This window comes from Balaenoptera physalus (assembly GCF_965194825.1).
Source record: "Balaenoptera physalus genome assembly, chromosome: 15".
Lineage (NCBI taxonomy): Eukaryota > Metazoa > Chordata > Mammalia > Artiodactyla > Balaenopteridae > Balaenoptera > Balaenoptera physalus.
This window is the reverse complement of record NC_138894.1, coordinates 48870208-48942296: the sequence shown is the minus strand read 5'-3', so window position 1 is coordinate 48942296 and position 72089 is coordinate 48870208. Positions and strand designations below refer to the sequence as shown.

General features: G+C 37.5%; 1 long non-coding RNA gene across 1 annotated transcript; it reads right to left on the bottom strand.

The window, feature by feature from the left end:
* Positions 1-25452: 25452 nt before the first annotated feature.
* LOC309643555 lies at positions 25453-45812 on the bottom strand. The gene is made up of 2 exons (XR_014253822.1): positions 32475-45812; positions 25453-32431 (listed from the first exon to the last, which is right to left on the bottom strand). It is a non-coding gene; the product is annotated as an uncharacterized lncRNA (long non-coding RNA).
* Between the last annotated feature and the right edge of the window lie 26277 nt (positions 45813-72089).

Genomic DNA, 72089 nt, shown 5'->3' with positions numbered 1-72089 from the left:
AAATCCATACTGAATTTCAATAACATTTTATTGTACATAAATGTGTTCTTACCTTTCTCTCTCTTATTTCTAAGGCCAATAATTCTGGATATTTAAAAATATCAGAAGGAAAGAAAGTCATTAAAAAGTGAAAAGTTTTTCAAGAGTTAAGTTTTTAAGCTTTAGGGGAAAAAATAAATTTTAAACCAACTTTTTTTTTTTTTTTTTTAACATCTTTATTGAAGTATAATTGCCTTACAATGGTGTGTTAGCTTCTGCTTTATAACAAAGTGAATCAGTTATACATATACAATATGTTCCCATTTCTCTTCCCCCTTGCATCTCCCTCCCTCCCACCCTCCCCATCCCACCCCTCCAGGTGGTCACAAAGCACCGAGCTGATCTCCCTGTGCTATGCGGCTGCTTCCCACTAGTTATCTATTTTACATTTGGTAGTGTATATATGTCCATGACACTCTCTTACCCTGTCACATCTCACCCCACCCCCTCCCCATATCCTCAAGTCCATTCTCTAGTAGGTCTGTGTCTTTATTCCCATCTTGCCACTAGGTTCTTCATGGCCTTTTTTTTTTTTTTTTTTCCCTTAGATTCCGTATATATGTGTTAGCATACTGTATTTGTTTTTCTCTTTCTGACTTACTTCACTCTGTATGACAGACTCTAACTCCATCCACCTCATTACAAATACCTCCATTTCATTTCTTTTTATGGCTGAGTAATATTCCATTGTATATCTGTGCCACATCTTCTTTATCCATTCATCTGTCGATGGACATTTAGATTGCTTCCATGTCCTGGCTATTGTAAATAGAGCTGCAATGAACATTTTGGTACATGACTCTTTTTGAACTATGGTTTTCTCAGGGTATATGCCCAGTAGTGGGATTGCTGGGTCGTATGGTAGTTCTATTTGTAGTTTTTTAAGGAACCTCCATACTGTTCTCCATAGTGGCTGTATCAATTTACATTCCCACCAACAGTGCAAGAGTGTTCCCTTTCCTCCACACCCTCTCCAGCATTTATTGTTTCTAGATTTTTTGATGATGGCCATTCTGACCGGTGTGAGATGATATCTCATTGTAGTTTTGATTTGCATTTCTCTAATGATTAATGATGTTGAGCATTCTTTCATGTGTCTGTAGGCCATCTGTATATCTTCTTTGGAGAAATGTCTATTTAGGTCTTCGGCCCATTTTTGGATTGGGTTGTTCATTTTTTTGTTATTGAGCTGCATGAGCTGCTTGTAAATCTTGGAGATTAATCCTTTGTCAGTTGCTTCATTTGCAAATATTTTCTCCCATTCTGATCATTGTCTTTTGGTCTTGTTTATGGTTTCCTTTGCTGTGCAAAAGCTTTTAAGTTTCATTAGGTCCCATTTGTTTATTTGTGTTCTTATTTCCATTTCTCTGGGAGCTGGGTCAAAAAGAATCTTGCTGTGATGTATGTCATAGAGTGTTCTGCCTATGTTTTCCTCTAAGAGTTTGATAGTGTCTGCCCTTACACTTAGGTCTTTAATCCATTTTGAGTTTATTTTTGTGCATGGTGTCAGGGAGTGTTCTAATTTCATACTTTTACATGTACCTGTCCAATTTTCCCAGCACCACTTATTGAAGAGGCTGTCTTTTCTCTACTGTATATGCTTGCCTCCTTTATCAAAAATAAGGTGCCCATATGTGTGTGGGTTTATCTCTGGGCTTTCTATCCTGTTCCATTGATCTATATTTCTGTTTTTGTGCCAGTACCAAACTGTCTTGATTACTGAAGCTTTGTAATATAGTCTGAAGTCAGGGAGCCTGATTCCTCCAGCTCCATTTTTCGTTCTCAAGATTGCTTTGGCTATTCGGGGTCTTTTGTGTTTCCATACAAATTGTGAAATTTTTTGTTCTAGTTCTGTGAAAAATGCCAGTGGTAGTTTGATAGGGATTGCATTGAATCTGTAGATTGCTTTGGGTAGTAGAGTCATTTTCACAATGTTGATTCTTCCAATCCAGGAACATGGTATATCTCTCCATCTATTTGTATCATCTTTAATTTCTTTCATCAGTGTCTTATAATTTTCTGCATACAGGTCTTTTGTCTCCTTAGGTAGGTTTATTCCTAGATATTTTATTCTTTTTGTTGCAATGGTAAATGGGAGTGTTTTCTTAATTTCACTTTCAGATTTTTCGTCATTAGTGTATAGAAATGCAAGAGATTTCTGTGCATTAATTTTGTATCCTGCTACTTTACCAAATTCATTGATTAGCTCTAGGAGTTTTCTGGTAGCATCTTTAGGATTCTCTATGTATAGTATCATGTCATCTGCAAATAGTGACAGCTTTACTTCTTCTTTTCCGATTTGGATTCCTTTTATTTCTTTGTCTTCTCTGATTGCTGTGGCTAACACTTCCAAAACTATGTTGAATAATAGTGGTGAGAGTGGGCAATCTTGTCTTGTTCCTGATCTTAGTGGAAATGGTTTCAGTTTTTCACCATTGAGGACAATGTTGGCTGTGGGTTTGTCATATATGGCCTTTATTATGTTGAGGAAAGTTCCCTCTATGCCTACTTTCTGCAGGGCTTTTATCATAAATGGGTGTTGAATTTTGTCGAAAGCTTTCTCTGCATCTATTGAGATGATCATATGGTTTTTCTCCTTCAATTTGTTAATATGATGTATCACATTGATTGATTTGCGTATATTGAAGAATCCTTGCATTCCTGGGATAAACCCCACTTGATCATGGTGTATGATCCTTTTAATGTGCTGTTGGATTCTGTTTGCTAGTATTTTGTTGAGGATTTTTGCATCTATGTTCATCAGTGATATTGGCCTGTAGTTTTCTTTCTTTGTGACATCTTTGTCTGGTTTTGGTATCAGGGTGATGGTGGCCTCGTAGAATGAGTTTGGGAGTGTTCCTCCCTCTGCAATATTTTGGAAGAGTTTGAGAAGGATAGGTGTTAGCTCTTCTCTAAATGTTTGATAGAATTCACCTGTGAAGCCACCTGGTCCTGGGCTTTTGTTTGTTGGAAGGTTTTTAATCACAGTTTCAATTTCAGTGCTTGTGATTGGTCTGTTCATATTTTCTATTTCTTCCTGGTTCAGTCTCGGCAGTTTGTGCATTTCTAAGAATCTGTCCATTTCTTCCAGGTTGTCCATTTTATTGGCATAGAGTTGCTTGTAGTAATCTCTCATGATCTTTTGTATTTCTGCAGTGTCAGTGGTTACTTCTCCTTTTTCATTTCTAATTCTATTGATCTGAGTCTTCTCCCTTTTTCTCTTGATGAGTCTGGCTAATGGTTTATCAATTTTGTTTATCTTCTCAAAGAACCAGCTTTTAGTTTCATTGATTTTTGCTATTGTTTCCTTCATTTCTTTTTCATTTATTTCTGACCTGATCTTTATAATTTCTTTCCTTCTGCTGGCTTTGGGGTTTTTTTGTTCTTCTTTCTCTAATTGCTTTAGGTGCAAGGTTAGGTTGTTTATTCGAGATGTTTCCTGTTTCTTGAGGTAGGCTTGTATTGCTATAAACTTCCCTCTTAGCACTGCTTTTGCTGCGTCCCATAGGTTTTGGGTCGTCGTATCTCCATTGTCATTTGTTTCTAGGTATTTTTTGATTTCCCCTTTGATTTCTTCAGTGATCACTTCGTTATTAAGTAATGTATTGTGTAGCCTCCATGTGTTTGTATTTTTTACAGATCTTTTCCTGTAATTGATATCTAGTCTCATAGCGTTGTGGTCAGAAAAGATACTTGATACGATTTCAATTTTCTTAAATTTACCAAGGCTTGATTTGTGACCCAAGATATGATCTATCCTGGAGAATGTTCCATGAGCACTTGAGAAAAATGTGTATTCTGTTGTTTTTGGGTGGAATGTCCTATAAATATCAATTAAGTCCATCTTGTTTAATGTATCATTTAAAGCTTGTGTTTCCTTATTTATTTTCATTTTGGATGATCTGTCCATTGGTGAGAGTGGGGTGTTAAAGTCCCCTACTATGATTGTGTTGCTGTCGATTTCCCCTTTTATGGCTGTTAGTATTTGCCTTATGTATTGAGGTGCTCCTATGTTGGGTGCATAAATATTTACAATTGTTATACCTTCCTCTTGGATCGATCCCTTGATCATTATATAGTGTCCTTCTTTGTCTCTTGTAATAGTCTTTATTTTAAAGTCTATTTTGTCTGATATGAGAATTGCTACTCCAGCTTTCTTTTGATTTCCATTTGCATGGAATATCTTTTTCCATCCCCTCACTTTCAGTCTATATGTGTCTCTAGGTCTGAAGTGGGTCTCTTGTAGACAGCATATATATGGGTCTTGTTTTTGTATCCATTCAGCCAGCCTGTGTCTTTTGGTGGGAGCATTTAATCCATTTACATTCAAGGTAATTATCGATATGTATGTTCCTATTCCCATTTTCTTAAATGTTTTGGGTTTGTTATTGTAGGTGTTTTCCTTCTCTTGTGTTTCTTGCCTAGAGAAGTTCCTTTAGCATTTGTTGTAAAGCTGGTTTGGTGGTGCTGAACTCTCTCAGCTTTTGCTTGTCTGTAAAGGTTTTAATTTCTCCATCGAATCTGAATGAGATCCTTGCTGGGTAGTGTAATCTTGGTTGTAGGTTTTTCTCCTTCATCACTTTAAGTATATCCTGCTACTCCCTTCTGGCTTGCAGAGTTTCTGCTGAAAGATCAGATGTTAACCTTATGGGGATTCCCTTGTGTGTTATTTGTTTTTTTTCCCTTGCTGCCTTTAATATGTTTTCCTTATATTTAATTTTTGATAGTTTGATTAATATGTGTCTTGGTGTGTTTCTCCTTGGGTTTATCCTGTATGGGACTCTCTGTGCTTCCAGGACTTGATTAACTATTTCCTTTCCCATATTAGGGAAGTTTTCAACTATAATCTCTTCAAATATCTTCTCAGTCCCTTTCTTTCTCTCTTCTTCTTCTGGGACCCCTATAATTCGAATGTTGGTGCGTTTAATGTTGTCCCAGAGGTCTCTGAGACTGTCCTCAGTTCTTTTCATTCTTTTTTCTTTATCCTGCTCTGCAGTAGTTATTTCCACCATTTTATCTTCCAGGTCACTTATCCTTTCTTCTGCCTCAGTTATTCTGCTATTGATCCCATCTAGAGTATTTTTAATTTCATTTATTGTGGTTTTCATCATTGCTTGGTTCCTCTTTAGTTCTTCTACGTCCTTGTTAAATGTTTCTTGCATTTTGTCTATTCTATTTCCAAGATTTTGGATCATCCTTACTATCATTATTCTGAATTCTTTTTCAGGTAGACTACCTATTTCCTCTTCATTTGTTAAGTCTGGTATGTTCTGACCCTGCTCCTTCATCTGCTGTGTGTTTTTCTGTCGTCTCATTTTGCTTATCTTACTGTGTTTGGGGTCTCCTTTTCACAGGCTGCAGGTTCGTAGTTCCTGTTGTTTTTGGTATCTGTCCCCAGTGGCTAAGGTTGGTTCAGTGGGTTGTGTAGGCTTCCTGGTGGAGGGAACTAGTGCCTGAGCTCTGGTGGATGAGGTTGGATCTTGTCTTTCTGGTGGGCACGTCCACGTCTGGTGGTGTATTTTGGGGTGTCTGTGGCCTTATTATGATTTTAGGCAGCCTGTCTGCTAATGGATGGGGCTGTGTTCCTGTCTTGCTAGTTGTTTGGCATAGGGTGTCCAGCACTGTAGCTTGCTGGTCGTTGAGTGAAGCTGGGTCTTGATGTTGAGATGGAGATCTCTGAGAGATTTTTGCCGTTTGGTATTACGTGGAGCTGGGAGGTCTCTTGTGGACCAGTGTCCTGAAGTTGGCTCTCCCACCTCAGAGGCACGGCCCTGATGCCTGGATGGAGCACCAAGAGCCTTTCGTCCACACGGCTCAGAGTAAAAGGGAGAAAAAATAGAAAGAAAGAGGCTATAATATAGTGAAGTAAAATAAAGCTATTGTAAAGCAAAGCTATACAGACAAAATCGCACCCAGAAGCATATACATATACACTCACAAATAAAAGGAAAAGGGGAAAAATTAATATATCCTGCTCCCAAAGTCCACCTCCTGAATTTGGGATGATTCGTTGTCTATTCAGGTATTCAACAGATGCAGGCACATCAAGTTGTTTGTGGAGTTTTAATCCGCTGCTTCTAAGGCTGCTGGGAGAGATTTCCCCTTATCTTCCCTGTTCGCACAGCTCCTGGGGTTCAGCTTTGGATTTGGACCCGCCTCTGCGTGTAGGTCGCCTGAGGGCGTCTATTCCCCACCCAGACAGGACGGGGTTAAAGGAGCAGCTGCTTCAGGGCTCTGGCTCACTCAGGCCGCGGGGAGGGAGGTGTACAGAGGAGGCGGGGTGAGCCTGCGGCGGCCGAGGCCGGCGTGACGTTGCACCAGCCTGAGGCGGGCAGTGCGTTCTCCCGGGGAACTTGTCCCCGGATCACGGGACCCTGGCAGTGGCGGGCTGCACAGGCTCCTGGGAGGGGCGATGTGGAGAGTGACCTGTGCTCACACACAGGCTTTTTGGAGGCGGCAGCAGCAGCCCCAGCGTCTCACGCCCGTCTCTGGGGTCCGTGCTGATCGCCGCGGCTCGCGCCTTTCTCTGGAGTTCGTTTAGGGGGCACTCTGAATCCCCTCTCCTTGCGCTCAGCGAAACAAAGAGGCAAGAAAAAGTCTCTTGCCTCTTCGGCAGCTGCAGACTTTTCCCCGGACTCCCTCCCGGCTAGCTGTGGCGCACTAGCCCCTTCAGGCTGTGTTCACGCCGCCAGCCCCAGTCCTCTCCCTGAGATCCGACCGAAGCCCGAGCCTCAGCTCCCAGCCCCGCCCGCCCCGGCGGGTGAGCAGACAAGCCTCTCGGGCTGGAGAGTGCTGGTCGGCACCGCTCCTCCGTGCGGGAACCTCTCCGCTCTGCCCTCCGCACCCCTGTGTCTGCGCTCTCCTCCGTGGCTCCGAAGCTTCCCCCCTCTGCCACCCGCAGTCTCTGCCCGCGAAGGGGCTTCCTAGTGCGTGGAAATCTTTCCTCCTTCACGGCTCCCTCCCACTGGTGCAGGTGCCGTCCCTATTCTTTTGTCTCTGTTTATTTCTTTTTTCTTTTGCCCTACCCAAGTACGGGGGGAGTTTCTTGCCTTTTTGGAGGTCGGACGTTTTCTGCCAGCGTTCAGTGGGTGTTCTGTAGGAGCAGTTCCACGTGTAGATGTATTTCTACTGTATCTGTGGGAAGGAAGGTGATCTCCGCGTCTTACTCTTCCGCCATCTTCCCGAGGCCCCTAAACCAACTTTTTAAATCTTTCAAATAGCAGTTACAATGTATGATTCCAATGGACAAAAATGTCAGCATATTTTCACTGTGTAAGAAGTCTGGAAAAAGACTTTCTGTCAAAAATAAATTAATTTTTCTCATGATATAATCAAACAAATTTCCATGTGCCTTGCTGTATTTGGTTCATTATCAAAATATTTTTGAAATCTGCACTGTTTTGCTGTTCCAATGATTTTAAAGTTTATTCTGTGTACAATGTTTTAACATCAAAGTAACTTAATGGCAGTAAAATATAAATATGTACTTGATGTAATCAATAATTCCTCTGTCCCAAACCTTCCTAATAAACTTATTCCATGAAAAGAAATTCTTCTTTTAGCAACCAAAATGATCTAATGATTACATTTGAATATTTTGACTGCTTACCTTCGCAGTCGTACTGATTACCAAAAGTCTTTCTATTAGAAATTGTCAATTATGGACATAGCTGAATTATCTTAGTCATTGAGGCAAAAAGAAAAGTGTGGCTTTTTTTCTCAATTAAATAACCAGAGCAAAAACAACACCACTGGCCTGATTTATCCAAACTGGAGATCTTTTGGTAGATTGTACCCATTGACTACCAACTCTCCAATAACCAATACCAGTACCAATACCAATACCAATACCAATACCAATAACTCTGTCATTGTTGGGGTGCTGTGCTGTGCTAGCCAAATTTCCCTGCAGGACTGACTGACATCCCTCAGCCTGTTGAGAAGGCTGGCCGTCTCTCAGCTGTCGGCCTTTTCTGCGAATTGCCCTCTGCTGAAAAGTGAGCTGACTGGCCCAAAGTAGTGACTTATTTTAAACCGACCCATCTAATGATTGCTAACATAGGGGTCCAAAGCCTTCTCTCTCTCTCTCTCCCCACAGTGAGGGACACTCTGAAGGGCTAGCTCAGCTTCAGAGCTCCTCCTATAATCAGCTGAGGCCTTCTTGTGCCCGAATTACATTCCTACTTCTCCCTCTACCCAATCCGGCTTCCTTCCATCCCCCATAAGTGTTGATCCCCAGACAACTCCCTAATAAACTTCCTCCTAATAAATTTTCTCCTCAGCATCTGCTTCATGGGCAATCCAACCTGTGGCAATAATCAATTAATGTTTGAATAAATGTATCTACAGGATAGCTGCTATTCTTGTAAAGAACTAATAATTTAATAAGGGGGATTACTTTCGTTTGCATAGTTTTCAAAACCCATTCATATCTGTTATCTCAACTGGGCTTTCCAGTAATTCTGTGAGGTGGTCAGGACAAGGATTACTATCCACCTTTTATAGCTTTGTAAACTGAGACTTGGAGAGAAATGGCTTCTTGATTCCAGACAAAAGTTACTATTCATGTTTTCTTCTAGTTTGCTTCATTGCCTATAACCCCCCTTCTCTAAAGGATTCTTCTCCACAATTGCTCTAAAACTCCTTCTCAAAAGTTTTTATTATATTCGCCAACTCAAGAATATGTAGTAACTTCCTAGTCATCTTGGCAGTACGAAATTCAACACCATAAACATATTCAGGTTTTTTCAAGCTCTTATCCCCAAACCGCATTGCCCACACGTACATTATATTACCTTCTTTCCTTTTGTCCTTTCGACATACGTTTCTCAAGCACCTGCTATAAATGAGACATACATTTCTTGAGAACTCACTATGTGCCAGGCACTGCAGTAAATGTTTCTCATGCATTATCTCAATGAACTCCTGTGAAAACTCTGTGATGTTGGTTCTATCATTTCCATTACGCAGCTGAGGAAACTGATGCTTAGGGAGCTAAAATAATTTCCCCAAGGCTACAAAACTCAGGCTGTCCTAATTCCAAAATCCATACTCTTCACCTCTGCACTAGGCCTCTCTGATAAATAAAGAAGATAGATGAATGAGACATGGCTCCTCCTCTTAAGGATTCACTATCTAGTATAGGAAGACGCTGTAATACTTGATTATATTTTATAACAGCTTCATTGAGATACAATTCACATATAACTCACCAATTTGAATTGTGCAATTCCATACCTATTAGCAGTTACTACTCATTTCTCCCACTCCCAACTCTAGTCCTGGGAAACCACTAACCAACTTTCTGTCTCCATCTATTTACCTATTCTGGACATTTCATACAAATGGAATCATACAATATGTGGTCTTTTGTAGCCGGCTTCTTTCACTTAACCTAATTTTTCAAGGTTTACCCATGCTGTAGCATCCATGAGTACTTCAATTAGGGCTGAATATTATTCCATGGTATGGATATGCTACATTTTGCTTATTTACCCAATCATCAGTTGATAGGCACTTGGGTTGTTTCCATTTTTGACCATTAAGCATAGTGCTGCTATGAACATACATGTATAAGATTTTATGTAGATATATGTTCTCATTTCTCTCAGGCATATACCCAAGTGGAATTGCTGAGTCATTTGGCAATTCTAGAGATATTTAACCTTTTAAAGAACTACCAGCCTATTTTCTAAAATGTACCATTTTACATTCTCACCAGCAGTGTATAAGTGTTCCAACTTCTCCACATTCTCCCCAACACTTGTTATTATATTCATATCCACTATAGTCCTCTTAGTGGGTGTGAAGTGGTATCTCATTGTGGTATATTTGCATTTCCCCTGTGGCGAATGATATTGAGCATCTTTTCATGTGCTTATTGGTCATTTGTATATCTTTTTTTTCATTTTCTGGTTCCCAGCATGGGACCTCCACACCACAAGCAAGCTGGGGTGAAGGTGATCAGGGGCCAATATCCTGGGCCATGCTGAGCCTAAGGTATAACCTCCACCGTATGAGTGGGGGCTGGATGGAAGAAGGGAGCTTGTGACTTCTCAGCTACACTTGCCAGAATTTAGCGTCTGTGGCTCAGAGCTGGCGGGAGTAAGAAATGCTGGTAGCCTGCCCCTCCCAGTGAAATATCGTATCCCTTGACTGTGAGCTGAGGGGAAAAGGAGCCCCATCTTCTTGGTAACACCTGTCCAAACTAGAGATTCCATCATGCTGAGCTAGGAAGCTGGGACAGAGAGAGCAAGCAAATCATGGCTCAAGTAGATTTTTCTGAGTAACTCTTTCTTCCTTTAATGTATTCCCTTAGGACAATTCCCAGAGACATTAAATGCTTTTATTTTTTTATAATTTTCACCAGCTGTGATTGCTTCACTGGGGAATGGTCTCCAATGGGTCTTCCTGCCTCTTTTCTAGAAATGGAACTCTCACTTGATTACATTTTCAATGTAAGTAGTTAAGAGCAGGGCATCTTTAAGAGTCAATCAAACAGAATGAATTTAAGTCCAGACTTTAAAAGTTGCCAGTGTACAGTAAACTTTGGGCAAGTTACATAACACCTCTGTGTTTCTATTTCCTGAGCTAGAAAATATGGAATAAAAAATATCTATCTTTACAATTGTTGTGAGGATTAATGAGATTTGAGTAACATGGCTTAGTACATAGCTCTCAATAGATGTTAGCAATTATTAGTAATAATAATGTTAAAAATAATTATTGTCATTAGGATGTTCCACCAAAAATTAAACTTGTATTGCTTTTTTTCTCTCGCTTTCCTAGTGACAGAGATTTCCATAGAGGACAAGTTATTCTGATGCACTGAAGTTCCCTTCCCAAAGGGAAGTGTGTAGCTTCTCTGGAGTCCCATCATGTCAGCTGGGCCAAACAGAGCTTGGTACATCCATTGTCCCAGAAAGGGCATATATAAATTATATTGATATATTTTTTCAGGATCAAAAGGTGATAGCTACCCCATCCCTGATGGTATTGATGTCCAAGGATAGTAGATCCAAGATCACAGGAAGCAGACATCTGAACCAGCTGTGTTTCTGGGGTTGTCACAGGGAGGTGTTTTGAGTCTTGTGGTCTTGTAAGAGCCAAGACTTAAAAATTGTGACTTGGGGAACCCATCAAAGACACACTAGCAGAATTCAGCTCTGACCAAGTGACATTTCTCTCTCAAAGCTATAGCACCCTGAGTAAAAAGTTGCATCAAAAGCAGATGTACATTGTCTAAAGCAGTGGTTTTCCATGGGGAACAATGTTGACCCCCAGGGCATATTTGGCAATGCTTGGAGACATTTTGGTTGTTAAAACTTGGGGTGGCAGGTACCGCTGGCGCCTAGTAGGTGGAAGCCAGGGTTATTAAACATCTCACAATACATAGGATGGCCTCCTTCAACAAAGATTTTTCCAGACCAAAATGTCAAATATGCCAAAGGTGAAAAACTCTTTTCTATAGGAATGTGTAGTAAGACTCTTCAGCATCTAGGCTTGGTTGCCAGTCTTACTTACTAAAATTATCAGACTCTCCACTCTCCCTGCTTAGTGTATATGTCCGCCTGAATGGCTATATTATACCCTGGAGCAAATAATTCCAAAATCTCAGTGGCTGAATACAAAAAAAGTTTCTTTCTTATTCATGTTACATTCCTTCACAGGTTGAAATGCTTATCACACAAGGGACCCAGGCTGATGAAGACCATTTCAACACATGCTTGCATAATCACTGCAGCAGAGGGAAGGTAAGGACAAATAACAGAACTTAAAGGCTCCTACAAGGAGTGAAACATGTCATTTCACATTTCATTGGCTAAAGCCAGTGATGGACACTTCTTTCTTCAAGAGAACAGAAAAGTATATGCCAGTATACTACATCAGGGGTCCCCAACCTCCAGGCTGCAGGCCTGCAGCAGTCTGTTAGGAACCGGGCTGCACAGCCGGAGGTGAGCAGCGGACGAGTGAGCCAAACTTCATCCTCCGCTCCCCATCGCTCACGTTACCGCCTGAACCATTCTCCCTCCCAATGCCCCCCACCAGTCAGTGGAAAAATTGTCTTCCACGAAACCGGTCCCTGGTGCCAAAAAGTTGGGGAGCGTTGCACTACATGTTTAGAAGAATAGGATTTTTTTGAACAGCTCTAATGACTGTCACACAGTGAATATCCTTCTGATTATTCTTTTTAGGTTATGTAAACCTGTAGAACCTTGGAAAATTTGAGGGAGCGATCAAAGAGGGAAATGCTTTTTTACCCCTAGTATGGCATTTAAGGTCTACTTTATGTAATTAACTGGAAATAAAATGTGATCATATTTGTGCTCAGTTTGTGGAGTAGTGAATTAAGGTCACATTTTGAGACACACACACACACACACACACACACACTACAGTGGGGGCAGAATAATTGTTGTCAATTCTACCTCACGGGTCAGCAAAGGTTTAATAAGTGAGTTACCTTTAGCTCAGTCCTAAACTATGAGTTAGGTGTTCACTGAGTGAAATAAATTATCCCACAAAGAAGCTGAATAAAAGTTTCAGAAACATTAAAGAGCTTAGAATATTTGGGGAACTGCCATGAGGTGCTTACAGGTAAGGGATGGGGATTGGTAAGATATAAGGCTGAGCAGGTAGGAAAGAAAAATGTCAGAAAGAATCTCAGTATACATTTGGGCTTTATCCTAAAGACAAAGTAGAGCTATTAAAGGATTTTAATCTGGAAACTAATCTGATAGATTTAACTTTTAGAAAAATTTATCAGAGAGCTCTGTGGAACATGAATTAGAAGAGGCAAAGCTAGAGGCAGTGAGATCATGTAGTAGTTAATTACCATAGTCCAGGGAAGATGCTGAGGGAAAAGTTATGAGAATTGATATTAAAGAAGTAGATCCCCCCTCTCAGCTCTCTTTTAGCACCTTCTCTTCATCCAATTGTAATAGTTGGGGTGACTCATTGCTCACTACTGGACCCTCTTCTCCATCTACTCTCTTCCCTTAGTGATCCCATCTAGCCTATGGATATTAAATGTCTTTCCATATACTGATGACTTCTAAATTTATCTTTCTCACCCCAGCCTTCAGACTTACACACCTAACTACCACACGGCATACCCACTTTAGAGGTTTGTCATCACAAATTGTTGTATCAAAAATGGACCTCCAGAAAATGACCATTTATAACTCTTAAATAAATAATTGACTGAGGCTATAAGATCAATAGATGCTTAAACCATTATGTGAAAAGTTATAATTAAGTAGATATTCACATGATGCAAAAAAAATCAACTTGATAATGGTGGAATCAGGCCATCACCCCCTGATACCTCTTTAGCTAAAAGCCATAGTCCATACGTTATGTGTTGACTGAGGTGCTACAATATGAAGTACAGCACCGAAAGTGTTGGATACAAATCTAATCAAGCTTTTGGATGTAACTTCTAGTTTACTGGTAAAACAGAGATAGAGGAGCAAGCTGAATGAGATCAGAAGGAAACAATCAGGCAAATCCAGTATGTCAAGTATACCATAGGACAACTGAACCAACCAATTTGTTCACCCAGGCAAAGGCATGGGGGAAAAAAGGGCAAGAGGGGAAAGGATGGTTTCGTTTTAAAAAGAGACTTAGAAACATAACACTTAAGAGCAATTTGAAACTTTGTTTGAATAGTGATTTGAATGAACCAATTGTAATGGTCCTGGAAAAGAGAGATTTCTGGACTGGTGAAGTCTTGATAATGGTACAAATAACCAAGTCTAGGAACGATAAAGAGAAAATTAGTATATTTAGTATATAACATGCTAAAAATGTAAGTTCTTGTGAGACTTTTATGTAGAAATGACCATAGACCAATAGTTCTCAACCAAGAGCAATTTTGACCCACAGGTGACATTTGGCAATACCTGGAGACATTTTTGCTTGTCTCATGGGAGAGGGTGTAGGATACTACTGGAATCGAGTGGGTAGAGGCTAAGAATGCTCCTAAATACCTTGCCATGCACAAGACAGTCACCCACAACAAAGAATGATTCAGCTCAAAATATCAATAGTGCTGCGATTAAGAAACCCCATAAGAGGCAATCAAATGTCTACACAAAGAAGGTGGAGACCAGGGTTGATTTGTTTACTTTGACTTTTGCACAGCTCCTGGCATATGGTAAGCTCTAATATTTGATAATCCCCTTTATATTGTGTAAGCCTCCAGATTCTTCAACAATTGGAGAAACAGTCAAAGAGAGAAATATTGTTTTGGGTGGGCTGAAGCTTAGATGACAGGTCTTAGAAGGATTTATAAATGTACATCGTTAGCATATAAGTGGTATTAGGAACCTAGCAGTGGTCCTTGAATCTCACTGTGGATCAAAATCACTTGGGAAATTTTGAGATGACACGGATGCTTGGTCTAACCCCAGAGATTCTAATTTAAATGTTGCAGAGTGGGGAGGGGGGCAGGTGATAAGCATCACATTTTAAAAAAAATCTTCATATTATTTTATTTTAATGTGTAGCCACTATTGGAAATCTAAGGTTTGTTTTTTTTTTTCTGAACACGAATGAACTGTATTCATTATGATGAGTTTATTCATAAGACATGCTGCATTCAGTGTGGTAACTCAAGCAGTTAACTGTAGTTTTAACAGTTTTTCTGGGTTTGCTAAAGCGAATAGGAACCCACTGTTAGTCTCTTTTGGTAAAATAAAAGACTGGAAAGTCCTGGGCACAACATAGAGGAAAGAATTTAAAGACTTTGGGAAATAAGAAAGTAGATTAAATGGATCTTGTGTCTCACCCTTATATCCTGACAGGGTCCTGAAGACTCCTCTCCTTTGCCAATAAAAATACAGTGACAAAGGAAGTACCCAAATATTTAAAAGTGCTTTGCTGGCTCTTTTTTTATTTTTTTCTGGGCTGGGAATACTGTGGAAGGAGCTATAATAAAAATGGTATTCCTGATCTCAGGGGGGATGTGAGAAGCCAGCTGAGGCCTGGCCCAGGTGATGACTGTTAACAGTCTGAAAAAAAGTGGGTATTGTTTTATTATTTTTTTAAATAAATTTATTTATTTATTTATCTATTTATTTATTTTTGGCTGCGTTGGGTCTTCGTTGCTGCGCGCAGGTTTTCTCTAGTTGTGGCGAGCAGGGGCTACTCTTCGTTGCAGTGAGCGGGCTTCTCATTGCGGTGGCTTCTCTTGTTGCAGATCACAGGCTCTAGGCACACGGGCTTCAGTAGTTGTGGCACACGGGCTCAGTAGTTGTGGCTTGCGGGCTCTAGAGCGCAGGCTCAGTAGCTGTGGCGCACGGGCTTAGTTGCTCCGCAGCATGTGGGATCTTCCCGGACCAGGGCTCGAACCCGTGTCCCCTGCACTGGCAGTCGGATTCTTAACCACTGTGCCACCAGGGAAGTCCGTGGGTATTGTGTTAATAGCCAGATGCTACACTCAGGGATCAGGGAATGGCCTCAGTAGCAGAAATCTCTGGCTGTGGCTAATTAATCATGGGGTCCCCAGGAATGAAACAGACAGACAGCAATTAAGGTGTGTCTTGATTTATTTGACCAAAGCTATTCTAGGTCTGGTGAACAGAGGTCTCACTGGAGCCAAAGTGCTAGAGAATTTTGGGTTCACAGGCCCAGCATCACCCAATGAAAGAGAGGCTAGTACCTGTGAGGAACGATCCTGCTGTGACACTACACAGGCATACTGTCAACCTTCTGCCTTGTCTTTCCTAGTGGGGCTGGCGGTTGTTAACCTGAATACTTGTACATTAAGGAAAGGGAAACACTTAAACTTGGGAAATATTAGATATTGGCTCAAAGTTATCACTGATTCTTAGGGACTTGTAATTCCACTGTAGTCAGCTGTTTAGAGTTGGGGATCATTATGAAGCCCAGGTGATAAATTGAATTCTGACCTGAGTTTATTTCATGGTTGGCTGAGTGGGACTCCCAGAACTATCCTGGGGTCATTTTCTCAGATCCTGAGTGAATTGTGGGAAGGGATATTTTAGGAAACTGGCAGATCCCACACAATTTCTTACTTACCCCTATAAAGTCAGGACTATTATTTTAGGAAGGGCCATTTGGCACTCTCTTTCCCTGCCAAAATAAGGAATGAACAGGAGCACTACAGCCCTGAAGGTTGCTTCCTGAAAGGTGTAGATTTGGTGATTAATAGGCTGGTGTGGCTTTTGCAGTCTCATAGGTCTTGGAGAATGACAGTGGATAATTGGAAACAAAATCAGTAGAGGCTCCAGTTGTGGCTGCCATGGCAGTTTTTTTCTCCTTACTAGAATAAATGAATGTATCTGTTAGCATTTATGGTGCAGTTACTGATCTTGTCAAAATATTTTTTATGTATTTTGGTTGATAGGCACCATCAGAAGTCTGTCTTCATTGACATAAACACCAATAAGTCTTTATTGTCCTGCCTCAGGGATACACAAGCTTTCTGGCTCTGTGCTACAGTCTAGTTTGCTGGGTCCTTGATCAAGGTCCCATTTTGATCCAATATGCATAAAACATCATGCTGATAGGGCATGAGGATCAGAAAGTAGAAATGCTCCCAGATGCTTTTGTAAGTCATATATGTGAATGTGAAATTATGTAAGAATAAAGAGCTCTGATGTGACAGCAAAGGGCCTGGGTGTTTGAGGATCTGTGGCATTCCAGTCTACTCCTTTCAAAATGAGCATCTAAATTTTAGATGCAGCATTTTTTACGTCTTACTCTGACCATTAACAAGATGATCTAAATTTTATCCATCCGTAATTGGGGTCCATAGTGAAAGAAAGCTTAGTGCCTTGTCCAGGGTTTCAGTGCAAGTAACTGTCAATTGGTCCTCATGACCTGGAAGTTCTCATGGTGCTTGAATTTCCTCTAGCAGACTGAGATACTGAATGGACTTGCTAACTCTAGGAAAAAGATACAGAGAGAAAGATTCTCAAGTTTGGACAAAGGCCATGCCCTCTTCCGTAACTACATTTTGCAGAAAAGTTCTTGACTTAAATTTAGCTCTGGAGGCGGCTGCCTATGGGATTCCATCTGGCTCAAGCTTCCAGTAATGAACTGTGTGCTATTCAGTCAACCCAGCCATAAAGTTTGTGGTGCCCAGTAATTTAATAACTGAACAGGTCCTACATTCCTATGCCTTCTGCAAACTGCCATACTTGTTTCAACTCACATTTATAGTCTAGAGGGAGTTTCCTATAAGCAATTGACTGATGATGTAAAAGTCGGTTTTACATCCTAATTTAAGTAATGTAGGTATTGGAGCATCTTGGTTTAAGAATGGCTCCATATACTATTCCTATACCAGATGGAAGAAGACTGTTGGCTCTTAGGACGATAAAGAATAGAAATCACTTAATAGGCAGAACTTGCATTTCCATGTTAGACTCTTTTCATGGAAGAAGATCTGGCCTGAGGTAGAGATATATATTGATCCTGGGCAGGGGCTAATGGTATGAATTTTCTAGGATTTGGAAAGAACAAGATCAAAGGATTGATCAAAAGCAAGTTGAAGGAATGGGTATATGCATGAGATGGATCTCTTCAAAGAGTCCCAGAGCCTGGAAATGTTTGTGCCTCAAGCAAATACTCAGCAGAAGGGCCACAATGAAGAAGAAGCTCCTTAACAATCTAGTCAACAGGGTAATCTTCTTGCTCAGTAGTTGATGTGTGATTTCATCAATAATGTGTTGTTGGGGCAGGAGATCTGAGGAGGGCAGTGAGAAGGGAGAGATGGAAAATGGAAAAGGACATCGCAAAAGACAGGAGAAGTAGAATTTTTGCCAAGTGGCTCTGAAAGCCCAGATGAAGCCAGAGATGATGGATCTATAGCTGCAACATGAGCGGGTATGAGTTTTTCTTCAACATCCTGGATTTAAGAACAGAAAAGCTAAATTGATCCAAATTTGGGGATTTACCAGTGGCTATAACTAGAAGTACAGCTTGTAGTGGGTGTTGGATAGGGAGTAAAGGAACTGCTGCTCTTCCTGAGAAAATCTCTGCTTTCCAACACTGGTAACTTTTCCATGATTTTTTTTTACTGAGGTAACAGTTTGTCAAGAAACTTTTTAAGATTATGATGAAAAGACGAAAGAGGAAGCAGTGTGAGAACAGGACCGTGAGTCACATTAGAAAGATAATTAGATTTGACCACCCTTGTTCAATTCACTAGCAGCCACTGCACAGGCCTGACTACAAAGCTTGTTCTCCTGATTTCTGAGACTAACCATTCCCTGGGGGGTAATAGAAAAAAACAGGATCTAAGGCACTGAGTGTTCTGGCCACAGACGGTTGCCATGATATACCAGGGAGTCTATCCTGAGTAGACAGAGAAGTGGTAAGTGAAGGACTGAAAGAAAGGGGATTAAAAGATTAAGGGAGTGCGTGGCTCTAAAGTGATCCATTCTTGCAATCCACCTTGGCTCTGACCATTAGGATTTTCTTGGCCCATCTTATAATTGTTCCTTTCCATGTCTGTGCTCTATTCTTCTCACTGGAAATCCTTGTCCCCCACCTGCCCATTCATATATTACAACTTTTTCAAATCCTTGTTCAAAACTTATCTCCGAAAAGTATCTTTTGAATCACCCTAATTACACCTTAATTTTAATCTCTTAATCTACATCTCAACTTTGTGCTAGTTGAAGACCCTGCATTATAGTAATATGCACTTGTTGATGTTTCTCTGAAAGTATTTTCACTTATTTCATGTGCATTTGTTCTGTTTCCCTACCCAAACTAAAAAATTGCTAGCAAGTACTCTGTCTTTTCTTCTGTACTCTGACATGGTGGGTTTACCAGTGAACTCATTGATTTAAAGAGATTTTAAAAGAGTTAAATATGTTTATTTTGATTTCACTCATATAGATAGGTTCTGAATTCTTAAATCCAAGATTTTACTAATCTAAATCTAAATTTTATATTTTTACTGGTGATGAAAAGTAAAAGTTTGAATTTTGATTTTGTATTTCTGTTTTATGAAAACATAAACTAAATCATACTGCAAAGGCATTTTTTGCCAGGAGGCAAAAACAGTGAACTTTAAAACCCAGAAGCATTGGAACCAATAAAATACACCTTTAGAATGCTTTACTTTAACTTGGAATTCAGCAGAGGAGCATGAAATATATACAATTAAGATTATACTACAGAAGGAGTAACAGTAATCAATTTTTAGAGAAAATTTCATCCATAATTGAAAATTATATGGAAAAAGGTTGAAATTATCACTAAAGTGGAGAATGTAAATTAATCTATGGTGCTGATGAGATAGTTCTTGCACCATAATTTATTTTATTCTTTTAATACCAACAATGTTAGTTAATTTACTACTAGTTTTTTTTCATGGGGTCCTCTTACAAACTGAACCCTTGAGTTCAAATAGATAGATTTTGTTTTGACAAACACTGCTTTATAATGTCCCAGAAAATATTTCCCCTAGAAAAAACACTTTGTTTACTCCATTCATAAAAGATTCTGGCAGGATTTAATAAACTCTGTTTTTTAAAACAACCCTCAAAATAACACGCTATTTGCTTTAGGCTTATATATCTTATGGGATGTGTCAAAGATTCTGAGCCTCACATTTTAAAAGACTTGCTCACTGGCAACACATGAATCTGAAAATGATCTGGCATTCAGGAAACCGGTCCATTTTAACCTGTTCCAAGTAAGATCATGTAAGTCTGATTTAGCATAATAGTTAAAAAATTTTTATTTAATATAATTTAAATGGCCACTTATAGACTGTGGATGGATTATTCATTTGTGATGGGTTATATAGAGGGAACTCTACATTAAGGGGAAGATTGGACAAGACAGACAATTCTTCTGATCCCTTTGTTTTTTGAGTCTATAAATGAATGAGACAAAACACCATGGGAGGAATCATGATACCCAGGTTAAGCTATGATCTTCCATGTGTATATGTATATGCACACATAAAATATGTATTTGTATATATACATACATATGTGGCACATGCATTGATTTTTGTGACATGGTTTGGTGCTTATTATGAAATTTTTTATCATAAAAAATTCTAAAAATGAGATTAACAAATCACTTTAACCATAGACCACCGAGAAAAGCTTAGAAATTTTCATTATTTGGCTTCTATTAAAATTGACTTTTATATCAAATTTAAGCTATTTTAAGTTATTTGGGGACTTAAGTTTTAAGTCTAGAAATTCAGGATAAATTGGTTCAGGATGCTACTTTAGGTTGTTAGTATAGACCCTGTTTATTTTTTGTTTTACCTTTAAGAAAATATCCCAAAGAGCATTTCTAATCTCACCTGCTAGCAACAGAAACTCTTTAACTGCTGTGTCTTTTATTTTGCAAGAGCAATCTATATCTACACTGAAGGTCAATTTCTATTGCCACATATAATGATTAATTAGGCATAAAATCTGGTGAGATTATTTCTTGAAACACAATCTGATTATAGTAACATTTAAATATAAAATTTAGGGAACAAGACTATATCAGATCATAAATATATAGTATGTTATCATAAGTTAGGTAGTAAGTTTGATTCTCTATATAAAAATTATACTTATTCCATTATAATCATATCTTATGAAAATACATTATAAGTAAGTTCCTTAAAGCTAGGAACACGTATATTTCTTTCTAAGCCCTAAATCAACTGATTATGCATTAACTATGTGGTGCAATTTTAGGAATTAAGGAAATAACTGTGCAATGAATTAATGAATGAATATCACAGGTTTCCAGATTATCTGAAGCACATGGTGAGAAAAAGGGCAGGGACTTCCCTGGTGGTCCAGTGGTTAAGAATCCATCTTGCAATGCAGGGGATGCCAGTTCCATCCCTGGTCGGGGGACTAAGATCCCACATGCTGCCAGGCAACTAAGCCCGCGTGCCACAACTAGAGAGCCTGTGTGCCGCAATTACAGAGCCCACATGCCGCAACTACTGAGTCCACGCGCTATGGAGCCCACGCACCACAACTAGAGAGAAGCCCGCACAATGAAAGATCCCACGTGCTGCAGCTAAGACCCAGCCCAGCCAAAAAATAAAAAAATATATACATATATATTTTTAAAAAGTGCAGATAGCTTTTCTGCACTCTGCAAAATACGACTAAGTCCTTTGTTATCCAGCAGCGTCCTATTTTTCTCTGCCAAAGAAACTGCCCTTAACATTTCTCAGGTTCCACAAGGAAACTCTACCACTTTTAGAAAGGAAAGAGTAGTTATATTGAGCCTGTATAATTTATTTTTAATGCATCTCCGCCAGGTCCATTACTGTATGAAAACTGAGACTTAAAATTCATAACTTTAACACAGCTCATTTAGAATTATCACTGGAGACATATAATAGCCTAGTTAGGAAGTTAGTACAAATAGTTCTCTAACTAATCCCCTAACGGATCCCTGCTTCCACCCTTGGCCCTCTACTGCCAACACAGAAACCTTTAAGATTCTTTTTAAATGGAAATCCTATCATGTCACTGTAAGGCTCAAATCCCTCCAATATCTTCCCATTTCAATCAAGTAAAAGCCAAAGTCCTCATCATGGTTTACAGAGCCCTATAGGATCTCCCCTGCCACCTCCTTTTCATCTCTGATCCCATCCCATACTATTCTCCTTGCTCACTGCTCCAGCTACATTAAACTTGCTGTTCCTTGAACAACCAGGTATCCTCCTGTCTCAGAGTTTTGTACTGGTATTCCTGCTTCCTGGAATGTTTATTTCCCACATGGGCTTCTCCCCCTCTCCCCATCTTCAAGTCTTTGCCCAAATGTCATCTTTTCAGTAAGACTTCTTGGTCAATTCTATTTAAAATTGTAGCCTACCACCACAACATCCTATATCCCTTAGCCTGATTTATTTTTTCCCTTAGACTTATTATCTTCTAAAAACTGTAAATTTAACTTGTTTATTTTCCTTATTGTCTATCTCCCCCCCTCAAGAGTGTATATAGACTCCAAGAAACAGGATATTTTTTCTGTTTTACTTTCTGTCATATCTACAGCACTTAGATTAGTCCCTTGAACATAATAGAAACTCAAATAACTATATGTTGAATGAACTATTACATATACAAATTTTGCCTAATTTTATCAGTTTTCAGTCATGTTAGGGTCATAGAGTTACTAATGAAATAAGCTAATGAATAAATAAGCTATATAGATTGAAATCTGAAAATGATCTGATACAAATGTCATACTTTATAAATGATATACATTTACAAGTGAAATACAAATGATAAAAATGAATATCACATTTTCCTATAAATTATAATATATTGAGACCTAAGACCTAAGTCTTGTAGACTTAGGACATTTCCTAGCTTTACCTTTCTTGAGTCATGGGTGATGAGTTGGAGCAAAAGGCATTTATCAGTCAGATATAGTTAATCATGAAGTATTCTAAGCGAATACTGGCAACTGGGCCTAATGTACTAACTTGATAAAGTACTAACTAACCATATTACTTGTCCACCACCTCAGAGTCTGCCATTGCATGGACTTACAAACAGGTCATGGCCACATGCACTTCTATTTATACCAGATGCCAGAATCTAGTGACGCCCATAGCTTTAAGTAGAGTTCACATAGAGCAGTAGAGGAGAAGAATGACATTAGGCCACATCAGTCAAATCAGCCTTGGTGATTAGTGGGTTGACATAGGTCAAAGCAATCTCATCCTGTTAGATTCTTCTGCATCCCTAGCACCTGGCATACTCATTCATTCCTTCCATACTTTATTTCTTTGCTCAGAAATATTTATTGAGAACCCACTTGTATAAGGCACTGCTAGAGCTAAAATAGTGGATAAGAACCAACACAGTCCTTGCTAGGATGGAGCATACATCTAGTTGGAGGGGCAGATATAGCATAATACAATTATGGTATCTATTACACAGGAGAAGTAGAAGTTGATAAGAAAGCATACAGCCTAGATCTGACCTAGTTTGAGGTATAAGCTATAAAGTCTCATAAGAAGTGATTAATCTGAGATCTGAAGGATGGATAAGAGTTTATTAGGCGAAAGAGAAGAGGCCAATATGTACAGAGGCGCCAGTCTGAGGTAGGAAGGTGCATGGTACTTTCAAGAAACTGTAGTATGAAGAATAGGAGTGTGGAGAGGACTAAAATGACTCTCGTGTATGAGGCAGGAGACTGTTCTTAGAATGCCTTAACGTCAATGTAAGGAATTTTATATTTTATCATAAAGGTAATAGGAAGAGTTTGTGGGATTTTAAGCAGGAGTCTGACATGATTAGACATAATTAGAACCTGGTTTTTAGGGAAGAAATTACCCTGAGAAATGTAACATTACTTAGCATTTAAAATTTTCGTGGCTGTAGCGCTGTTGATAACAGAAGGGTGAAGGCAGGTATCACTTAAGAGGCTGTTATATGACTGCTTTTGCCAACTTCTAACTAGGCCATTGACTGTCTGTAGTGATAATCTGAAGTGAGATTTCCTAGGGCTATCCTTTAAATCATGCTTTTCATATATTAGTGTAGATAGGGAAAGATCAGTTGAGAGGCTATTGAAGTAACCTGGGTAAGCTATGATGATGCTTGGACCAGAGTGGTGGTGATGGAGATGGGAAGAATGGAAGGATTCTAAAGACAGAAAAGAGAATCAATAAGGCTTGCTGATTAATTGGCTATGAGGTAAGATGGGCTTAACTGGAAGCATAGTTGAGTTTTTACTAGGCTCATGGACAGATAAAGAACTGACTAGTGATGAAGAATTGTAGGTTCAGTGTTGAATATACTGAGATTGAGATACCTGTGAGACATCCAAGTGACAGGCAAAATGGGCACAAGATATATGGGTTTAAAGCATGGAGGAAAGATCTGAGCTAGAGATATAGATGGGAATAGTCTGCACATTGATGGTAATTGAAGCCATTGGAATGGGCAGAGAATGGAAGTCTAGACATTACATCGAGTGAGATAAGAAGAGGTTGCCTTGAGGAGCTCAAACATTTCAAGGTTGGATAGAGGAAAAAGGGCCATCAAGAGATATTGAAACTCAGTTATCAGAGAGGTGGGATGAAAACCAGTTAACATCAGCCTCCATGTTTATGGGATGGATGAATGCAGGAGAGTTCTGAGGAGATAGTACTGGATTCCTCTCTTTATCAGCAGAACACAGTGATGCCTGGCAGTGCTGGGAACATTCATCCTGGGCTGTAGAAAGCAGAAGTACACTATCCCAAACCCCCAAGTGTATATCCTCATTGCCCTTGTGTTTGGTCTTGTGTGTGACCGGCTCACTCTGGTCTCTTATCTAGGAGGCAGGCACTGATAGTGACAAATTGGCTCTTAGTTGACCTACCATCACCACCACCGAGCTGGCATTCTAGCCGGCTTATCAGGAATGAAGCCTGGTCACGGGCAGTGACATCCTAGGCTAGATCCTATGCTGACAAGTCATGAAAGCCAATCCCTTCCTTTCCTACCTTAGACGTTATATGTCCACCACGCATGGGTGGGGCTTGAAGGAGTGCAGAGGGGCAAAGAAGGAGCAGTCATAGCCTTAGAGGTCTTAGAGGCGACTGCCTCAAAGAGTACTTCTCAACTTTAATGTGCACGTAAATAACCCAGGGTTCTTGCTAAGATGAAGATTCTGATTCAGTACATCTGCTTTGCTGCCTAAGATTCTGTATTTTCAACAAGCTCCCAGGATACGGGAATGCCGCTGCCCACACTTTTAGTAGTTTAACTTATGCACACAGGCTAGCGATCCAGAAAATGAAATAGCCACCTAAGTAGCTAGAGCAGAACCCGATCAAGAGAGGGATGGGACGCTAGTGTAAAGCCCACATCCGACCTCTAGCTTTAGGAACAAGTCCTCCAACAATGTGTATGGATGGCGGTGCCTGATTAACGTGCATTAAATCTGATGACTTAAATAAAGGGCTCCACCATTACGGGCTTCATGCTCCTTGGGTGCTTTTTCATTTCCTGGGTCCCCAAACATTTATTCCAGGAGAGTTTGAAGCATAATATATTTGTAAACACAGATACAAAGCAAAATTTCCATAGATTGGCAGTATCTTTAGCTGTGATTTTGCTTGGCAATATAAAGAATATTCCTGGTGGTAAAGGCAATGAAGAAATATCTCTGGGGCTTCCCTGGTGGCGCAGTGGTTGAGAATCTGCCTGCCAATGCAGGGGACACGGGTTCGAGCCCTGGTCTGGGAAGATCCCACATGCCGCGGAGCAACTAGACCCGTGAGCCACAACTACTGAGCCTGCACGTCTGGAGCCTGGGCTCCGCAACAAGAGAGGCCGCGATAGTGAGAGGCCCGCGCACCGCGATGAAGAGTGGCCCCCGCTTGCCACAACTAGAGAAGGCCCTCGCACAGAAACGAAGACCCAACACAGCCAAAAATTAATTAATTAAGTTAAAAAAAAAAGATGCTGGTTCTGCTTTGATCCCTCTGCCTCCTCTTATAAAAAAAAAAAAGAAAAGAAATATCTCTGGTAAAAAAAATTGAATCCACTGAAAGAGTAATTTTATAAGGTATATATTATGTAACAAGTAATTATTCCTTTTTGTATGAGGCAGCCTCAAAGAGTTGTATTTGGATGAGCAGTTAAATTCTAAAATCAAATAATATAACCTCTATACCTATACAACTTTGCCTTCTGTAAGGTATGTTCAAAGTAAAAGAAAAAGCTGAACGAATATGGCATAAAGAGAGGCAGAGAAAAAAGAACTGAAGAATATATAATATAAAGAGAAGCAGATAAGGAAAATTAAAAGGAGGATTTTTACAGGGGAAAAACAATTTTATTTTACTGTAAAGACCTAAATGAATAAAAGAAGACTTTGAATGTGAAGACGATTAAAAAGACAAAATCATTAGCTAAAGATATTTACAAGTTTAGACTCTTTCATTTTGATTGTAATTTTAATTAGCTGGACACTGTGAGGGGGGGAAGAAAATGAAAGCCTACATCATCTACTCACTCTTTAAATTGCATTCCACCTTAATTTTCTGCTCTTCAGTTCTTAATTTTCTCTATTTTTGTTCTAAGTAATCTGGTTATCAGGCTAAAGTGATTTTCCCTCAGCCAGGTTTAGCATTCAGTATTTGCATCTGTGAACCAAAAGTTCACCCCATTGCTTTAGTATTTATTCTTTCAATAGCAAAAACTCTCTGCAGGTAACTTTTTTCTAGTCCTTTGTCTATACAGCAGGCTGCTTTGTATACCTATGACAGTTAGATGACTAATAACAAAGGCTTCTATTTTTAAAATAATTATGCTCTATTTATACAGTTTTCCACAAAATTTACTCATAAAATTTAGGAGGCAGCAAAGATTTAAAATCTGTAGTTTCACTGTTCATTAAAACCATTTTTTTGTATGCAAGCAAGTTGCTTGTTTCTGTTTTTCTGAATAAAATACAGGCCAAAAAAAAAAAAAAATCAGTACTAGTTAATCACATCAAGGATTTATGTCTGTGTGAATAAATTTTTCAAAAATGACATTAATATAGAAAAAGCACATCTGTTTAGAATAACCTACTTTAGAAAGGGTTTGTCTTCAAGATATTATCTGCCTCTTTAGCAGGCTATTTATTTTGCATTTGTTAAAGAAAACAAAATTAACATAGCTAACCATGTCTCTCAGTTTGCCCTGCCTTCCAAAAGAAATTCATTCAAATAATGTGAAGTAACAATGCTGGAGTGCCTTGAGGTATGAGGATGAAAGGCACTACTTAAGTGGTGACAATTATTATTATTCTGCCACAGATAAAGAGTAACAATTGGCTTTAAAAACCATTGTGGATAATTTCATTTTGCTCCCCATACCTCAGAGCCTAGAGTGCTCAGCACATGTTATACACTCAAACTAGGATAACACATTATACAGTGGTGGGGAATATAAAAGTAATTATCCTAGTAATTAGACACCCCAAATAAACACTCATTATAATCATTAGAAAATGTTATCATGGAATGCTACAGAGTTCTCCTACCTGCAAGTCTTTTACAATAGGATACTTGGGTCTTTCTGGCATGGTTTATGAGTACCACTGAACAGAAGGCGACGACATGGATTAATTGTCCTGTCTATGATAAACCTCTTTGAAATGCATCACACCTGAAAGACCTTCTTCTTGAATGCACTATTGGAATGATGTCCCAATTTGTTTAAAGTTTGGATATGCTGCAGCAGCACTGAGATTTTATTCCATCATTTCTTGTCTTGCCCATTTTTCCTGAGACTTGCTGCAAAACGTCTTCAGACTCTTGCATGAAAGTCAACTGGAGTGCTTTCGAACTATATAGATCCCTGAGGCCCTGTCCTTCTTTGGGGTCAAATAAACCCAATTTGTGAATCTGCAGACACCTGCTAAGATGAGGAGGGGATGCTTGAGTAGTTAGAGAGTGGCAAGGCATTGTATTCTCCAATAAGGTGATATTTCTGTCACCAGCTGCAGCTCCCCACCAGATGCTTTCCCAGCCAGGGTTGGATGTACATCCTCTGACTCCATACCCCACCCCCCTACTCCTATTGTAACACTTAATGGCACTATGTTGTAATTGTTTGTTTAATTGGGAAGCCCCTTCTTGCCACTCAAGTCTGTAAAATAGGACCTTGTGTTTCTTGCCTACTCTTCAGACTCCAGAATCTAGTACAGTTCCTGGAACATGGCAAGTACTCAAAAAATACTTGCTGAAGAAAAGAATAAATTAATGAATACACTTCTTGAAGGAGAGCAGCTTGAGTCGATTAAGTACATTTTTAAAAAAGAAAAGGAATTTACCTTTCCAGCAAAACGAAACAGAGAAACAATAACAACGGTTAACGACTCACAACGATTAAATTCTTGCTGTGTATTAGAAATAGTTCTAAATGCTTTAATGGTAGTATTTAATTCATACAACCCTGGAAGTGAAATACTACTAGCAGTAATACTATATTTCAAAATAAAGGAAGGTCCAGCAACTTGTCCAAAGTCACATATCTAAAAAGACAGGACTGGGACTGAAATTAAGGCAGCTGGACTCCAGAACCCACGGTCTAAGCTATTGCTCTGAGTAGTACTGGCGATGATAAGGGGGCTGTGTTAGGAGGAGGCGGGGGAAGTGCTAAGAATAGGGTCCTGCTTTCAAGGGAGCTTGTCTGAATAACTTGCTCCCTCTTTTTCTCTGAAATTTAAGAGAAGCAGAGAGAGGGAGAGAGGAGAGGAAAGGGCAAGGTGGGTGGGGTTGGTGGGAAACAAGTAATTCTTCATCAGCAGGTTTGTGACCCATTTTATACTTGTTTGATTCTGTTCCAGACAAGCAATACTGAGTGAAAAAGTCTCAAACCAGCACTTAATCCATATTTTTTAATCATTCTTTGAGTATTAAAAAATATGAGAATTATTCTTTATTAGAAAAAGAAATCTCTCCTTTGAAATTTTTTTTTTGCTGTCAAAGTAACCAACATATTCTTTACATATATGTATGTTTCTCTCTATATACATTTATATATATGTAAATGTTTTCTTAGAACTTCAATTTCACGCTACCAATTTCAATACTACCACCATAGTGTTTATGTATATTCTAAAACTATCCAATGGTGTGATAAAATAGCTAATTCATTTTTACTGATGATCATGAAACCTTAGAAGGATTTAGGTTTATCAAGTCTCTAAACAAAAATTACAAAAATAACATAAGGTAAAAAGAAAGAAATAACTTGATTTGTTAGGGAACAGGGTTCAGGTGCAGGATGAAGCATATCAAAGGCATATGAAATGTCATTACTTTGAAAAGAAATAAAAGAATAACAAGTTTAGAAAATTAACTATCAAATTACATTTTTTTAAGAGGGGCAGTTAAAATGTTGATGAACAAATATAAGATGATGACTCAGGGGCACTAAAAGTACGAAATGTGTGGGTTCTACTAGATAATACAATAAGTACTGGGAGTTCCACTTTATAACCCGTTGTGATTAAACAGCATATTGCTGAAAATGCAGATGTGATACTACCACAGGAAAGCCAGTCTTTTTAAAGATGTTCCTAATTAAATCATGAAAAATCAAAAAGAAAGTGTTGAGAGAAGCCATTTTGAAGATTTTATTAATGATGCATTCATAGAGAAAGCTTTATTAGATTGGAACAAGCAAATGCTAATGTTAGTGCACAAAATGATAGATAAGCATTTTTTCCCCTAAAACATACTTTCAGGGCAAAAAAAGATTTTTGTAATCCAAATAGCTTTAGATTCAGTTAAGTTGTACTAATGATAGATTTTGATATTTGAGTTAATAATGCTCTAATTAATTCATATCTGTCTATGACAGATGTATTGATTTCTACCATTTCTCACACAGCATTTTACCACTAAACAGAGGATTCCTTTTAATATTCAAATAGTTTTTCTAGGAGGGCCAGAGGGTAATGACTTTACTTGGAAATTGATATCAAAATATCAAGTGTAAATTGTTCCATTGCAGAAGCTCTTGTTAAATGTTTTCTGAGAAAACCCAGGGAAGACCCAATTTAGGATTAATCTAAGAAATGTATTAATAATTTCAGAAAGTGACAAGTACATTTGTTGTTATTTTAAACACTATTACCTCCTCATTCACTGGCTAATTGCTCACTCTCCTTTAAAACTCAGCTTAAGAATCACCATAACTGAGAAACGTTTCCTTATTCCTCTTTCTATTTTGGCTCCTAGGTGATCCCCTATCAACCTGTGGACAGCTTGCTCTTTGCAGAACTATAATCACTCATCTGCAATTATAAAATCTAAAAATCTCTGAAAAACAAAAGCCTTTTGCATTTGGTGCAAATCCATTTGAGGACAAGTCCTGACCTAGGAAGTTCTCTGCAGAAATAGCACCGTGTTTGTTGATGATGGGCGTGCGTCCCCAAACCACATTAGGGGGTTGGCATGATTTATGGCATATGTATAATGCTGCTTTTTCTAGAATCTGAGGAATATTTTGAAATACATCTTGCCCTGGAGTAGGGTGATCCTGATTGGCCTGGGACTAAAGGGCTTCCTGCGATGCATGACTTTCAGTGCTAACACCAGATGAACCCTGGGCACACAGGGACATTTGATTCTCAGGCCTTAGCACAATATTGAGTGTATATAAGATATTCAAAACATGCTTGTTGAGTGAATGAACAAATGAAGGAATGAACAAATGAATGAATAAACTGCCTTTAGATATTCTCTGTTCAGTATAAAAAGTCTGAAAATATTCCATGTAAATGAAAAATTCACCAAAGTCAATTTAGACTGCTCCCTACCAGAAATGATGCCATTAACGTGTTAACTTTAAATGTTCTAACATATCCCTTTTAATTAATTCTTATAATTTTCTCAGCTATTCATTTAGTTAAAACCAAAAACACACAACCCAAGGTGAACCAAAAGTCCTTGTTGGTGGAGGCTGAAAATTACTCATATTTACTTTGACACTCACAGTAACTCTAACACCTAAATGGGGATGTTTGAATATGAAAATAAATTTGTTGAAAAGAATTTTTTTTTGGTCTGGGGTAAATAATAAAGTGGTACATACTTCATGAACATCAGAGAGTTGTTCCTCTAAATTATAAATTGTTATTCTCTAATTAATACTAGTTTATCTATTTACTATAGCCTGAAAATGGTATGTTTTAATCTCTGCATGCTATATTAATATAAGGTACTTCTATACTTATAACTGATGATGGACTTAAAAAAAAAAAAACTCTGCAAACTATTTTTTTCTTATAATGATAGTAATGCAAACCCACTTTAGATAAAGGCCCACTCTTACTATACCTGCTCTTTGATTTGATAAAAATCCCTTGACTGATCAATTTCTCCCTAATCTATTAGCTCCCCATCTGGCCTAATTTATACACGGTGCCTAGACTACATGGTTCATCATCTGAACTTGATTCTCTCCAAGCTCTTCAACCACTGTTCTAGCACATTCACTCAGCAACATCTTACCTCCGCCATGCTAACAGACCACTTGCTCTGCTACGCTTGGGATGCTGAGAATAGCTAGAGAAAAACCTCAAGACCATACAGATTGGCACTACTACACATTTATGGTTTCCAATCTTGGGGCCTCAATGCCATTCCACAGTCCTTATACCCTGTCAGCTCGCTTTCCCATTTGAACTCAGTGATGCTTCAACCTTACCATATTCTTCAGTTTCCTTACCCAGCTGAGCTTGCCTCCTACTTCACAAAAAAATTAAGTCTATGAAGTCTGAGACCTCAGCTTATTCCCTGTTCTCTCCACCTCCACCCCCAACCCCCTTCCACACACACTAGTTTATCTATACCTACATTCATACATACTTGCTTTTCTCAAGTCTCAAAGGTTAAGGTCTACATCTTCCTGTTTCAGGCCCCCTCTTTCTGTGCTTTCGATTTCAGTGCTTGCTGTCTCTTCCAAGACTACACTCTCTTCTGTTATTTTCATGCTTTATTTTCTCTGGCTTGTTCTTCTTATCCTAGAGATATGTTCATGGGTCTTGCAGTCTTAAATGAACAAAGCAATAACAATAGCCACTGCCCTCCACATACATTCCCTATACTCTTCCCTTCTCTCCTCTCCCACTCTCCTTTTTTGCTCAGTCAGCTGCGTCTGAAGAAGAGGTGACTCTTGCTTCCCATAACTCTTCAACACTCAAACTTCTTGCAATTAGGTTCTGCAGAGATTAGTTTTGGGGAAAAATATTACCAACAACTTTTAGGTAACCAAGTCCAATGATCATGTTTTGCTTCCTATCCTAATAAGTCCCCCTGTTCCATTGAACACTACTGACATTTTCTTGCAGCTCTCTACTCCAATGTTGTTTCACTCTCCTCTCCCACCTCTGTCCACTCATTTTTCATTTCCTGGTAGATTCTTTCTCCTTGTCTGCTTCTTTTACATTGTGCCCCACAGAGTTCCAGTTTTTACTCACCGTTACTTCTTTTTTCTTTTACACACTCTCTTACACAATCTCATCATTTTCATTGTTTTAGCTCCCATTTATAATGCCAATGACTTCAAAAAAATGTGTCTTCAGCCCTGCCCTCTCCCTTCCCCTTTGTATTTATATATCCAACTGCCTAGTAGACAGATATATCCCTTTAGATGTCTGATAATAACCATATATGTAACATATCCTAAACTGAACCCATCATCTCCCATCATGCCCTCTACTCCCCATTTATTTCTATCATATTTCTAGTGTAATACAGTGACTTATAATAAGAATTATATATTTGGTCTGGTAGAGCTCCTAAAACCATTGGAATTTCCTAAGTGATAAGTGCAAAGAGAGTCTATTGTCATTCATAACAAACCCCTTTCTACCATACCTGAGTTTGTGTTAATGAAGTGACTATTGGAAAGTCCCTAAGAATGGGCATCTTGTTGCCAAGGGAACCAACAATGCGATTAGAGGGTTGGAACTTTTAGCCTCACCTCCCCACCTCCAGGGAAGGGAGAGGGGCTGGAAGTTGAGTTAATCACCAATGGCCAATTATTTAATCAATTGTGCCTATATAATAAAGCTTCCGTAAAAGACCCTTACTAAAAGGGGTTTGAAGAGTTTCTGGATTGGTGAACACATGGAGGTGCTAGGAGGGTGGCACACCTGGAGGGCAAGGAAGCTCCATGCCCCTTTCTTCATACCTTGCGCTACGCTTCTCCTCCTTCTTACTGTTCCTAAATTATATCCTTTTATAATAAACTGGTGATCTAGTAAGTAAACTGTTTTCCTGACTTCTGTGAGTCATACTTACAAATTATTGGACCTGAGGAGGGGACATGGGAACCCCCAGTTCATAGCCAGTCTGTCAGAAGCACGAGTGACAACCTGCACTTACAATTGGTGTCTGAAGTGGCGGGAGGGCAGTCTGGTGGGACTGAGCCCTTAGTCTGTGGAATCTGATGCTATCTCCAGGTAGACAGTGTCAGAATTAAGTTAAGTTGTAGGATACCTGATTAGTTTCCACTGGAGAGTCAAATTGCTTGGTGTGGGAAAAACCCTCACACATTTGGTACCGGGAAGTATCGAGTGTAGAGAGAGGAAATAGAGTTTTTCCTTTCAGGTAGCAATGGTGATGTATCAAAACACAATCTGCAGTTGTCACTCCTCTGCTTAAATCCTTTCATGGCTCTTCATTACCTAATGTCAAAACTTCTTAGTCTCGTATATTATAAGGCTCTCCTTGACCTGGCACTCCCCTATTTCCCTGGTCTCATCTCTAACCACTCCCAGCTTAATGTTTTAAGCATTAGGAACTCCAAGCCGCTTATAGTTTTTCATGCACTTTATATTATTTTATGTTCTGCCTACTTGTTCATGCTTTTTCTGTGGCCTGAACTGCTATTCTTTTTTTTTTTTTTTTTTGGCTCTGTTAGCTCTTATTCATCTTTCAAAACCTATCCCAGGCATTATTTCTTCTAGCAACAACTTTTATTAACCGGTAATTGTGAGAAGAAAAAAAGCCAAAACAATTCATTTCTAAGGGTAGACTCTGTGAGGGTAGTGTTGGGTGAGAGTTTAAACATCCTTAATGCTCCTTGGTGGATATTTCAGAAGTACCTGCAGAATAACGAGGGCTCGCTCGGGAGTATTTTCCTCTTCTAAATACAATTGTGATAATCTATTTGGGCACCTCGTTGTTTCTATATTTTGTTTCAATTTCCTTACATCTTTCAGATGGAAACAAAACAAAATTACCAGGTGAAAAGCTAGTTTTCATGTCTCTTTCTATATACATGTTGCCAAATTATTTTCAGTTTTACAATTATATAATACCACAGCAGAGTTTTACTACATCCTCCCCAGTATTGAGTATTTTTATATTAAAAGTTTCTTTTGCATTTGTAAATTTAATAATGAAACAAAGCAGGGCATTTTTGTGTCCATTTGCATAATTTGCATATTGTGATGCTGTTCATTTCCCCCTATATTTGTTTACTAGTGGTAGTTCTTTGTTCAGCAATCCTATTTTTATTTCCATGAGTTTTTCTTGTTCTCTGATTGAGCCTCTTTTAATAGCATCCTGTTCATACTTTATGGATACAGTATTGCATGAAATATTCGTGAGGTATTATCAGAGATTATTTTTCTTTATTTTCTTTAGTCTGAATTCTGTCTTTCTTTGATGGTCATTTCTGTTCTTACTTCGTGATCATTCTCCTTCATATTACAGGCTTCCCTCAATGCCAAGTAATCCTTTTTTACATGTTTATATTTAAGAATGCAGCAATAAAAATAAATGACTATGTGCTTTTTGTCCAGGAGCAGAGTTTAACCACTGACACGCTTTGCTTTAGGGTGAGTAGGGTGGGAGCCAGCCATCGAGCTGGGAGACCCTAAAGCAAAGAAAGAAAGCTTTGCTATGGGGTAGCTTTATCACACTCTTAAATTCTCCCCCAGAGAAGTGGTTCATTTTCTTTGGAAAAGGCAACTCTGATCTTGTTTCTTTTTTTTTTTTTTTTAACTTGGGCAATAAATGCTTGACTTCTGGGGATTCTGCATGTGTGTGCATGTGCATGTGTATGCGGGAGAGAATGAGACAGGGTGGAGAGAGACGGCAGTGACTGAATTTTGTGTACGTGTTGCCGATGAGCCCTTTCTTTCCGGCTCCAAGTCTCACTCCCTGATATTTCAGAGTCCAGCTGTGGGGCTCAGGAGGGCAGATCAGTCAGGCCCCCTGCTTTCTCCTCACTCTGTCACCAGTCAACATTCCTCTCCCCACCTTCCATTTTGCAAAAATTGGTTGCTATTTCTCACCCACAGTCTCTTTACGGTTGTGATATTTATCAGGGTTTTCCCTTTTGGACATTGCTGTCCAACTAATTTGCTTTTTTCTGAACTTGAGATCTATTTTTAATTCATTTATATAAAAGCTTTCTAAAATTAAGGAGTTAACACATTAACATTCACATATGATACAATTATTTCCTCACCATCTTTTTACTTTGGTTTATTTTGATGTAAAGAAAGTTTATTTTTATCTAGTCATCTCTCAGTTTCTCCTATGTTTTTATTCTATTGCTTCTCCATTTGGAAAATTCTATTCATTTTAGATATTTACTATAGTGAATTATGTGTTCCCTTGGATTTTCAGTGTTTTTTCAGTGTTATTTTCAGTGTTATTCTCAATAACATTTTATTCCTCTAAATGTAGTTTGGTGTATGGCAAATTTTCAAACTTTTTGTTTTCTTTTTTTGGTGAAAAACTCTTTCTTCAAACAAAATCTTACATGGAAATTTAACTGATAAAAATGAGAAAATGGAATGGTTAGGTGAATTGGTGTTGGATGGTTGGGGGGGGCGGGGGTCGATTCACTAAGTCCCATCTCTCCTGCTTTCATCGCTGGTCCTATGTTTGACAGGGTACTTAGTTTTTGAGAAGGAAATTAAAAAGCACTGGTATATGGTGTAAAGTGAAAGTCAAAACTGATCCTTCCTAAGTTGCCAACCAATTATTTAAAAACTGTCATTGGTAAGACTTTTCTTCCCCACTGACTTATAAAACCTTTACAATATATTAATTTATTACACTTAGTACACTCTATTTGGAGGCTCTCTTTCTGTTCCATTAACCTGTCTATTTTTACAGCAGAACTCTATTGTTTTAACTAGGATAGAAATATTTTCATTTATAATAAGGCTGATACCCATTCATTGCACTTTTTCCCAGAATTAAAAAAATACCCTTGCCAATGTATTATTCCAGAGGAAACTGAGAAAAGTTATATTGTCTTTGGGTGATATGATTCTCAATCCATAGGAATTCTAAGCTATTAATTTTTGTTTTGATTCTCTAAGATCTTATTTATTTTAGCCAAGTTGCCCTGTCCCAGACTGATAGCACTATGTTAAAATATCTTCAAATAATTGTATTTCTGTTCATCTCTTTTTGGTTCGGAGACAGTTTATTTCCTTAGGTATTTTGTCATCCTGGCTCTGTTATTTGGCACTTAATCTCAGTCCCCATGCGATAACTGGCCTCAGGTAGGTCCAAATTCATCTGTGGGGCCAGTCTACAGGATGCTCAGAAAGAGTGCAATCAGCAGCTGAAGACCAGGAAGAAGATCTTTTGATGAGGAAAGAATGACACGGCCAACAGCCCTGGTAGATGCTGAGGCTGTTAGAACAGAAAGGGCTCGGTGCCAGATAGTCAAAGAGGAAGCTGGGGATGAAGTAGAGGGTTGGGGGGCATTCTGTATTCTGCTGTATACTTCAGTGATTTGCTAAGTAAACATCTTGTTTTAAAATATACTACTTGCCTTAAAGCTAAACCTATATTTATCTTATTAGCAAAATTAAAATAATGAGTGATGACTTTTTGTTTTAGTGAGACAGGGACTTAGTGTTTTCGCATTCTATTCTAAAACTCTTTTCCTTTTTACTAGTCCTGGCTAATTTAATCTGGAGTCACAAGTACCATCATTAAAAAATATTTCCTGGGGTTTCCCTGGTGGTGCAGTGGTTGAGAATCTGCCTGCCAATGCAGGGGACACGGGTTCGAGCCCTGGTCTGGGAAGATCCCACATGACGCGGAGCAACTAGGCCCGTGAGCCACAACTACTGAGCCTGTGCGTCTGGAGCCTGTGCTCCGCACCAAGAGAGGCCGCGATAGTGAGAGGCCCACGCACCGCGATGAAGAGTGGCCCCCGCTTGCCACAACTAGAGAAAGCCCTCGCACAGAAACGAAGACCCAACACAGCCAAAAATTAAAAATAAATAAATAAATAAATAAATAAATAAATAAATAAATATTTCCTTTATCTGATTTTTAAATTCTATTTTTAACCATGCTGACAATATAAACCCTTTCCTGATGACTTTTCTTTTCTCTACTCATTGCTATTGTTTTCACTGATTTTGGTTCTCATTTCTTATCCCTATCTGACACAGTTTACCATTGATTCATTTTTTTAAGTGAGAAGAGCATCTCTTAATAGCCTTTCAGAAATTATACCTGGATGATATATTTTCTGTGGTTTTTGGTATCTGAGAATGTCTTCTGGTTATCATTGCACATGAACAACAATTTAATTGATTTTAAAATTACTGCAACATTGACTTTTCTCTAAAAGTTCTATAGAAAATTCCCCAACTGTCTTCTGATACTTATTTTTGCAGACGCCAGTCTAATTTTCATTATTTACAAAAACAAATGTGTATGTGTGTGTACGTGCGTACACGTTTGCACCAATTGCTTGCCAAGTTCCTGTGTCAGTCAAGAAATTTAAGGTTTTACCAGGCTATGTCTAGGTACTAATCTCTGTTCCTAATTTCTGCCTAGTCTTGGTTCTCTTATTAGATCTTTTTTTCTGTTATAACTTGCTTATTGTTTCTGATCCATTTACTCAGTTCTTTATAACTCTTTAGATTCTAATTCATATTTTCTCTCTTTATGTAGTCACTTAGATGTCTGGGAACATTTCTCAAGTTTAGCCTCTGTGTCATTGATTTGATTCTTTGTAGTCTTAAGCCTTATTTTTTTCTGTTTCTAGTAAAGCTAACTCCATTTTGTTTAGTATGTTTTTCATCTTATTCTACTTTCTACTCATCTCGTCCTGCTAATTTCAGGAGGGTAGCTTGGGGGTGTGTTGGACAACCAGGGAAGGGCAAAAGTTTAGGCTCTCCACTTGGCCTTTGCTGGAGGGGATGAGGGGTTTTTTTCTGTGGTGTTTGCTGTTATAGAGCAGTCACTGTCTAAAAAATTCTGTCCTACTAGGCTATCTCTTTCTGCTCCTTTGGCAAGACAGATCAGGCTTTTGCTGGGGCTTTAGGTCTGCACCCACTGGTGTTTTCTGTCATTTCTCTGCTCCCAGTCTGGAATACATGAGGCATAAAGAAAACCCAGAGAACTCATCACCACGTTGTTCCTTTGGTTCCCAGATCCCTAACTAGTCTGCTTTCTTGTCTCTACTTTTCAGAGTCTTCTTTGGTTTATATGTAACATCCAGGGTTTTTAGCTGTACTTAGTGGGAGAAATAGGGAAAAGGGCATTTAGTCCATATTTTAGGGAGCAGAAGTCTTTAGCTGAAAATTTAAAGATAAATAGGGAATAACGGGAGACAATGAATTGAATGCACTTTTTCCCATTCTCCAGTCAAATCATCATAATTTATATTTTCAAAGAATAGCCCTGGGCTCCTGGTTTGCTCTACCTGCACTAGTCAGACACACAGGGAAAGCCAGGTCACCTCCACAAATGTGGTCAACACGTACTGTCTTAGAACAGTTGATATTTTAATTTTACAGTTAATTTCAGAATCATTTTTACTGCTTTCCCTACATTACAGCATTTGACTCATTTGTCTTTCAAAGGACTAGTAAACCTTAATTTGCTTTAGCAGCTTTGAATGGATTTTTATTGTTTCTTACCATTGCCTTTCAACTCATGTAATTTGAAAACGAAATGCAAACTGTAAAACTCAATCAATCTGGTAGTATTCTTTAATATCAATTTTTATATAATTAACCCCCAAACTGTGTTCAATTACTAACAATTAATCTTATGCACTTTGAGGGACAACACTAATTTCACACTTAGTAGCATTTAAAAGGAAGGTGGTGCAAATACTATGGGGAAAAATCCCTCCCTAAGGAGTTATGCTTTATTATCACTGACTGGAGAATAACAGTTCTTTTTCATTGCAATCCACTGTAGGATCCCACATTTCTTTAACTCTATACCAGTAGAATTGTGTAACAAACACACAAGCAGAATTACTCATACTTTAATTACAGTGAGACCATCAGCCTTTTCAAAAAAGATCCCAAATTTTCTGTGTTCTTTTGACAATTTTTTTGAGTTGGTATTCCTATCAATGCTATATGGTTAATTGCTCCATCGATACTGACTGTCAGATGTCAAACAATGGAAACGTAACAGGAGAAAGAATGAGAACAACAACAGCTGAAGGTAGAAAATTGTGGAAAATTTCTTATTATACAGGAAATGTTCATAGAAATCAAGAACTCCCCAAACCATAATGTATTTCATCAGTGCTTAATACATGTTATAGTGCTATATGACTCTTTTTATATATTACTGGCTTTTTAAAAAATTGTACTGATTTTTAATTGAAGGATTACATTATATCTTATTAATGACTTGTATGTTCATAAGTATTTTCCCTTAATACTTGGTGTCTAAAGATGATATCAAGTCTGAATCATACTAAAATAATTTTTAGAGTACCATTTTAATTTCTTCTAATAATTCACAGTCAACTATTGATGCTATGAATAAACCAAGGTTTGAACTATCTCCTAGTGTCAGAAAAAATAAGGAATACATATTGCACTGTATGCAAGGTGTTTAGCAAAAGGTGCACACATATCATTTACTTTGGCCTTTCATGACTTTGACCTTTTAGGTGCTTCTTGTTAGTAACTGAGTGATGAAGAGTTGTAGCCAATTTTAATGTTTGTAATTCATACTCAGATATGCAAACTGATGAGCACATTATAAATTTTTAAAATTATAGGGACAATTTATAGTGCAAAGTGACATAGCTCCAGGGGCTGAGCACTGGCCTGGGAACTCAGAGCTGTGCATTTTAATTTTGATTAACTCTCAGTGAGACCACAGGCACAGTATCTTAATCTCCCTATATCTTGGATTAATCATCTATAATATGTGTGTAACAATTTCCTTCCTGCAGGTGAGTTGAGGAATAACTATAAAACAGAGTTTGAAAACAAAAGATATATATCTGTATCTATATCTATATCACATAAAAGACCAATATGAGGCAAAAGATTTTATGGGTTTAATAAACATCGTATTGTATCATGCACACAAAGCTAAGACAAACAGCCCATTGTCATGAGAAGAATAGAAATCATCATATCCCGATCTAGAAATTTTATTAAAATGCATGTAACATAAGAAATAAAAATTTCATAATAGCTATCAGACACTTTTGTGGACATTCACTATTAAATGAGCTTTATTCCTTATTTCCTGTTTCCTACAATGCTATATACATCTTCCAAATGTATAATAATGCATTTTTAAATGCTTTATTAGGTATACTCTATAAAGGCAGCCTTTTTTTCCCCCTCTCCCTAACAATGCCTAGGTTTTCATTAGGCACTTAAACTTTACACCAGGAAAACAAAAATCACACAAAGGAATTCAACTTAAAAGTAGGACGTTACAAAATAACACTAAAATTCACAGTAATTTATAGCAAAGGGTAAATCTCTATTTTTAAACTCACCTAGTTGTCCTACCTGTTAAATGATATTCTGTATCCTGAGAGCCACATAATACATAGGTGCAAATGGTGAGTTGATGTTGGAATTTGAGTCTCTTTAATTTCCATATATTGAAATATCCATCTTTTTGGCTTAATAAATAGCTCTGCAACATTGAATTTCAGCAGGGACGCCATTCTCCAGTTGTGGAGCAATACAATTTTGAGTCCTTATGTCTTCCAAAGCCTCCCTTGCATTGTGAAGCTGATATTTAGAAAGCTCTAGCAAACTAACACCTGCTAAACATAAATCACGTGCAGAAATCTACAACTGGACAAGCTCAGGAAGATATAATAGATCATATCCGTGAAGAACCTCACAATGAATTAAGAAAACCTTAAACTTAATCCTATAACCTGACAGCAGACTGACTTATGGAGAACTGTAACGTGGGAATTAGACTGAATGCCAGATGGCTTCTAGAAGTCAAATTAAAAAAAAAAGAATAAACTGCAGTCGATGATAAGCACAGGTAGGGAGCCTGAAGAGGACAAGGATGAACTACTGTTTTACACTATATTCTCTTTCTTTTGTTTCTCCCAGTCAGCTTGATGGAAAGTAGTAATGTTTGACTAGTTACAAGCCTAATACCATATGTCAGTTTAAACAGGTGCAAAAACAAAGAATAGAACACTTCCCTATGGAACATCGTCAGTTTTCCTCTTTATGGAGTCCCTGATATGTTTTGTGGGAACCCACCTAGTAGGTTTCTTATTGTTATTCCCCTGCTTGTGAGAAATTCTATTCGATGAATACATAGAATGTTCCCTCAGTCAGTGGAAAGGGTTAAATAGAGGAAGGGCCAGTTAATTTACCTGCGACCTGGTCTAGTTCCAATAGGTCAACATTGTGAGAGGATACAGAGCTGGAACTCTGAGGTCACCCTAAGTGGAAATATGCCTATTACCTGTTACCGTCACCACATAACTGTAAAGTGCTATGACGTATTTCTACCAGTGAAAGATGGTGGAAACTTGCACTGCCCATTATCAATGTTAAATGTGTGGTCAGTACTAGGGCCTCATACAAACAGGCAGCTGGTTCTACACAGCCGGTTGGTAAATTGGATGCAGGCAGACAGAGGAAGACGATATCCCTCCTCCGTAGGTGGTCTCTGTTTCATTAGGCTTCCAATTGATGTGGCCGCACAATAATCCAAAAATGTGTGATGGGAACATCACTCTCATTTTTCATTAACACTCCTTCACAAATGTATCAGAGGCAGGTAACAAAACAGAGATCTTTGCCAGGCTTACTTTTATCCTTTTGGAGACTATTGCATATCCAACATCACTGCTGGGTGCTTAGTTTCTACTCTTTTAGATTCATAGTTTGATATGATGAACTTCCTTAAGGAAGTTGTGGAACTAGTAGAAGAGCTGCTAATCTTTAAAAGACAAATTTGGGAGTTTGGGATTAGCAGATGCAAACTATTATATGGAGAATGAATAAACAACAAGGTCCTATTCTATAGCACAGGGAACTATATTCAATATCCTGTGATAAACCATAATGGAAAAGAATATGAAAAAGAATATATATATGTGTAACTGAGTCACTTTGCTGTACAGCAGAAAATAACACAACATTGTAAATCAACTATACCTCAATAAAATTTTTTAAAAAAAGACTAGTGATTTAGGAAAATCAGCTTATATATAATAATGAATAGTAAATGGCTACTGAAGTTAGGTGGGACAAGAAAAAAATAGAGATGATGCCTATTGTCTCAGGAAATCTACCAGAAATGTGTAAACCATGAAATGCTTTTGAGAGATGTTAAAGATCATCCTGGCTGATTTCCTTACTTTCATTTCGTAAAAGAGGAAGTGAAGGCTTACGCTGGTTCTGGTTTTCCCACCGCAATGCAATTATTGACAACAGCTAAGACTGGAAAGCAGGACTTCTAACTTGTGCCCTATTCAACATACCATGTTCAGTGCATACTACGTGGGTGTAGATAACTACTAAGAACTACATAATTCATATCCCCTGCTTCCATGAGCCTACATCATAGAGTCTATTCATATAATTATATCAAGACATCATCTAACATAGACCCCAATTTGTAGCTTTTGGAGAAATCATTAAGGATTATGCTGTGAGTAGCAGTGTTAATTTCCTGGTGTAAAATGTAAAGTGTTACACATTTCCTGTAGATTTCCTGAGGCAATAGTTACCATCCCCGCTTTTCCTTGTATCACCCGCCTTCAGTTCCCATGGTACTATTGGCTTGAAAGCCCACCATGAATCCCCATCCAGTGATGCCAGTTGTGCCACTCTGCCTTGATTATATCCAGAAGCCTCATCCCCAAGATGAGAGTGAACATCTCTCAGATGACCAATATCTTTTGTCTAACTCCAGAAAAATGGCGGCCTCCTGCATTCCTGGCAACCATGCTTTGTCTACATGATGGGACTCTGGTTACAGTGTTTTTTTGAAGTAATGAAGGAGACCTAGTGCACAGGGCTTATCCAACTGCCACAATCTCAGAGCCAACTCTGACTCCATGGGTCCCATGTTTTTCTCTTCTGCTTTCATTGAACCATATCTTTATTCCCTCTACTTCTGGTAATTTCTTGCTTCAGTAAGTGGGGAATCAACATCCCTTAGTCATAGGCTTTGACATACACCCAGAAGTTGAGTCACAGCTCTTTTTTCCCCTCAGGATTATTCATCTAGCTAGTTTAAGACTAATGTAATCATCCCAGAATATGAATATCAAGAAAAAGAATGACTAATTTCAAACTGTCTGAAATTCTTCAGAATATTTTACATGTATAAATACAGAATACTTTATATGTATATATCACAGAGTTTGCTCAAAATTTCCAGTATGTATTATACGCATTTCTTTGCCATAAATGTTAGAATTCATACTACCCACTGTGGTTCATCTTTGTTCTCTTTTAAGAGCATCCAATCCTCATCACCAAAGAGAGTGTTATATAAGTAACAGTAGCAGATAAAAGAAAAATAGATGGCATATTTTAGTTACATTATTTTCTTGTAATTAAGAGTCATGTAATTAACCATATCCTATTTCTTATAGTATGAGTAAGAACATGTTAACCACATAATCAAAACAAATGGTATGTATACTAAGGGCATCACAGTGCCTCCAGACATACATTAATTTCATTTGTAAAATTCAGCTGTCTTAAAATCTTTTGCAAATTTATCAGCAAAAATAAACAAAATGATTAGTAAACTGAGAAACTTAAAAATATATGATACTATGTATAAAATAGATAACTAATGAGAACCTACTATATAGCCTGGGGAACTCTACTCAATGCTCTATGGTGACCTAAATGAGAAGGAAATCCAAAAAAGAGGGGATATATGTATATGTATACCTGATTCACTTTGCTGTACAGTATAAACCAACACAATATTGTAAAGGAACTATACTCCAATAAACATTTTAAAAAAATAAATGAAAGTAAAAAAAAATAGGAATAGCCACCCAGATTCTTTGAAAAAATGTTTCCTGATTCATATCAATACAAACATTATTTGTATAATAAAGTTAAATGGAAGTATTTAATCATGGATATTTGTCACTAGGCCACTTTGTTTAATGTCATATATGTAGACTTAAAAATTCACTTTAATGGAATTATATTAAAGGTACTGTTTCAGGATAATGTTCAAACAATGTATTTTGCTTACAATTTTTGCTTAAGTAAAAAAGATCTGTTGGGTTTCAACCAGCATGTGCGTGGTATGGATGAAACCCTCTGCTCCCATTAGTGGGTTTCAGGGCTGCATCTTTCATGAAACCTTTACATCCCCAGGTTCAGAGTCAGCTGGGAGGTACAGTAGTCAGACCTAAAACAGGTATTTTTAGAATTTGATTTCTAGATTGAATGTGATGTTAGAAATAATAAAAATTCCATTAAGAAAATGAATGAGAAATTTAAATATCTGAAGAGTAGAATTTGGAGCATGGCTATGTTGTCACTAGGAAACCAGATCATTTGCCACAAATGATCTATGTTCCTTGTGGCTATGACAAAATAGGAAAAGAAATATACTAAAAAATGGAAAGTTAGACAATCAGTTAGTATCTGTGATGCTACAAATAACAGAAAACCCAACTCAAGAGCCTAAATGATAGAGGAGATTGATTGCTCAGGCAAGGAAAATCAAGAGGTAGGGCAGACTTCAGGGCTACTTGATCCAGAGGCTGTCAAGGACTCAGTGTTTACCTCTCTAATTTTCTGTGAATTAGGGTAAGGGCATCATCCCAAGCCTACCTCTCCTTGAGGTGAGATGATGGGGCCCAGCCTTAGTGGAGTTCCGTGCTTCCTTTCCAATTCACGGGAGAAAAGTTTTTAAGCAAGTCGATAAGATTCTCCGAGAGCTGAGAGACTGGGAGTGGGCTCACCTTTCCCTAAAAATATGAATTATATAGGGAAGGAGTAAATACATATCCCTTCTACCCTCCCCTCCAACTTCTGATTTCCAAAAGGATGGGGAATGTGGGTAGGTAACTAATATTTGTGCATTATAAAATTAGACAGAATTTTCAAATTAGATTTGACATGTACCAATGAAATACATTAGTCTAGTGCCCATGATTTTATTTAGGGAAAATATCAGGAGATTTTAAACCTTAAATCTTAGTGTATGGAAGGACTTCTATTACAAGAGATATGTAGATTGGAACTTACAAAACAAGAGGTTTGGGGGAAATGTAGAGCCACATTTTTATTAACAATACTATTGAGGAAAGGCATATGAAATACTTGATATTTCTTGCTGGTGTGAATCTAAATTTTCATATCCAATAACCCTCACTGCTTTTGTCTTTTGTTCTTTTTAGGCCATGAAAAAAAAAAAAAAGGAAACTCTCTCAAAAACTAACAATCAGAGCTGCCTGGTTGACAGGGGATGCTTGGGTTGCAAGAAGACCCTGAAGCAAAGATTCTAAATCAAAGATTCAGAGGCAATTTGAGTTTGCATTGAAGATCCTTCTGCCTGTAGCAGTTGTTTATGTGTTATGTTCAATTGACATATAAGCACTGTGAAAAATACTCTATTACAATCTCTGATGACATTAGTATTGTATATGTCATAATGTAATTGTAGATAGACACTTGGTTTACTTAATTCAAATTATGACTATTCCTTAAAAGCAGAACTTGAAAATTAAGTTCATCTACATAACTGATCAACTTAAGTATTTATTATGTATACTATTCTATACCTAGCAGTGAGCAAGGTGTTATAAAATAAAATATATAGAAAATGAAGTCCCTTTTCAGAGGCTAATTATTTCCCATTCCAAGTAAGAAATATGATATAATGGCCAGAATAGTTGTTTGATTTATATGACAAATATTATTACTTTGACCAGGTGGTTTTACCAATATAAAAGGAATCTGTGGGGAATCGTTACGAAAAAACAAACAACCAACAACAACAAACCTAAACTGATTGTAATCCTCCCATCTCAAAATAAGAGAATTGATTTGACTTAACCAGTGGAGAATAAGTCCTTTGGAGTCTGCATTTCCAAGGAGTTGCAGTTGGCTTTTCATGTAGTGGCTAGTCTTCTTTTTAAAATGAACTTGTATATTCAAATCAGTAGCTAGGGGAAAGCAAACTTCTCCGTCAGTCAAACAAAAGTTCGACGTTAGGAAAGGAGTTGAAGGAGTTTGTGAGTATCCTTTCCTTTTTGTGCTTTTAGGGAATGCAGGTGCATTTCTGTGGCAAAGGAAAAAATTAAAGGAAAACATTCTTCTCAAGAATCTTGGAATTTCATACGTAGACTCAGAAAACAGTGTTGCTAGAATTGTTTACTCTGAGTAATACTCTTCAGTCATGTGTGAGCTATTTTATTTGGGGTAGAGCTGCTAATTTAGATAACACTTTAGAAAGAAAATATAACGATTACAGTGACACATATACTTCTGAACTAGATTTTTTTGTTTGTATGGTCAGATATTATATGGATGGAAATTTTTCCCAATCTTTATTTTTCCTTTGTAAATGTCTTTACAAACCAGCACAGTTCATGAAAAGGTCTTTTATTTATCTATCTAAACTAAACAACTCAAGTTCTAATCCATGTCTAACATCTCAGCCTTTAAATTTCTATTCATTTTATTTTTGATGGTACGTGGGCATTCCTGTTTAATTAGTGGTATGAGTGGGAGAATCTGAGGTCTCACATTATTAGCCAAAGTCACTGGGTTACCTCCTTAAAGCTGATCAGATAGGTTTTCTTTCAACTGTCCTATTACAGGAGGTTTTTGTAAACTAGTGTTATAAACGATTATTTTTAGTTAAGAGAAGCCCCAGGAAAGATTAAAAAAATGGATATAAAGACATTCCAGTTCTTGATCTTATCTTTTTCTCATCTCAACCTTTAGAGAGTCTTGCTGGAAGAACACAAGGAAAAACAGGAAGGCTTCTTACAGATCTTTGAGACCTCCTTCCACTCAAATCCCAGGGGAGCTAGAACGCTATACCTCTGTGGTTCAAAAAGTCTTTGGACCAGAAAAGGGGCCTTTATCTGCCAACATTTCAAACATATTCAATCAAATATTGATCTAGAAAATCAGCTACTTTTTCCTCTAGCAAAGAAATTAAATTAGTACTACCTACTGAAGGCCTATACATGGTCCTCGGGAAGATAATGATGGTACCCTAGGCTATTCCTAGGATCAAAAGTTTATATGGACACCAAACTGATTTAACATTTTCTGTAATGCATGGAGACAAAAGGGTGAAAGATCTGCTTGCCAATAGTAATGTGCTGGAGATTATCTCATGTGGCGAGTCCTTGCATCAAGAAGCCAGGTTATGGTTTTCAAATCCATCTCATCTCTGAAAATAAAAGGAATGGAATGTGGCCTGTTTCACCTCACTGAAAGGTTTTCATCACCAGAAATATCTGATGGCTCTTATTCAAGTTGACAGGAGCACATGTTTCTCTGACTCATAAACAGTCCCTCTCTCTATTGTGTCCTGTTTCCAAGGAGTACCTGATGCTATGTTATTAAAGAACAGGAGGTTTGTCTGCCTATTCTTCCATAAATATGAGGACATCAAAAAAATGATAAAAAGCTTCCCAAATTCTAAAATCTTTTGGAATGTCAAGTGTAACTTATAAAATAATGTGTTCAAGTTAGTGTATGATAGAAAAGATAATCTTTAGCCTCCATATACTGAAAAATGTGACAGCCCAATTTTAATTAGAAATGTTAGGTTGCTTGTCTCTTCCAATAGTACCTACGATTTATTTATGTTACATTTACTTACAGTCTTAAACAGTTCTTTTTCTTGAGATGTCTTTGAATTTTTCTTTACTTTATCAAGAAAACAAGAATGGATTATATACCTTACAAATTGTGCATGCTCAAATCAAAATTGTTATGAATTAGTAAAACTAGGAAAATAAACTTTCCTTGAATCTTACATGCGGTAGCCATGGCCATCAGCATTGTGAACCTACTAATTACAAGGCAGCGTTGCAGAGACTAAGCATGTGGACACCCACTTTACTCAGCAAATTAAAGCTTTCCAGGCTATGGGATTGTTAGTTGTTTGACACAGAGGTTAGATTCTTAGGTAAGATGGGGCATATTTTGGAAATCTGGAACTGACTTTGGGTTTTTAATGGTACTGACCCTTTATTGGGAAGATCATTTCAAACATTTTCACCATGAGGTCACTCAGTTAACTCTTTTGACTGAATTGACTGATGATGCAACCAAACTATTTCTCTGAATTGACATGTTTTCAGCAACATGACAATGCAGTCAAAGAATTATGGAAAGAAATAGTGTTCATGAGTGACTACTGTCTGTCAGTCACTTTGCTAATTGATGAGAATACAGTGATGACCAAAAATATACATGGGTCCTGCTCTCAAATAATTGCTTAGTAAACATAACATTCCTTCTGTGATAAGAGATGTGAAAGAGAGGTACAGACATTTGTTAAGCACCTGGTTTGGGCAGAGCACTTTGTTTATTCACAAATCAGTATGGAAACTTGTACGAAGGTTAAAAAGATGAATTGCAAGTGGAAGAACTAAGGAGATCTGACTTAACGGGATTCATATAGAAAAAATACATAAGAAGAGTTGGGTTTATGGCAAGCTTAGTAGGAGACCATGTGATGTGACTTTCAAAATAACTCAAGCAATTTTAGAATGATTAACAGGAGCCCGAGGTATAGATTAAGAAAGGAAAAAGGCATCAGTGTATTTGACACTGGTCACATGTTTTAGGCTCCTTTTCTGGGAAGTACAACTTAAAAGGGTTATTAAAAATCTGGTGGTGTCCCAAGGAGCTGACTCCGTATGGTGAAAGGTCCAGAAACCACATCTATGAGAAACATTTGAATAAACTGGGAAGCTTGACAAAGAGAAGACAAGGGAGAGTACGATAGTGTCTTTAAATAATTAATATGCTGTCATGGAAGATGAATTGGATAATGTTGTATAGCCTTACGTGACAGATCTTAGACCAACCAAAGGGTGGAAGTTACAAGATTAGGTTTAACATTAATGATGAACCTTTCAACAATAAAAGCTAGTTGAAAATGTAATGAGTCCCTTTGTAAGGTATGGAGTCTATGGCATCAGAAATGTTCAAATAGTGGCTTGAATTAAAGCATTTTTCAAGAATGCTATGGAAAGATTTTTTAACATTAATTGAGACACTAAACCAAATATTTTCTAAGGTCTCCCAACTCTGAATTTCTATGATTTTGTATTATATTTGATAGAAAAATTTGTCTTCTAGAATGCACAAATGTAAAATTTTCATTTTTTCTGCAGAAATTTAGTGAAAGTCTATCACTGTGGGAGGAAAATAAATCACACACAGTCTCTGATCTCCAGGTGCTGCAGCCTAGTAGACATGACAAGCATCTGAAAACAAAGAAGTGACTCAGGATGAAATCAGTGCTGTGACACAGTTATATGCAAACTTCTCTGAGAAAATATGGTAGTATTCAATCCTGATGGAGGTGGTAATAAGGGAGAAGTAGAAAAGCTTAACAGAGAAGGCAGGAGATAATTCTTCCTGTTTTTGTTTTCTTTTTGAGGTATGGATAAAACGTAAAAGAGTCAATGACCCAAAGCAAAGGGCACGTTTTGTTACCTCCTGCCAAGGTACTTTAGTATACTATGAGATACACATACACAAGATGAGTAAAGTATAGTTCTGTGTCTGTCCAATATTGCATCCTATATTCAGTACAGAGAATAGAGATGTGGGGCTTTGTTGTTGAGTCCCATATGTAAGCTACAGAATGTGTATACCTGTGTTGGGCATAATATGCTTTATAGATATATAAACAAAACTGTGTAGATCCTAACACATTATGTAACTTTGCACCTAAAATATTTTATTTATTTTTATTAAATATCTCCACTGGAGATATGCAATTTCCTTTCTCCATAGTGGCTTTAAGAAAAAAAACACAGCAGCCTTATTGAAATTTAATGCAAATACCATGTAATTCACCCACTTAAAATGCATAATTCTACTGTTTTTAGTATATTTACTGATATGTACAACTATCACCATAGTTAGTTTTAGAGCATTCTCATCGCCTCAGACCCCATTCACTTTCGCTATGACTCCCTATCCTTCTATCCTCCTTAGCCTTAAGCAACCATTAATCTACTTTCTGTATATATTTGCCTATTCTGGAAATTTCATGTAATATGTCATATTTTATGATTGGCCTTTTTCATTTAGCATAAAGTTTTCAAGGTTCATTCATGTTGTGGAATGTATCAATACTTCATTCTTTTTGTGGCCGAATAATATTGCATTGTCTGGCTATACCACATTTTGTTTATCCATTCCATCAGTTGATGGGCATTTTGATTGTTTCTACCTTTTGGCTATTATGAATAATGCTGCTACAAACATTTGTGTACGTTTTTCATTTACCTCAGGTATGTAACTAGGAGTGGAATTTTAACTGTTTGAGAAACTTCTGAACTGTCTTCCAAAATTGGCTGTGCCATTTTACATTCCCACCAGTGGTGTAGGAGGGCTCCAATTTCTCCACATCTTCATTATTATCTGATGTTTTGATTCCAGCTATCCTAGTGAGTGTGATGTTGTATCTCATTGTGGTATTTCCCTGATGACAAATGATGCCAAGCATCTTTTCATGTGATTATTTGCCACTCGTATATATTCTTTGCAGAAATGTCTATTCAGATCCTTTGCCCATTTTAAAATTTGGTTATTATCTTTATATTATTACTTGTAAGACTTGATATATTCTAGATAAAAGTCGCTTATCGGATATATGATTTGTAAATATTTTCTCCCATTCTGTGGGTTGTCTTCACTTCCTCAATATTGTCTTTTGAAGCACAAAACTTTTAATTTTGATGCAGTTCAATCTATTTTTTCTTATGTTGCTTGTGCTTTTGTGTCACATCTAAGAATCCAGTTCTGAATCTGAAGTCATGAAGATTTACCCTTCTGTTTTCTTCTAAGAATTTTATAGTTTTAGCTCTTATATTTAGGCCTTTGATCCATTTTGCATTAATATTTGTATATGATGTGAAGTAAGGATCCCACTTTATTCTTTTGCATGTGGCTATCCAGTTGTCCCAGCACCATTTGTTGAAAAGGCTATTCTTTCCCCATTAAATGGTCTTGGAACCCTTGTCAAAAATCAGTTGATTGTAGATACATGGGTTTATTTCTAAACTCTTCATTCTAACCCATTGATCTATATGTTTATCTTTGTGCCAGTACCACACTCTCTTGATCACTGCTTACTTTGTAGTAAGTTTTGAAATCTGGAAATGTATATTTTCCAACTTTGTTCTTCTTTTTTCAAGATTTTTTTGGTTATGGTGGGTCCCATGATATTCCCTAAAAAAGTTAGAAGCGGCTTGCTAATTTCTACCAAAAAACCCCCACTGGGCTTCTCATAGGGATTGTATTGAATCTGTAGATCAATATTGGGAATACTGCCATCTTAGTACAGTTAAGTCTTCTGATCCATGAATATGGGATAGTTTCCCATTTATTTAGATCTTATTTAATTTCAACAATGCTTTGTAATTTTCAGAGTATAAGCCTTGCACATTTTTGTTAAATTTATTTGCAAGTATTTTATTCTCTTTGATACTTTCTTAAATGGACTTGTTTTTTAATTTCATTTTCAGATAATTTATTGCAAGCACATAGCAATACAATTGGTTACCTTTTATCCTGCAAACTTGCTAAACTCATTTATTAGTTCTAATAATTTTTTAGTAAGTTCCTGAAGATTTTCTATATACAAGATCATGTCATCTGCAAATAGAAATAGTTTTGCTTCCTCCTTTCCAATCTGGATGCCTCTATTGTGGCTTATTAACAAAATCTTTAATGGAGAGGAAAAAAAGAGTGGGGTAAAAAGACAGATACTATGCTGAAACATGCACATTTAGATATTTGTGAACTCACATTGTAAGAATATTACAGCCAGAAATAGGTAACAGTTTTATAACACTTACTTTGCACCAGTCACTTTATACTTATTAACTTATTTAATAATCACAACATCCCTATGAGGTTGTTGTATTTCATTTTATAGATGAGGGTGCTAAGGCATAGAAATGAAAATGGCCCCACAGCCCGTAAGTGGCAAAGCTGGAATGAAGGACTTAATGACAACAGCTAAGAGTTGCATTCTACTTAACAACTTACAAGGTATTTTCAAATAATTTATATTTCAATTAATGCTCAGTATAACTAAGCAGGAAATATGTACCCATTTTACAAATGACAAAACTGGTGTTCAGAGATATTAAATGATTTGAAAAAAAGTCCAGAATTAATAAGGCAAAATCATAATTAAAGTTCTTTTGACTGAGGCTTTATTTGTTATATCACAAGTATACTTCTGAAAGCCTTTCTTCATACTGGATATGGAGCAACCCAGTGGCTTGTACGCAGGATAGAAAATATTGCTAACTATTTCAGCTAAGTTTCTTTGGATGGATTGGTCAAAGCTATCCTGGCTAATCCAAACAAAAGGGAATTTATTGGAAGTGATTAGGACAGCCATTGGAACTGGAGGAAAAGCATGACTATCAAGCTTTGGAAAGTCAAATCTCAGGGCAGACACTGGGATCTGGTATATAGAATTAGTGAACAGTCTTTCCAGGGCTTTGTGATCAAGAGGAGTCAGATCCAGGGCTTCCCTGGTGGCGCAGTGGTTGAGGGTCCGCCTGCCAATGCAGGGGACGCGGGTTCGAGCCCTGGTCTGGGAAGATCCCACATGCCGCGGAGCGACTGGGCCCGTGAGCCACGATTACTGAGCCTGCGCGTCTGGAGTCTGTGCTCCGCAACAAGAGAGGCCGCGATAATGAGAGGCCTGCGCACCGCGATGAAGAGTGGCCCCCACTTGCCACAACTAGAGAAAGCCCTCTCACAGAAACGAAGACCCAACACAGCCATAAATAAATAAATAAATAAAATTAAAAAAAAAAAAAAAAGAGGAGTCAGATCCAGCTACTGTCTACTCTGGTGACACTCTACTCAAGATTCTAATTCCAAGAAGAGTCTGATTTGATTGACCTAGCTTGATCCATTGGCCCACTCAATGACTTCTAAGTCCCAGGAACTCTAAGTTCAATGGAGGATGGTGAAGAACTGGGATGCTGTTTTCAAGAAGAGGAAATGAGCATTGTGATAGCTGAGCTCCTCTATCTATTTTGCTAATATGTGCAAACCACTTTTCGTTGCACTACCACAGGTCACAAATCTCTAAAATGGGGAAACTAAAAAGTGATCAGTGGGCATATTTTGCAAATTAACCTTTCAAAGGATTCCTTGAGATTCATGTATGGAACGCATTCCATTATTCCATGAATATGAACCCTATATTTATGGTATCTTGTTTTATAGACTCCCACAAGGTACCATGTGTCTATATGTGCATGTATGTGTGTATATACATATGTATATACACACATATATAGTGTATGTGTATATATATCATATGTATAATATAAAATATGTTATATAAATTATATGTGTACATGTATACATGTATATATGTGAGTATATACACATATATACATGTATACATAATATATATATAACACACAATAAAGAAGAAAAATGATAATTTTTTAGTGTCAAAAAGGAGGATATGAATTTTCCACTTTTCAGTGGGAAAAAAAGTATTATCAGTTTACTTTGATTTTTATTTTTTACTTTGATTCTCACCTTAGGACATAGAATAAAGTTATAATATGGGAAAGCCATTATGAATGCACTCTAGGTTCAATAGTTTATCAGCATAAAAATGTGCCTTAGCACAACAACAGCTTTTCTTACAGGTAGGACCAATGTTGTAAATTGTCTCCATTGCTTCATTCAGAAATGTACCATGGACTGCTTAATTATAATTTTTTCCTATTAGTTTTGTTTTTCTTCATTACTGTGCCCTCGCTGTAAGGTTCTATAATGCAGCTTACAAAAGAAAAGCCACAAGATGCTGGGGATAGAATGAGAACAATCAAGAGGAGGTAAAGAGACAGGCAAATGAAATTATTATGAATGGTGCATTGCAATATTTCTGCACTGTACTTTTTTATATAAAGGAACAGAGCAATTTAAAAGGTGTATTTTAGCTGTGGTGAAAGAGCAGTTTAATTGGTTATAAGTAAGTGTTCATGACACAGTACAGTTGGATTGCCCCTGGTGAAATCAATTTGTATTCTAACATTTCTTAAGACAGACCTTTGTTTTTCTGGATGGGCACTTTTATTGGCTTATCAGTGAAGATATTTGTGAATTTGGCTGCAGGAGATGTAGAGTGGCCAGTGAGCAAGTTGCAAAGAATGTGGGCTTTAATAAATAGGAATTCCAAAGGATTTTGCAGGTTTAGCTGAGTGGTGACACCTGCTCTCTTCCCTGCTGCCAGAGCATGGAATATGATTTTTGCACTGCCATGTCACATTGGCCCATGATAAACAAACCTATTTATTTTATAAGAAACAATAGCAACATGATATGACAACTTGAGCTGGCCCAGTGCAATTCAATTGTGTTATTTTCTGATAACAGGAGTATAGCTTGTGTCATTGCTGTATATCACTTTCTCTGTGTAAATTTGGGTTTTTTTCAAGCCTAAAAGACAAATCCAGCTTTTATTGCTTTTATTATCTTTGATAAGTGACGTAGCAAGAGCTGGTGCTCCTTGCATTAAACTTAACATTAAAAAATGATATAAAGAGACTTGAATTAAGATTCAATATGATTGTAATTTATAACAAATAATTAGGCTGCTTTCAGATGATAATATTGTCTACCATTTGGCTTCTTTTTTGGAGGAGTGGGGCATAGGTCTATGTCCAAAGGAACAGTAGTTTCCAGCTCTATTCTTTCTTTCAAAACTCTTATCAGTTGAGATGTTTCTGTTTTAGATTATCTAGAATAATAATTTACTTACTTATATAAAAAGCACAGAAAAGCTTTTGTTTTGTCATGAAAATCAGAAGCACACCTAGGTTTTCAAATAAAAAGGATGCATTTACATTTCATGCAACAAATTTAAAAATTATTTTTACTGTGAAGTTTCCATGATAGAAAAGTAGAATTTAGCACAAAAGAACTCATTTTAAACTTTTTTCCCATCTCCAGAAAAGACAATAAGCAGGTATACCAAACTTTCAAAGTATTATAGCACGCTTGTTTCATTTTCAAATTCTGCTGTAAATTCTCCTTGCCCCTGTATTGAGAAAAACCAGGTGCCTATAAAAACTAGGGAATATCTGTGTCTTTGATATGAACAGACATTGTATGTTAAGTGTACAAAACAACTACAGAAACTTGAAAAGCAGAAATGAAACACAAAGCAAATTCATGTTTTTGCTGATTGTTTAACAACGAACAATTCTTTACAAATCATCATAACCTAGTCATGAGGGGTAATGCACTTTGCAACTGAGTTTTGAGCATGATGTTGCCTTTTTATTTTGAGTTGTCTTTTCTAGTAAGATACATTTACCCTTCAGGGCTTGAATTTTATGTCTTTTCTTTCTGACATTACTTATATCCACTCATGATCACTTCCATAGATTTATGCTGGGTTGAAAGTTTTTACTCTGACCATCATACCCCATATGACTGGGCTAGAGCTGTAGTGACAGTGGATAAGGAAACGTGAAACAAGAGCAAAATCTAAAACAAAACAATAACAATAAAAAAAATAGCCACTATGACAACATCTTTTATTCTGGGAGAGGTGCTTGACTGTATCTGAGTGGAAGAGGTGATATGCCTAAAAGTGAGAAGATGATTCCCACTGTCCCTCCTTTGATCCAGGTAATAACTGGAGATGAATATCACAGTGTTGTTAGCATGTCAGTTCACACTTGCCTCCCGGCTCACTTATGACAGGTTGACCTGTCATTTGATTTGCATTCCTCAAGCCAGAGGGCTGCCCTTAAGAATCACTCAGAGTGAAAGAAAAACGGAGCTGGAGGAATCAGGCTCCCTGACTTCAGACTATACTACAAAGCTACAGTAATCAAGACAGTATGGTACTGGCACAAAAACAGAAATATAGATCAATGGAACAGGATAGAAAGCTCAGAGATAAACTCACGCACATATGGCCACCTTATCTTTGATAAAGGAAGCAAGAATATACAATGGAGAAAAGACAGCCTCTTCAGTAAGTGGTGCTGGGAAAACTGGACAGCTACATGTAAAAGAATGAAATTAGAACACTCCCTAACACCATACAAAAAAATAAACTCAAAATGAATTAAAGACCTAAATGTAAGGCCAGACACTATAAAACTCTTAGAGGAAAACATAGGCAGAACACTCCACGACATCACAGCAAGATCCTTTTTGACCCACTTCCTAGAGAAATGGAAATAAAACCAAAAATAAACAAATGGGACTTAATGAAACTTCAAAGCTTTTGCACAGCAAAGGAAACCATAAACAAGACAAAAAGACAACCCTCAGAATGGAGAAAATATTTGCAAACAAAGCAACTGACAAAGGATTAATCTCCAAAATATACAAGCAGCTCATGCAGCTCAATACCAAAAACACAAAGAACCCAATCCAAAAATGGCAGAAGACCTAAATAGACATTTCTCCAAAGAAGACATACAGACTGCCAACAAACACATGAAAGGGTGCTCAACATCACTAATTATTAGAGAAATGCAAATCAAAACTACAATGAGGTATCACCTCACACCAGTCAGAATGGACATCATCAAAAAATCTAGAAACAATAAATGCTGGAGAGGGTGTGGAGAAAAGGGAACCCTCTTGCACTGTTGGTGGGAATGTAAATTGATACAGCCACTATGGAGAACAGTATGGAGGTTCCTCAAAAAACTAAAAATAGAACTACCATATGACCCAGCAATCCCACTACTGGGCATATACCCTGAGAAAGCCATAATTCAAAAAGAGTCATGTACCCCAATGTTCACTGTAGCTCTATTTACAATAACCAGGAAGTGGAAGCAACCTAAGTGTCCATCGACAGATGAATGGATGAAGAAGATGTGGCACATATATACAATGGAATATTACTCAACCATAAAAAGGAATGAAACTGAGTTATTTGTAGTGAGGTGGATGGACATAGAAACTGTCATACAGAGTGAAGTAAGTCAGAAAGAAAAAAACAAATACCTTATGCTAACACATATATGTGGAATCTAAAAAAAAAAAAAAAGGTTCTGAAGAACCTAGGGGCAGGACAGGAATAAAGATGCAGACATAGAGAATGGACTTGAGGACACGGGGAGGGGGAAGGGTAAGCTGGGACGAAGTGAGAGAGTGGCATGGACATATATACACTACCAAATGTAAAATAGATAGCTAGTGGGAAGCAGCCACATAGCACAGGGAGATCAGCTCAGTGCTTTGTGAGCACCTGGAGGGGTGGGATAGGGAGGGTAGGAGGGAGGCACAAGAGGGAGGAGATATGGGGATATATGTATATGTATAACTGATTCACTTTGTTATACAGCAGAAACTAACACACCATTGTAAAGTAATTATACTCTAATAAAGATGTTAAAAAAATAAAACAAAATAAAATAAATTGTAAAAAAAATAAAAAAGAATCACTCAGAGTATGGAAGGGCAGGGCTACAGCAATCTCCCAAGCAGGACTTCTTCTTCCCTATTATGCCTGGGCAATGGGGAGGGGTGGTTGAGAGAGGGAGAAAGATTCCCTTCTTAACATCTCAATCCAAGGGAGGAGGATGCCACAGCGTAAGGAATTTATAGTCTTGAGAAGTGCATTGTACCTGCTCCTAAGGCTTCTGCGAGACAAAAGAGTACCTATTTGCAACTGTGCAGAAGTGACACTGGTGACAAGGACACCACTTTCTCAGAGTAAATGAGATGATGTAGATTTTTTTGTCTTATGGGAGGAAGAATCACTCTCATTATAAGCGGACAGATTATGTGATTTCTAAGGGTCTTTCTAGCTCTGTGTCTTATTGTCTTACAACTTAGTCAGTGTGTACGTGTTAAGGAAAATATACAAGGCTTAAAAAGAGTGTAATGAAAACCTGAAAAATGTGGAATATGAGTTATTTCTAGGCACCACATTCTAGCTCCATCTCTGTTACTAGCCAGCTCTATGACCCTCAACCTTTCAGTGGCTATTTCCCCATCCATCCAATATGAAATGGAAATAATATCTGTTCTGCTCATGTCACCAATTATTGTAAGGCTCAAGATAAAAATAAACAGGCTTATACAAAAGTGCTATGCTTTCAAGCACTATCATATATAAGCCTCCTGGATTTGCATGCAAGCAAAAGTCCTCCACTTCCTGCACATTCTCCCTTAGCATGACATCTGTTACTGGAACTTCTTTCCACAAAGGCTGGAGTTGAAAGAGTGCTCCCAAAACTTCATTCATTCATTGATTCACTCATTCAATCAACAACTGCTTAGGCACTGTGATAGGTGATGGGGATACATAGAAGAAAAGCTCATATTCCTGCCCTCAAGAAATTTATGTCACAAAGAGGCAAAATATGAAAATTGATGAAATGATATCATGTGACAGTTACTGGAAGGAAAGTGGGCATCATCTACAATGGGAGCCATGAGAAAGAAGTATCTAAGTATGAATAGGAAATCTGGAAATTTTTCATAGAGGAGGAAACAATTGAATTGACTCTTGAAGGGAGCATGGAAATTCACATGTGGTCAGAGGTGGAGAGTGAATTTCAGGGGACAGGACTACTATGTGCTAATACTTGGAAGTGTGACAAAGCACAGTCCATTCATGGAATAGCTCTTATGTACTATAGCCTAAAAAAAGGAGAGGGTTTGAGGAGGATATGGTAATAGGCAAAATCTTAATCAAGAAGGACTTTACACGGATAGGAATTTGAAACTTACCCAGTAGGTGATATGCTGTAATTGTTGAATATTAGGTAGTATTAAGATTGCATTTGCAGTTTGGAAAACTAATTTTGGGGATGTAACTACTAGAAATAGTAAGAGTGAAGGATAAAAATTCTATATGAAACGTATTCAAGGAATGTAGGGTGTGGGGTTTTTTTTTAAAGGAAAAAAGAGACTAAAAGAGAGTAATATTGTCCTGAGGTAGTTATTTAGAGGTTGTTTAAAGGTTGTTCTAGAATGAGAAAGAGAGCAATGAAGGACAAAAACCTGAATGGATCTGGAAAGTTGTAAAGGGTCTGTGAAAAAGAAAGGGGAAAAAAAAAGGGAGAGAGAGAGAATCTTATCTCATGTGATCAAGTTGGCTAAGATTGAATGAATTTATTGTAAGGTTTTAAAATGAGCTTTAATAGTAATAGTGTACTGATGTAAAGCTAGAGTTTGTTTTTCTCTCTCAAAAGGACAGAGTTTCTTAGATAACTGATGAGCTCTTAGCATAAGACTGTAAAAGGTTTTTCTTTATTTTTTGAATAATCCACGTAGGAAACAAAGATTCTGTCTTTATGCTGTGGTGTGTTGTCTTTATTTTGTGCTCAGTTATTTAGGAGAACTGAATCTTCTCACCAACATTTAGATAAGCTAAGTTTTTTTTTTTCCTTTTTATAATCATTTTACCTCCTATATTTACTTTAAAAGTCTTTTATTGTTTCATAGTGATATGTGATCCTATTTAATCAGTTGCTCAAACTTTTTGTCATTTTTCACAACTTTTGATATTTTATCTTCCTCAAGTCAAATCCTAAATAAAATCTTGATCTCGAACTGACTTTGAGATTTCCCAGAGGGTTCCTAGAAAATCTCAAAAGATTTGTTCTTTCACCTTGTGAAAAGAGAGATATTTTAAAAATAATTAGGTTATTTCATATGTTTAATTGCATAACAACGTTGTCAAATAAAAGCAGGGGATTTCTCTGGTGGTCCAGTGGTAAAGAATCCTCCTTCCAATGCAGGGGACGCGAGTTCGATCCCTGGTCGGGGAACTAAATTCCCACATGCCGCGGGGCAACTAAGCCCGTGCATCACAACTATTGAGCTCATGCGCCTCAACGAGAGAGCCTGAGTGCCGCAAACTACAGAGCCCACGCGCCCTGGAGCCCGCGCGCCCCAACTAGAGAGAGAAAACCCACACGCCACAACTAGAGAGAAGCCGGTGCACCGCAACTAGAGAGAAACCTGAGCAGACGGCGTGGCGTAACGAAAAAGATCCCGCATGCCTCAACAAAGATCCCGTGTGCCGCAACTAAGACCCCATGCAGCCAAAAATAATAATAATAAAATAAATAATAATAAGGAATTAAATAAACAAATATTTAAAAAATAAATCCACTGAAAATCTACATTAAAAAAAAATAAGAGGAGATACTTAACTTTCCCTGGGTTATATTTGCATGGGTACATATTGTTAATATAAGTATTTCAAAATTATATAAAATTCATAGATATTTGTCAGTGTTCATGATATCTCCTGATAGGTTATCAGTCATAATTCCAATTATTATCCTTAATGTTGTATGTCACAGAAACAACAACATTTTCTTATCAGTTGCATTACAGTCATCCCCCCTCATCTGCCATTTCACTTTCCATGGGTTTCAGTCAAACATAGTCTGAAAATATTAAATGGAAAATTCCAGAAATAATTAATTCATAAGTTTTAAATTATGCTTCTGAGGAGCATGATGCAATCTTGTGCCATCCTGCTCTCTCCTGCTCAGGATCCCCAACTGCTGACATCGTCTGCTCCTGACATCTAACCATCAACATCGTCATGGTTCTTTGATCCAAGATCACCCGAAACAGATGACCCTTCTTCTGACTTTCTGTCATAAGGTCAAATAGTAGCCTAACACTACATCACAATGCCTATTCCATTCACCTCCCCTCATGTCATCTCATCATCCCAATAAGAAGGGTGAGTACAATACAAAAAGATATTTTGAGAGAGAGAGTGAGAGGGAGTCCCCATTCACATAACTTTTCTTACAATATAGTTACAATTGTTCTATTTTATTATTAGTTATTGTTGATAATCTCTTACTGTGCCTAATTTGTAAGTTAAACTTTATCATAGGTATGTTATGTACAGGAAAAAAACACAGTATATTTAGGGTTCAGTACTATCTGCAGTTTCAAGCATCCACTGGGGATCTTGGAACGTATCCCTTGTGGATAAAGGGAGGATGACTGTATTTTTATAATGAACTCTTCATAAATCTTTAATGATGGCCATTTTAAGTCTTTTGCTGTTCACAGATAGTTATTATTTTATTCTGATGCTTTCCTGAAAGCTCTCGCAATCAGCAATAAGCCAGAATGCTTTGTTCTCAACAAAAGGGACTGTCTTAGAGATCCATGGAAAGGATTATGACAGGTACTATGGGGTACAGGCTTCTGGTGGTATTGCTTAAATAACTTTGAAATCATACCACTGGACTGAGTAAGGATTTCCAGAACTTTAGTGGGGAAGCTGATGGGTTCAAAAAACAGCTAACCCAAGATCGATCAGAGCAAGAATTAACAACATGGGACTGAATGGACTGATGAGGAATGATTATCATTTTTATGGCCTTACGTTTGGAGCATTGCTAGTTCTTTAACATTCTATTTTCTGGATTTAAGGAATCCCTTTCTGTTTTCTCTTAAGCTAGCTATAACTCACAACAATTTAGTAAATTATACCTTTCTAAACAAAAATGAAACATTTGTATTTTCCTCCTTACCTGATCTCTCTAGAATTTGGAAACTCTTATTGAGTATTCTTATTTTCATGGCAATATAGTTATTTGCCTAGATTCAATAGGAATCTGTTTTCCTTGTATTGTAATTGGGAAAATTGGTGATATTACCAAGGCTTTGGCTGGAATGTCATACTTGAGAATAGCGTGCACAGCATCAGATATGAACAGACAGTTGTAAGGAACTACAGTTGACTTTATGGAGCCAATGTTTACAAAGCCCTCTTAAAAAAACAGGCCGGTACTGACTTACAGGGTGCCCAGTATTACAGATGAGTAAGGAAGGCCACTTAAGTTTCCAGGTCTATGAAACTTAAGCTGCTTTGGGAACCCCAAGGAGAGAGGAATTCACCCAAATCTACAGGTAATGTAGGTGAAGTCTGGTAGCAAGTCCTTAGCTTGGTGTCCTAGCCTTGAGAGACTTTTAAACGTCCAATCAGAGATTCCTTAGGAAAGTTCCAGCAAAGCAAAGTTAAAAAGGCCTATGTGGACAATTATCATTTTTGCTGAACTTATATAAATGACCAGGCCAAACTTAATGAGACTAGACTAATTTTGTAAACAAGAGTTATTTTACTTTGATTATATTTGATCAGAATGGGGGTGATTGTACAGAGAAATTTTGTGTTTCAATGGAAAACTAAAACCCATCCTTGTGAGTTATCAGATTCCATTCTTGTTCATTGTCTTTGAGCTATTTTTTACCTCTTTGTAAACTGGATCCTGCATTCATGCACATTTTGTCAGTAATTAATGCTTCCAATTTTTCTCCTACCCTCCTGGCTTGGCACCTCTGAAAACTAAAGCTGCCTTTTACCTTCCTGAAGACCTGTAAGCTGAAGGTGGCTGCCTTGATATAACTTCAAAGGCTTTATCACCACAAGTGTTGGCCACTTAGAAGTTTCACAGGAACACTTGCGCCTCCCAATCTCTGCTCCAGGAAATGACCATGACAGTAACATTACCAGTATAATGCTCACTAAAGATGCTTCAAGCCCAAAATTGAGAAATCTTCTTGACAAGCTGCCCTCTGGACTTAAAAATTGGATTTATCATCCTCTCCAACCATTAGTCTTTGTTTTTCTCTCCTTTTGCAGACTTCTCACAGCTTCTAACCTGAATCTCTCTCCACAGCAATCAACTTAACTTCTTTTCTTGTCAAATTTCTAGGAAAGTTTTGATAGGGAAATGTGCAGACCCACTCAGACCTCCGAAGTTGCTGTAAAGATTATTTTAAAGTGAAAACATTTGCACTAAAAAGATGCAGAAAGAAATCTTATCTGAACTTCCCTTATCTGACTAAAGCAGAACCTCCAGAAAATACAGCTGCCATTAACCCCCTCCAGGGAGTTTTCTGTGAATTCAGCTGCCACAGAAACAGGCTGCCCGTTTCTATAAGCATCAAAAAGCCCAATAGTACCTTTCATACCTTTCTATTGAAACATTAAACACCCCCCTCACTTTTGTTACATTTTGTATATAAATTTTCAATCTCTGGCTATTGAGTGAGTTACTCATAGCTAAACCTCCTGCATGTATGGAGTACAGGTGTAAATAAACCCTTTCTTCTCTCCTGTTAATCTGTTTACTGTCAGTTAATTTACAGGCCCCCAATCACTGGACCCAAGTTGAAAGAGGAAAAGTGTGTTCCCAAAAGTGACACAGTGAATGGTGGAATGTAGGCAGTAGTTTGACACCGGGAAGTCAGAGCTGTTAAGATGTATAGAACTTCAAATGAAAATGTACATGATCCATAGTGGGGTGGAAGAGAAACATGGTGTCTAGAAATGGGTCCTCCAGGGAGCTTTCCATGATGAATTCATCACACCTCATGCTTGCTTTCCAGTCTTAGAAGCCCTATTTATCATTATGCTGAGGAGGGATCCAGTTCTTGCAGGTGAACTTAACCTTAAGTAAATTCACTAGACTGAGTTACAAAACCTGAGGGTCATGGTTAATTTATTATAAGAACCAGATACCCTACAAATCAGCAACCCAATCCTAAGACTCAAGAGAAATGAAAACATACCTTCACAAAAAGATCTGTACATAAATGTTCATAACAGATTTAATCCTAAGAGCAAAAAACTCAAAGCAACCCAAATGTTAGGTAGTATATCGATATAATGGAGTACTATTCAACGATAAAAAGAATGAGTTCCTGATACAAACAACAACATGGACAAATTTCAAAAAGCATTATACTGAACTAAAGAAGTCAGACAGAAGAATTCACACGATGTGGTTGCATTTACATGAAGTAATAAATTAGGCAAAACTAATCCACGGTGATAAAATTTTTTAAATGGTTGCTTAGAGGAAAGTGTGAGCAATTGACTGGAAAGATCCTTGTGGGAACTTTCTGGAATGATGGAAAAGTTCTATACCTTGATTGGAGAGGTGATCAAAGTATTTACAGTTCATGAAACTATACATTTAAAATATGGGATTACTATAAAATGTAAATTTTACCTCAATAAGATTATTGCAAATAAATATACACAAGGGAAGGAGACACCAACATGGAGTGAAGGTGAGAAACTTGATAATGTAGGAGAGCTGATTTGCAAGTGAATTTAAAGTTTCAAAGAACAAATACAAGGAATTGACAAAGAGAAAAATTATGCGTATCACAGTAGGAAAACAAGACATAGAAAAAGCAGCAAACCACATATTGAAGAATTAGGTGAGTAGGGTAATTTGTATATTTTCCATTGTCCTACGATTATAAGCATGAGAGACAGAATGGAATTAACTGGCCCTTAGGGTGCCAGAGGGGCCAAGGACTCCTGGCAGCGTTCATCTGGGGTCCCTGCTGACTTGCCTTTAGTGTCCTGATGACCAATGTACAAAATGATAGCGGCTGCTCAGAGTTATAACAGATTCAGTCTGGGAAGTGGTGTCCTAGGAACCACTGTGACCTGGCTCCTGGGTGGAGGCCTTGGGAAGGCTCAGGCTTCCAGAGGAAGTGCTCTGCCGCGGCCACAGCGGACTCAGCCTCATTTAAGGTATAAAATGTCAGTTTTCAGTCAGAGTCACGGCAGACTTGCCCCGAAGATTCTGGAGATTTAAGTGCATTTGAATAAACATAATTCACATTCTTAGCCAAAATCTGATCAGAATACTCCAAACATTTCATGCCTGCCATGCTCAGTTATAAATCCCTTGAGATGCACTCTATTTCTGGTTCCCAATTAAGCTGAAACAAGAACAGCTTTTTGCATCACATTTTGGCATATTCACTCAACCCGGGTAGGCCAGAGATTAGTGAAAGTGGAAACTAACAAAGGAATGAAATTGCCCTATCTTCTGAAAAAGTGGGAAATTTGTTTTTGCAGTACTGGGTAAATGTTTGTGTGCTTCTGACTTTCCTAAATGGATAGTGTGATTTTTACTTTCATTTTTATGCTGAAACAGCTCCCTTCCTAGATAACCTCTCTATGTACAGCACGTGAACCCATATGATTTAATTCTGACATTTCCTGTCATGGCACTCTGAAATCTTGTCATTACTTTTTAAAAAGATCTACTCAATGTAACATTTCTTTTCAAATTCCCTGGAAATCTCATAAAGAACTATATTATTGCCTACTTCAATTTGCAAAATGAATTTCATGTTAGCTAGGTTTTTCCTAATATATTTTCACATATATAACTACAAATATATGTTTTTGTAGATTCACATATCATGTCAAAATTTATGATTTGATTCATTGTGCCCCTAAAATTTGTGACTCTTGAAAAACATTTTTGATAAAAAAAATTCATACTGGTGTTGACACATATAGAACATGAATTTTAGCTTACAAAAACCTAATGGTTAAAATTTATAACCTATACAATTCTTAACAGTTTTTATACTTGTACTTACCTAACCTTCATTAACAATTAATTTCAATTTATTTCATATATGGGCATTTTTTGCTTGACTTAAATGATGTATTTTTGTATGCTTGGTGTCATTTGTTGTGTGAGCTATTTTTAACATTACTCATTTCACCAATTTAAAATGTTATATGTTCTGATGTCATTATAGTATTATATATCACTTGTTTATCTGAAATTTTAGAATTACCTTTACAGTTCTGAAGGCACAGTGCTGAGTTACTGGAATGCAGTCGAATAATCTATGTAAGAATATAGTTTTTAATGTACTTTTCATATAAAATATGTTTATTTTTTGAATTCCCCTTGAATATGTACATATATATAAATATTTTTGTATGTGTAATGTATACACTGAGTGCAGTGGGTAATTATAAATTACACAGGTAATTACACTTTGAAAAATGGTGAGATATACTAGCAAGTTTCCTACTTATGACCACCAAATTATGTTTAAATTTTTATTTACAAATTGGCTTTTAGAAACTTTGAAATCGTTATAAAACAAAATAAAATGAAATTTTAAATTCTAGTCAGACTTAATTTGAGGGTACTTCCCAGCCACAGCCACTTCTCTGAGAACTGTCCCTTACCATAGAGGTGACCGTGATGTTTCAAAGTGGCCATCAACTACGCAAAAGTTGATTGAACAAAAGTATGGGTGTCTGGTTAGAGTGAAACCGATCCAGAAGCTAGGTTTGGCCAGACCTATTCTCTCTCTGAAGAATCAAGGATTAAGAATCGTGACATGGTGAGAATGGATCCATTGTAACAGAGGATTTGCCTAGAAAGTCATTTGCTTAGAAAGTTGGTGCTGGTAGTTGATGGGGGATGGGAGGATGCATCTTTTGACCCTGGGCATGAGGAGTGGAGAAACAGTTGGTCTGCACAGAGAGAGAGAAATTAGAGAAGGGCACCCATGGTGCCCCAGAGACTCCTTCCTATGTGACAGCGCATATAAGTTCCTGATAGATTTCTAACTCCTGGCTCTAAACCCTTATTCAGTCAAGCAGTGCCCCCTACCTTTCTGTTCCAGGGGATTCCCCATTCATTCTTTAATAAAACTATCTTTTTCCTTTGGTTAAATGGAGTTTAAATTTTTTTTTCTCCTATGTCTCCAAGAGATCCTACCTAAGTTATCTGGCTGAAAATAGCTCTATTAAACAGAACATAGCAGAATTACCAATACTACTTACCAATGTTTGGGGTTCTGGGAATAGCAGTACATGTGAAATAAGAAGAAGGAGGAGAGAGTTTCAATTTTTCTCATGAATTTCAGGCTAAGTTTAGACAAAATTTCAAAATAGGCAAAATGTGAGCATGATACCTTGCTACTCCTTTTCTGTGCTCTGGTCTCCCATTGTTCTTCCTGATATCCTAAGCCCTCTACCACAAATTCCTATTCTGAGGACGATAAAATAAATCTATGTCGTTTCCCAAAGTTTCTAACATCACAATACTATTTACTGTTTCTACTCAACAAAATTGATATAGCATTAAGTGGAAGGCACATAATCCCTGGAATGTGAAATTACAACTATGTCACATACCTGCAATTACCCTGTGGTCTTGGTCAAGTTTTTTAAACTTTTGAACCTCAGTTATCACACATCTCTAAATCTAACCCATTCACATGTATTGTGATTTCAGTTAATAGTGACCAAGAACTCTGACTCAATTATTTTAAACAATAAGGCAGATGAATTCATTCATATAACCCAAAATCCTAAGGGTGTCCAGTAACTCAAGTATTTAAGTTAGTGGCTAAGTAACATGACTAAGGACCCTGGAACTTTCCATATTTCTGTCATCCATTTCCAGGATGGTAATTTAACAACCTCCTGGAGGTAAGATGACTTCTGCAGTTCTGGTTTTATTCCCTTTGAAGCGTATGTAGCCTCACATGCCAATACAGGTGTCCCCTGATTTTCAAAAGTTCACTGTACACCACTTCACTTTTATGAAATACATTAATACCTATCTTTGCTAACTGGAAGAAATCCAAAGAATATTTTCATTTTTAGGAAAAAAAGTTGAAAAGGAAAAATAGCGTTCAGCATTCGTTTTGCAGGTGCAATTATAGAGGCAGCAACACCCTGAGCAGCGAGAGTGGCCCCGCCATGCTCCTTCCCTGGGAAACACACTCAGTATCTCAGTATCAAGCTGCCATAGCTTTAAACAGTGTCTGTGAGCTTCTGTGCTTTATCTCGATTTATTTTGTGCATCCGTTTGCAAGATGTGTCCTAAGTTAATTGCATCTTCACTTGATGCCATTTTGGCTTATGAAAGGTTTCATAGGAACACTCTCTTTTCAGGTACCAGGGGAACCTGTATAAGAACATCTGATGGAAGAAAAGGGACAGATTTCTTCCTGTGCATCCTTTTCCTTCTTCTTTTTTTTTTTAGATCAAAATAACCTTTTCTGGAAGCCCTTCAACAGGCCTCCTGCTTATCTCATTGTCCTGAAATGAATTACATGCTCACCCCAAACCCATCATTAGTAAGGCAAATGAAAAAAAACATGATTAGTTTAGACTTTTCTTGCTTTAACCCTGAGTCACAATGAGGTATGGGAAGTACCCAAAATCAGGGTTTTATGCAAGCAACCAATAGTAGGCACCCAACAGTGTCTTTGTGTCACATGACATTTATGAGTGTCACACTAGATAATACATGTGACAAGTCTTTTTAAATTTTAAAGATCTGGGGGCTTCCCTGGTGGCGCAGTGGTTGAGAATCTGCCTGCCAATGCGGGGGACACGGGTTCGAGCCCTGGTCTGGGAAGATCCCACATGCCTCGGAGCAGCTGGGCCCGTGAGCCACAATTACTGAGCCTGCGCATCTGGAGCCTGTGCTCCGCAACAAGAGAGGCCGCGATAGTGAGAGGCCCATGCACCATGATGAAGAGTGGCCCCCGCTTGCCGCAACTAGAGAAAGCCCTCGCACAGAAACGAAGACCCAACACAGCCAAGAATAAATAAATAAATAATTAATTAATTTAAAAAAATTTTTTTAAAGATCTGAAAAAAATGTCTACATATTGTTTTACAACTACTCTAATAAATAAAAACTACCATTCTGACAATGTAGTTGCTTTAAGTTATTAGGAGGAAAGCAATTATATTAAACATTTTCAGGCTAATTCCCACTAACTTGTGAATCACTATTATATAGTGATTTATATAGCCTTTTTATTCTCTTGAAAGCTATTTGTATTTCAAGAAGAGGATGCTAAATAAGCCAATTAATTTACTGATGAATAGATTTTCCTGGATAAGTCAGAGCGACCTGACAAATGTTGGCAGTACGGGAGAAATTATCAGGAGGCTTGGTGAAAACACATCCTCCAGTTGCCTCTGGAAACCACCTGCAAAGGCAGCTCTCCTAAAGTGCTCCCCCTTACCACTGCTTCTTCCCTTCCTCTTGTTCAGAACTCAGAGTTTCTGCAAAATGTCAACATCGTCCTGCAGCCTTCATACATATGGTAGAGGGGTCATCAGTGATCTTAGGAATTCCTTTGAGTGTATATCATTTCAAAATTGTCTTTGGATTTGGTGACTCGCTGTATCAAATTTGGCACAGTTTGAAAAATTGTAGAAATTTTATCTTTCAGAGCTTCAAGGTTATGATGGAAAATTTAAAGTTACTTGGGTTATTTTTAGTGTTGCCTTGAGAATCCTATCTGAAGACTTGATTGTTCAGCCTAGTGAGAAATAGGTATGATGACTAATCCTTACACAATTTTAAGTTTGGGCTCAAACGAAATGCAGTCAGTACTATGACTGGCTTGCTTTAAGACAACACGTATTTCGCTGAGTGCCAACCGAGCAGAAATTCCCCTATTACATTTATTTATATGGACAAGTACATTGCCTCTGGCTCTGGCATGGTGGCTTTCACATAATAAGCTTTCAATAAATCCTCGTGGATTTGAATAGAAAGGAACTGAATTGAAAAATGGTCATATTTATAGGCCTCCTACCATTGACTTGGTAACAAAACTCGTTTTTAGATATCACCAGAGTTCTGTCTGTTGTCATTTCATGACCCAGTTTTCTAGTACCTGAGTCTGTCATGTACCTACAACACACTTCTGGAATGTGTCATTTTCCTTAAAACTTCTTGATTAATTACTGAAAGATCAAGTACTTTTGCTCATCCTATCTAGTCTACAACACAATTCAAATATCTTTTTCCCAGTTGTAAAATGTGTTTAATTCTGTCATTGTATGTTCTCTCTATAATATAGGCTCTTTACTATGTATTATGTATTTGTTAATGAATGTATATATAGTGATATAATAATCCTTATCTCTGTGAAAGAAAGATTTTACTCTCCAGTGAAATCATTTAGAGCACTTGTGTAAGGAGGTTGGAAAGATATGAGATAGTTCCTGATATTAGGCCTCTAACCCACTCCTTATGACTTCATTACTTTTTTCCAGATAGTTAATTATTAATGTAGAAGTCTGTGTGGTCAGTAAGGAGCAACCCCTTCTGCAAGGCCAACAACGTTGATGAGGCAGATGTCTTTACTGAAGAGATCTGTAACCTACCTTTCAAAAGGCCACCTTTTAACTACCTGTGTGTCCAGCCTGTGTATAATCACACAGGGGAACTGGCCCTTGTCCTCAATGACTTTATTTTGAGACCCTTTTGTTTTAAAGTTTAAAATTTTACCTGGAATTATTGTATATTTTGTGAAATTTAGAAAGGTATAGGAAAAGCTGTCTACTCAAAATAAAAAATTTTAAATAAAAGTTAATGAGCTTGAAAAAACACTTTGAAGTGAACTTATGTTCTTAAAAAATCTATACATTTCAATTATGCTTAAAGAAATATTTTAAATGCATTTTTATTGAGTTTAAATTAGGGATAAACAGAAGCAGCCTAAGTAACTTGCTGGCTCCACTTCTTAGATCTTTCTTCCAAAATACTTTAGACCTAAACAGTGCCAGTTTTATGCAAAATAAATAAACAGATAAATAAATCTGGGAGAAGCATTGAACTTCATAAGCTCGTTTGGCTTGAGGTAAATTTTGGTTTTGATTTGTTAATTTTAGTCCTTTGGCCGGTTGACCTATCTAAAGAGTAGATAATGGAGAAGAATTGGTTCAGTTTTAAGAGAAAATTGGATCATATTTAAGAGAAGATTTTTTTCTCCTTAAAATTTGCTACTGGGGCTGAGAGTAGGAATAGTAAATGACTGCAAATGAAAGATCTTTTGGGGCAATTAAAATGTTTTAAAACTGGATTGTGGTGATGGTTGCACAATTCTGTCAATTTACTAAAAATCATTGATGTGTACACTTAAAATAGGCATATTTTATGTTATGTAAACTACACTTCATTAAACTTATTAAACACATATGTACATAAATAAAATAATACAACCCTCACACAAAGCAAAAAAAAAAAAAAAAAGCCTGCTTCTGGAGAGATAATATGATTTAAACATCTGTTAATGAGCTAGATTTATAGCATACTTGGTTAGATAATAAGTATATTAGCCTGCTTTAGTAAGAACATAATTAAAACTAAATAGTAAAACAAAACCTACCTGTGTAAATATTCAATATTAAATGGTCACTGTTTCAGAGTCATTGACAGGCATCTGTTTTCCCCCTTGGGCAGAATCCTCCTCTTATAAGATTCCAGCAAGCACCAAAGAAAAGCAAAAACTTGATCTTCAAAATAAGCTTTCATCAAAGTAAAATATTGCTTCATATTGTCTTTACTTAAAATTTAACTCTCCATGTAATCGGAAAACCTCTTCTTTCATCAACTGGGAGAAGGGGTAAAATCTGGAACTAAAAAAACAAAAACTAAAAAACAACCTCTTCTTAACAGCTTAAATTAGATTTAGGGGCCAATTTTTTCTCTTTTATTCCTGGAGTAGCAAAAATATATCAATATCCTTCCGTTAAACTTAAAAAAATTTGCTAAGTAGATTATAGAGCTAAGATTCAAACCCAGGAGAATTGGATCTGAAGCCTGTGTGTGTATATCACTACATTGTAGTCATTCATATGTGTGCAGACAAAGGGGGAGTCTTCAAGATGAACCCCTGCAATTTTTTTCCTGACAAAAATTGATTGAGGCTTATAAAATATGTCCGTTGCTTCTATGAGAAAGAGATTATAAGAAGATGGTTCTGAGGAGAAAATTAAAAGTACTAATGAGATGTGTGAAGAACAATAGCACAGGGATAAAATGAAGTTTTCCATTCAAGAATCTGGTTTAGTGAGCCTGAAACAGTCCACACACAGCTGCTGTGGTCAGGGTAGGAATGTGAAAGTTCTCATGCGGGAGGTAACAGTAAATGAATTCAGCTCCAAGGTGGGAAGCCTATATCAGATTATCCTATTCCCATTCTTAAAAAACAAAACAAAAGCAGATTATATAAAATGTCCCTTTTTGTCACAGGGAACAGAAGGTTAGAAATGGGTCAAATACAGATAATTAATTTTCAAGATAAGATAACCAGTCATTTGAAGTGAGCAATTTGAAATATCACATATCTTCCTATGTTCCAGAATTACATGGATAATTGCAGTAGCTAGTAATCACAGAGCTAGTTGAAGAGAGAGAAATACAGTTGATCAATACTGAATCTAAAATGAGAGCCTTTAAGAGTTATCTAAAAGAGAATAAATGAATAAATCCTTTTTGCAATTAACAGCTAAGTTTTTTGTTTTTTGG